General features: G+C 39.6%; 1 protein-coding gene across 1 annotated transcript; it reads right to left on the bottom strand.

Moving 5' to 3' along the window:
- Window positions 1-13,887: 13,887 nt before the first annotated feature.
- On the bottom strand, window positions 13,888-24,371 carry LOC125467069 (myb/SANT-like DNA-binding domain-containing protein 2). Its single transcript, XM_048562452.1, has 4 exons — window positions 24,233-24,371; window positions 21,670-21,718; window positions 19,898-20,342; window positions 13,888-14,658 (listed from the first exon to the last, which is right to left on the bottom strand). The coding sequence occupies exons 1-4, from the start codon at window positions 24,237-24,239 to the stop codon at window positions 14,257-14,259; spliced, it is 903 nt and encodes a 300-aa protein (XP_048418409.1). The 5' UTR covers window positions 24,240-24,371; the 3' UTR covers window positions 13,888-14,256.
- Between the last annotated feature and the right edge of the window lie 47,718 nt (window positions 24,372-72,089).

The raw sequence follows: 72,089 nt of genomic DNA, 5'->3' as shown, positions 1-72,089 counted from the left end.
GTACGGAAATTCCTGAAGATAAACCTAGGCAACTGAAGGCACAACAACCAAAGGTAGAGCAATTAACAACAGAAATGCTTAAGACTGCTGATAGTTGAGGAAGTAGTGGGACCAGAGCATATTACAGCGGGGCCTTTGAGTCATTTGCAAACAAAGACATGAATGTACAACTTCACATTGTTGCTTGACAGAGATCTAGTGTGGGCCAGAGGGCACAGGAGCAGAGGTAAGGATGACCTGGTGTGAGTTTGGATATGGGCAACAGAGATTTGAAGACCACGAGCGTTCAGAAGACAGACTGTTGAAGCCTTACCACGGCAAGTTGGAACAATCAAGCCTAGAGACAACAGCATTAAAGTTTTAGGAAAGATTTGTAACTTGGGTTGTGGGTGAAGTTGTTGACTTGCTCGCCAAGCTGGCATGTTTTTGTTCAGATATTTCATCACCATGTCAGATAACATCATCAGTGAGGCCTTACTGGTGATGTTACCTCGCATGATGACAAAACGTTTGGAAGAAAACAAGCCAACTCGGTGAACAAGGCAATAACCTCAGATAATAACATTAGAAATGAGGTGGAGGATGAGCTGAAATAGGGTCATACCATTGATGTGACAAAGGTAGAAATTGGTGATCTTAGTGATGATATGACTATGCTGTTGTAAGATCATCTCAGGATCAAATATGACAATAAGGTTGCTAACATTCTAATTTAGTCTTAGACAGTTGCCAGGGAGAGAGCCAAAGTCAGTGGCTGGGCGAGTTTGGAGTAGGAGCAGAAACAATGGCTTTTGCCCTCCCAATATTTAATTGGAGGAAATTTCTGCTCATGAAGTCAGAGTCATAGAATTATACAGCTTAGAAATAGGTCCTACAGCCCACCATGTCGATCCTGACCACAAAGCACCAAAATACATTAATCCCATTTACCTGCACTTGGTCTATAGCTAACTAAGACCCTGGCGTTTTAAATGCTCACTCAAATGTTTTTTTTAAATGTTGTGTAAGTACATGCAACCACCATCCTCTCAGTCAGCACATTCCATATTTTTACCACTCTCTGGATGAAACAAAATCAAGCTCAGCAGGTCTGGGAGCAGTTATGAAGGGAAATCAGAGTTAACATTTCGGGACCAGTAGCCCTTCCTCAGAACTGGATAGAAACAGATTTCTTCATTCTCCACTGACCCACTTTCTCCTCACCTTAAACTCATAACTTCTGGACTTAGATATGTCTACCATGGGGAAAAGAGTTTCTTAATCTTCCCTGTGTAAGCTTCTCATAATTTTGCATACCTCCATCAGATTCTCCACTCAACCTCCTCTGCTCCTAGGAAAGAAAAGCCAGCCTATCCCGACTCTCCTAATGACTCAGACTTTCCAACCCAAGCAACAACCTAGTGAATCTCCTTCACACCCTCTGCAGCACAATCACGTCCTTCTGGCAGTGATTTGCTCTGGCCAGATCTGTATACAGCATTCCATTTGTGGCTGAACTAATATTTTATAAAGCTGTATGAAGACTTCCTTGCTCCAATATTCTACGCCCAGGCTAATGTAGACAAGCATCCAATTTACTTTCCTCATCACCCGGTCTACTTGTGATGACACTTTTGGAGATCTATGGACTTGTACACCAATGTCCTCTTTGATCCTCCATACTGTCTATGGTCAGGCCATTCATTACGTATGTCCTTCCCTTATTAGATCTTCCAAAATTCATTGTCTCACACTTATCAGGATTATTTCCAATTGCCATTGCACTGCCCAATTTCACAGCTGATCTGTATTAGGCTGGAGCCTGAGACCATCCTCCACACTATCAACAATGCCATCAATTTTGTGTCATCTGTAAACCTACTAATTATATCTTCAACATTCACATTCAAGTCGTTAACGTGATAAGCATCCTATTTGCATTTACAAGCAAAATGCTGCTGCTGTTAGAAATCAGAAACACTATTTTTGTCGCTGCCACTTCTGTGTAAACTTGGTTTGTGTGAATTTCCTCTCTGTCTTCTTTTACGCAGACCATAATTAGGTTTTCAAATAATGTCCATGTTAAAATAACTTTGAGAGGAATTTTGTTTGAGCATTGTAGGTCTCCTTATAAATTGAACATATTATATTTCCTGTCTGACCTAAATCCAAAGGTCTGATAAAATTAGCCGTCACATGGTGCCCTCTGCTGGTAAAGTGAAGCAAAAGGTGATAACTAGCCTGATTTTAGTATTTTTTAAGTGAATGAGTTTTGATTGAGTTAAAAGTTTGCCTAACATATGGGATGGCTACTTATTGGTGTTGTAGAACACAAGGCAATTTACTGAATTTTCTCATTTGTGATAAATGTTGGGTGCTCCTCTACAGTCCATGTTTACTCTTCTCACATAACCATCTGTTCTTCAGCTCATCAATAACGCCAGTGACCTTTACCACACCTCGCTCATGCAGGAGTGATGAAAGATCCACTGCTGGGAATTTGCATCATTCAAGGGGATGCCACCATTTTTGAACCCCTCCACCACAGGACTTCAGACAGTGCAAGCCAAAAAATAGCTTTCACACTCCAAACTAGCAAAAGAGGCCATAACATCAGACTCAACAGCCTGGATGGGAAAATAAAATGGCTTGGATCCAGTGCTATATCCACGGTTAAATGAAACATCGAGCAGTGCCAAGAGATGGTTAATGACTAAATAATTAATGATAGCTAATTAAACTAACAGTTAATGATTACTCTCAAGGAGCGGATCGGTCTGTTGACTAGTGAATATTTATCAATAATGATGGCCTTCTGCCTTGTGACAACAATGTTATTGGTTTCCAGTGTGGTTAACAGTTTGGGATGTAGGTATTTTGACATTAACCATCAGACTGCTGGAGGAGAAGGTATTGTTTCTCACATCCCAAGATAGCCATCTTTTGCCCCAGTCCAGTTATTTTAGGCTGTGATTTTTTTAAATAGTGAGACAAGTACCTTTGTGAGTAGGAAATAATCAGCCTAGACCTTCTACAAGCAAATCAGAGTACAATATCTGAAGAAGAAGAATCAAGGAGCATGATAATTTGAGAGTCAAAAAGATTAACCCCTATGGGATTAGATTTCAATTAGTAAAGCTTTTGTTCAACAGTTCATGAGTGTTTAACTGTTGTTAGATACTATTTATTTGAAATAAAAATTCTTGTTAAGTACAGAAATCTGGACCTTGCTTTCTGTCAGCCTGGGTCAAAATGAGAGGTATACTGAGGAATTATGTATAGTTTAATAAAATCTTTAACTTTTATGATGACTCCAGGGATAGTAGGTTTCCCACATGTTACCCCAGTGAGGCATTACAAGTCTCTCTGTAGCAGTCAGACCTAGTGACATCACACCTCTTTGTGAAATGAGTGGCATCTTCATGCTATCCAAGGATGAAAGAAGTAGTAATGGTAATACGTTGCTCATCTCTCTCAAATTCCCAAAACCTTGGGCACAAACAGTCTCAGATGTCAGAGATTCTGGAACCTGTCATGAGGACAGAGTAAAATGCCAAAGTACTTAAAGGCATATTGAACTTTAAAATCCTACACATGTTTTAAAAGAGGACTGTTATAGCCCAAAAATGATGATGGCTGTAATGTAATGTCACAGCGATACCGAGTGAAGAAAACTCCAAACAGGAAGACTGAAGGGAAAAGATAATTAGTGTCTGACTACCCCTTCCCCTACCCCCCCACCACCCAAGCAGGAAGCTAAGTCCTGTAAACATCTCTATGTTTTACTCTTTCAGAGCTGTTCAAAAAGTAGGCTTAAAACGTAACTGTCATCCCAGTCGATGTATGTTAGTGGTCTGATGCACTAGTGTGTGCACCAGTGTGCTGGGAAAAATCATAATTTGGGAGCAACGATTAAATACCGCTGCACTGATGATAAAGAAACTGAAAGGCTCTTGCTCACTCTGAGGACAGCCGGCCAGCCACTGTCAAAAGGATTCAGACAAAAGAATTTCAATCAACCCACACTCTGGTGTACACTAGTGGCAGCATACACCCACTCTGAATGAGAGGACAGAATCAGTGATGATTCCACACATCTCTGAAGGCAAGTTGCATTCTATTTTTCAGCTTTTCAAGGGAGTGTATTTCTATTCAAGGCTAAGAGTTTTAACAGTATCAAGTTCGCATCTCCACTCTCCTTCATAGCTTCATAGGGTGCTGACAGAAGCTGCACAGGGTCTCTCTCAGGATTAATGTTTATCCACAGGATGCTCAAGCAGTTCAAAGAACAAAGGAACAAAGAAAATTACAGCACAGGAACAGGGCCTTCAACCCCCCAAGCCTGCGCGGATCCAGATCCTCTGTCTAAACTTGTCATCTACTTTCTAAGGGTCTGTATCCCTTTGCTCCCTGCCCATCAATGTACCTGTCCAGGTACATCTTTGAAGACACTAACGTGCCTGCGTCTACCACCTCCACTGGCAACGCGTTCGAGGCACCCACCACCCTCTATGTAAAGAACTTTCCACGCACATCTCCCATAAACTTTCCTCCTCTTACTTTGAGCTCATGACCCCTAGTAATTGAGTCCCCCACTCTGGGGGAAAAAGCTCCTTGCTATCCACCCTGTCTATACCCCTCATGATTTTGTACACCTCAATCAGGTCCCCCCTCAGTCTCCATCTTTCAAATGAAAATAATCCTAATCTACTCAAGCTTTCTTCATAGCTAGCACGCTCCATAACAGGTAACATCCTGGTGAACCTCCTCTGCACCCTCTCCAAAGCATCCACATCCTTTTGGTCATGTGGCAACCAGAACTGTACACAGTATTCCAAATATGGCCGAACCAAAGTCCGATACAACTGTAACATGGCCTGCCAACTCTTGTACTCAATATCCCATCCGATGAGGGAAAGCATGCCGCATGTCTTCTAGACCACTTTATTGATCTGCATTGCCACCTTCAGGAATCAATGGACCTGAACACCCAGATCTCTCTGTGTATCAATTTTCCCCAGGGCTTTTCCATTTACTGTAGAGTTCACTCTTGAAATAAATCTTCCAAAATGCATCACTTCGCATTTTCCCGGATTGAACTCCATCTGCCATTTATCTGCCCAATTCTCCAATCTATCCATATCCTGCGTAATCTCTGACAGTCCCCTTCACCATCTGCTACTCCACCAATCTTCGTGTCATCTGCAAACTTGCTAATCAGATCACCTATACCTTTCTCCAAATCATTTATGCATATCACAAACAACAGTGGTCCCTGCACAGATCCCTGTGGAATACCACTGGTCACAGGTCTCCAATTTGAGAAACCCCCTTCCTCTACTACTCTCTGTCTCCTGTTGCCTAGCCAGTTTTTTTATCCATCTAGCTAACAGACACTGGGCCCCATGCAAATTCACATTCTCCATCAGCCTTCCATGGGGAGCCTTATCAAACACCTTACTGAAGTCCATGTATATGACTTCTACCGCCTTTCCCTCATCAATCAACTTTGTCGCGTCCTCAAAGAATCCTATTATGTTGGTAAGACATGACCTTCCCTGCTCAAAACCATCTTGCCTATCACTGATAAGCCCATTTTCTTCCAAATTGGAATAGATCCTATCCCTCAGTATCTTCTCCAGCAGCTTCCCTACCACTGACGCCAGGCTCACCGGTCAATAATTACCTGGATTATCCCTGCTACCCTTCTTAATCAAGGGGACAACAGTAGCAATTCTGTAGTCCTCCAGGACCTCACCTGTGTTTATGGGTGCTTCAAAGAAAGTTCGGGGCAATTTAGTTGACTAAGCACACTCTGAAGCTTTGAACTCTGGCCACTGTTATCATTACCAGGGAATTGCACTCGATCACACATTTCCTCTGTATTAAGGACATTCTCCTGTTTGCTGACCCGAGTTTTGAAGGGTGCAGTGAGTCACAACGAAGCAGCATGCCCTTTCTGGCCTAAACTACGGGAGCCCACAGGAACAGACCAGCCAGTGAAGCCTCATCTGAAGCCGACCCTAGCCCTGCGTAGAAGCATGGACAGCTGTTGTACCACTGTTCTGCACCTCTCCAACGATTTCCTAAAAGTGTCCTAAGCTATTTTTAAAGGGAGTAGCCCCAGAAGTGGTCCCTATCTGGCCAAGGGTCTTGGAAGAGACAGATCTCTAGCATGGAAAAACCATAGAAGCTTCTGGGATATCTGGCACATACCTCCAAAATTTGGCAATAATAATCACATACAATGTGAACATTGATGGAGTGGAAAACTCTTCTATTGTTGAACTTTGCAGATTGCTTTGAGATCAACCCATCACCAACCTGTAGTGTAATTGGGGGAATTTATAGTGGTCCTTGGGGAAGAATCCCACTGCCTGTGCTGCTTGTCCCTCCCCATCACAGGCTCAGAAGTATATGGCATCAGTTACATTCCAGAAGCATTTTAGGACAAGGACAGAGATATGCCACATAGGTCCCCAGTTGCTTCTTGGAGTGTGGCCTCTGTCTCATATACATGGCTCGATAATCTTTGAGGAGTCTTGGAAAGAACAGCGTATTAATAGCATTGCACAATCAATGGATGCATGATTAATGCAATTGCCCTTAGCGGTGCATGAATTACCAGCTTACTCTATAAAGAATTATACTCTACACTCAAAGGGAAAACTAGTATTTCTGCCCCCTCATTTTCTCTATTTGTGTAGTTGAGTGCTTTGTGAAGATGGCAAGGTTTCAACTTTGTGTCTTCATCAGTGAACTCAGGTCCTGCCTCAAATGAGCAATGATCTCCCCCATTTTCATGAGTCTCCAATGACCTTTCAACTCTCCTTCATTTCCATTCAGCTCCTTTATGTAACCATTCAGGTCCCTGTTTATCCTCTTTCCCTATGGCTTTATAAATAGTCATGCTGTACATTCTTCCCCTGTTGAGGCTAGAGTGTCCTGAATGCCAGTTATGAGAACCCAGTTCCCACCAACTTCTTGCCTCTTCCTATACTCCATGAAATCCCACCCTTCCAGATTGAGCTGCCCTCTTTAATCATCATCAATCCTTCAGTGATGCAATCCAAAGTAACCAACCTCAATTTAAGTCCTCCACTTTCCCAGCGCTACATGAACTGCTACTGACAATATCGGAGCTATTAATGCTTTATCCCTCAGATTTGCTCATGGCAAATGATTGACTTCAGAGGACAGCCCCAACTACACATTGCCCAGGACCAGGAGGAGGGCCTCTCAAGCATGTGATCACCAGACTTGTTCCATTTGAGCTATGGGATGATCTGTAGACCAAGCTGCAAAGACACCAAATTCTGCATTGTGGTTAGGCCAAATTCCTGCCTGACCATTGCCAACTCCTTGAGCTGAGTTCAGCCCAACCCCTTGGCTGATTATGGCAGCAGTCTATGAGAGACTAGTCTGCCTTCACTCAACTAAGAATCATAGAATCTCTTCTGTATGGAAGCAGGCCATTTGGTCCATCAAGTCCACACACACCCTCCAATGAACATCCTACCCAGACTGACCCTCACCTTATACCTATACCCTTACATTTCCCATGGCTAATCCACCTAGCCTGTGTATCCCTGGACACTGAGCCATTTCCCATGGTCAATCCACATAAACTGCATAACGTTGGATGGAGGGAGGAGCCGTGCAGACACGGAGGACGTGCAAACTTCACACTGACAGTCACCCAAAGATGGAATTGAACCCAGGTGCCTGGCACAGTGAGGCAGCAGGGCTAACTGCTGAGCCACCATGCCACTCAGGGCTGGTCCGTTTGACTTTAAGACAAATGTTTGAAGCATGTGTTTGCCACATAAGATGCTGACATATGCTGTAGGCATGGCATTGATGTAGGCATGATGCAGTGAAATGTGCCCCCTGCCTTGACTGTTCAGTGTTCTGGCTAGTGCCAAGCTGCCTATGTTTATGCTGCTTTAAAAAGCAATGGAAACCACAGAGGGCAGCAGCCACTAAGTAAGCACAAAGTCAGTGAGTGCTAAGGAAGTAACTTAATATCCTGCATGCAGGAAATCCGCATGTGGCCCTTTGCATAAAGTGACCTGACAGGAGTGCACAAATCGTAATGTGTTCCTGAGCTCTAAAGTAATATTCCGAAGGACTGAAATGGTATCTGAGTTGGTGTGTAAGCAGCCACAATGACATGGTGAGGCTGGAATTTTGGCAATGCTCCAGCTGTGCACAGGTTATGTGCAAGAGGACAGTGCCCATGGAGCAGATGGTGGTAGTATTGGAATTGTCTGAAAGCCCAGAGAAAAAGACAATGAGCTGTGAAGCCAGGTTACACTTCCTTGTCATAACTGGCATAATCTAGTTTCTTGGGGAGGGATAGGCAAGCCAATATGATGTGTGAGGAACCTTTTTCACACAATAGCTGGTTTAATATACCACCTGGAATTGTGGTGGAGATTTGTTCAACAGAGATATTTAGATGGCCATTGGATGGTTATTTAAAAATATCAAATTGCAAAGGTATGAGGGAGAAGCAAGAGAATGGATACTTGATGCAGACACAATGAGCAGAATATTATCCTTCTGCAGCACAGACCTTCTGACAATTGGGAGCTGCGCACAAATAAAGTTAGATTTGCTAATAATGAGACACAAAGCATAAAAGTAAAGAAGATTCCCATTGTTAGCAAGATTCGGAACTTGCCATTTAATCTTGTGGGGGAAAGGCCGAAATTTCTTTTTCCAGTGTAGGTAATCTGATTTTTTTTCCATTTTTGCCATACTTTCCCAACTTGCTTGTCATTGTCCACATCAGTCAAAGTGCGGAAACATTTGCCCTTTGTTTTGGTTGTCCTTTTTATGTTCCTTGTCATTCTACTGTCTGAACTTTGATGGATAACCAAAACAAACCAGTTTTAAATGAGACTTCTAATCCATATGTTAATTTCCAACCAGGCAAATTATGTTCAAATTATCCCATGTTGGTTTACAAAGGTTAACCCTTCATAACCTTTTGTAGATCTATGCCAAACTGCAAAAAACTAAAATGAATAATGTAGCAGTGATTACTTTTCCCTTCATGAGCAGCACAGAGTGACATGTAGGAGACAGATTGTTTAAAAAAAAGAAGCATTCATTACTACATTTCTTTTATGGATCAAAGTTGTCTTTCAAAGGCTCAGAAAATAAAAGCATCTTCAAGTGGTTCTGTCAACATAGATGGGAACAGTAAAATGCGAAGGATAGAGCAAACCAATTTCAGCAAGTTGATCTGAATACACCATTTCATTGCAGGCATTTCAAGAGATTGCTGTGTTTTTTGCTTGAGAGCTTCAGAATTTTTTTTATCTTTTGTGTGAAAGGAGAATAAAAAGTGCAAAAAAACAATAATTAGCTCATCACCATAATAACCAGATTACAGATTGCCTTTTCCTCTATGGTTATTTTCCTTATCTTCAGATGAAGTCTAGATTTCTCCAGCAATTACTTGAGTGTTTTTGCTGCCTTTCTTTACAAGTTCCACAATCAGGGACGAGAATCACATGGACTATTGCACTTTTTGAAGTTGCCACACACCTGAGATCATATTATGTGAAGAATATTTTTGATATTTGACATAGATCTACCATTTTGGTTTTGATAAATTTAAGTCAATTACTCAAAGTACAATGACTTTGATATATTAACTAGTTAAACGTTTTTTCCACACAATTTGACTTAAGAATATTACTCCTAGCTAGAATAACCAAAAGTATAACAATGGATTCCTTTATATCAGGGTCTTTGGAGGCATTGGGGTAAAAGAAAAATGTACATTGTTGGACAGAATTCCTCTGTAATATTGATAAGGTAATTAATCCAATAGATAGCCTGCGTTAAAATCACACAGAGAAGAATATACAAGTCAATGAATGTAGAAATAGCATCAACAAAAGCAACCACAATATCTTAAAAAAGATTTAATCTGCATGTACTCCCTCTCTGTAAAAGTATACTTCTAATTTACACTTCCTTGTCATATTTATATGGCAGTGGTTTTTGTTTTGTTCACCTAAATTAGAAAATTTGACGTTAAAAAGTGCTGTAAAAGCTCAGAAACTGCAGATAAAGGAAGAAAGTTGGCATTTTGGGTCTAATATTAATTTTTATTTCAACATTGTCAAGTTTTCTTTTAGAAAATATGAAGCTAGTTTCAGGAGGAGATTAGGACATTTTAGTACTTGAGAGAGGGCACAACTTAAAAGGAGTCTTAAGATTGAAAAAGATATTGTTTTAATTCTATGTAGAAATAGAGTGCAAGATGTAAAGTGAGTGAAGAACATACATTCAATAGTCTATATTCTCAAACAGTATGTAAGTATATTGTAATAATGAGAATAAAGTTAAAGCATGAAAATGAATGGAATGAGAACATAGCCAAGAAAGCTGTTGATAATTCCTCGACTCAAACCAAACCACAAAGTAAAGCAAGCTGTACTTGTTGCAGTTAAGTTATCCCCAAAGATAGTCTAAATGCCGGTTACAGCAAGAGTAATCTTAATCCTGGAAGCTGTCAAGGGGCATTTTGACTGTGAGCTGAACCATGCTCATTGCATTCTGCAATCTTAAGCATCCAATGTTACTGTGTTATGCAGATAATAAGGTGTAGAGCTGGATGAACACAGCAGGCCAAGCAGCATCAGAGGAGCAGGAAGGCTGATGTTTCGCAACTAGAACCTTCTTCAGAAATGGGTGAGGAAGGTGTTTCTGAAATAAATAGGGAGTGGGGCGTGGCGGATAGAAGATGGATAGAGGAGATGATACGTGGAAAGGAGACAGACAGGTCAAAGAGGCGGCGGTGGAGACAGTAAAGGTAAGTGTAGGTGGGGAATTAGGGAGGGGATAAGTCAGTCCTGGGAAGACGGACAGGTCAAGGGGGCGGGATGAGGCTGGTAGGTAGGAAATGGGGATGGGCTTGAGGTGGGAGGACGGGATAGGTGGGTGGAAGGACAGGTTAGGGAGGTGAGGACAAGCTGGGCTGGTTTTGGGATGCAGTTGGGAGAGGGGAGATTTTGAAGCTTGTGAAGGCCACATTAATACCATTGGTCTGTAGGGTTCCCAAGAGAAATATAGGGTGCTGTTCCTGCAATCTTCGGGTGGCATCGTTGTTGCACTGCAGGAGGCCCAGGATGGACATATTGTCTAAGGAATGTGAGGGGGAGTTGAAATGGTTTGCGACTGGGAGGCGCAGTTTCTTGTTGTGAACCAAGTGTAGGTGTTCCGCAAAGTGGTCCCAAGCCTCCGCTTGGTTTCACAAGCTTCAAAATCTCCCCTCCCCTACCGCATCCTAAAACCAGCCCAGCTCGTCCCCACCTCCCTAACCTGTCGCCTCCTCCTAACTCAAGCCCCACCCCCATCTCCTACCTACCAGAGTCATCCTGTCCCTTTGACCTGTCCATCCTCCCAGGACTGACCTATCCCCTCTCTAACTCCCCACCTACACTCACCTTTACTGGCTCCTCCCCCAGCTCTTTGACCTGTATGTCTCCTCTCCACCTATCTTCTCCTTTATCCATTTTCTTTCTGCCTCCCCTCTCTCCCTATTTATTTCAGAACCCCCTTCCCCTCCACCATTTCTGAAGAAGGGTCCAGGTCTGAAACTTCAGCTTTCCTGGTCCGCTGATGCTTCTTGGCCTGCTGTGTTCATCCAGCTCTACACCTTGTTATCGCAGATTCTCCAGCATCAGCAGTTCCTACTATCTCTTACTCTGTTATGCAATTAGCTTACTGCCCTATTTAGACATTGCTAATTGTATTAATAAGCAACCTACTTCTACTGAGATTAGAAATACGTCTGTGACTCTGGATCAGAGTCTTTGTAGCCTTTGCTAAATAAGTGTTGAATTGCATGTCACATGTTGTGCTATGGTTCTGCTGTTGACAGACCTGGATTATTCTTATGCTGTTGTAAATGGGTAAAGATGTTACAGGGAACAGCTTGCTAAAATCAGGCTTGCAGTTAGAAAAAGCATACAACAGTGAGGTTCAAAACTGGAGTACATTGACAAAAAAATACAAAATTCGAATAGTAATGCATCCACATCTGATATAATGTATTTATAGAATATCCTTCCTTCTAAAAAAAAAGGAGCCTAAGTCAGCTGTATGTGCCAAAGCTGATTATTGGATTAATACCAGGACTGTGGGAAAGAATTCTGGGCAGAGTTAACTCCTTTGTGATTTTCCTTTATTTTTGTTCCAAAAAGAAGGTTAACTCACAATTTCGTAGAAGTACTTTACTGCATGAGAACTCAAAGGAAAGGTGCTCTGTTGTGCGTGTGTGAGACTATTAAAAACTGAGGATCATGAAAACCAAAATGTGACAATGTGGAGGTGATGGAAAGGGAAACAGGGAAAGAAATGATATATTAGAAAGCTTTCAGTTTCAATTTGCAGAAATCCTTGTTGAAATTAGAATCAGTTCTCCTGGAGAAAGCATTTAGTTCAGAACAGTTCCAAGATGGATTACCTCCATGTAAGGGTTTTGCTTTAGAAGTTCCAGGCAGGAGGTATTTGATTCTAACCCTCAATGGATTATTAGAAACTAAGTTCAATGGAATGAATAATAAAGGAAGAGACTATCAAACTTCCAAAATCAAAGTTGAAAGAAACAGGTAAGACAAACGTATAACTGTGATGGAGAAAGAAACGCTTTCTGGTATTTGAGTACTGTAAACTGATGGCTTAGGGGTAGATACAGAAGTAATTCCACCAAGACCAGTAATCTGTCAACACCTCACCCTTTATTTATACATTCATAATACATGGCCTCTGGCCAGCCAGCTCAGAGCCAGTCCCTAGAGTGAGGAGAACTCCAAGACTCCTGTCACCCAGGACTCCCTGATTGGTACAGGTTAACAGCTCCAATTAGGGAACTCATATTTTTTGAGATCCTCAATCCAATCACAAGCAGTAAGATTGTATGAGGTTGTTGACTTGCTCGCTGAGCTGGCTTGTTTCCTTTCAGCTGTTTCGTCACCATGCTAGCTAACATGAGCAGTGAGGCCTCTGATGAAGCGATGCTGTTCTGCGCTGCTTGGAATTTATAATGTCTGATCTGTTATGGTGAGTATTGTCATTTCCAGTTTTGAGCCTGTAATACACTCAACAAAACATACAGGATTGGATCCCATATACAAACTCATACAGATCAAAACCGGAGTTTGTATATGGGGTCCAAACCTATATATTTTGTTGATTGCATTACAGGCTCAAAACCAGAAATGACACTGCTCATCGTATCAGACCAGACAGTATAAATTCCAAGCGGCGTAGTACAACATCTCTTCATCGGACACCTTGCTGATGATGTTACCCGGCATTGTGATGTAACGTCTGAACAAAAACAAGCCAGGCTGGCGAGCAAGTCAACAATCTTAGCCACAACCCGAGCCACAAATCTTTGCTAAAACTTTAAGTAGGATTGTATTTTTACTGTGTGTTTCATAATTGTTCAAATTGTGTGAAATGTAAATAATTTGATTTATTCTAATTTTTTTTCATGATAGGTTTCTGTTTCATTGTTAAAACCACATTTGCAGCATGCATGCTTACAATCCAGTGAAAAATGACCTTGGGAAATAAAAACAAAACCAGACATAAACTATCAAACCAGATTTCATTCTGGAATGTGACTTGCCCAAGTAATAACATTAATGTTATCATTATGATCCCAGTTAATGATACAGAAAATCTGGGATATGCTTGGAGTAAAAAGATAAATCCACAAATCTATCAGTTGTAATCATCAGGACTGAGATGACAAATCATCCTTTCTATTCATTGTCATTAGATCTTACATCAGTAGTCAGTAACGTATATAAAAAAAAGTCGTAGAATTTTCAAATCCATTATTGGTTGCACATATTGAAAACTGTATATTTTCCATTACAATTAATATTACTTTAGCTACTGGTATAATGCAAACAAACTTTTCAAAATATCATAGATCACTTTATGAAAAACGAACTGCTGCTCATTTTAATTCATTTGACTTTTGTACTTGTTCTTGTTCAAATGATATTTTGTTATTTAAAAGGTATGGGTATTAATAATACAGTAAAAATCATCAATTATCAAGTCATAGCTACCTGTATTTGCGATAGTGCCTGTTCATTATATTCAAAACATTTGCAGTCACGGGATAATCTAAAAGTAACTCAATTTCTTAAGGGGCAACATAGAAAATGATAGCACAATCCTTGGCTTTGAATTAAACTGTTGGTCAGGCAATTGGCCATTTTTTTTTCAGTTGGCCTATCTTATCTTGCAAGTCCCAGGTTTCTTATACTTGAGTTTGTAGCCCAGGGCTGACTCCACACATTCCTGAATGCAACCATGTTTGAGGACATCAGACTTTACTGGGTACCACTTACAGTAAAGTTTACTCTGGTCCATTGAAGATGGATGCCAGATGAAATGATGGATATCTGCACAGGAATGTTGATCATCAATTATATTCACTGGACGTTGGAGTAGTTTCATGAGCTGCTCCCGAATACCAGTTGCCACAGCTTCTATGTAGCAATATTTGACTTGACTTACTCCACTGAGCTCACTGTCTCGCTCAGTGTCTGACTCTGGGGAGACAGCCTGGTCCTCAGATGATTCATCGGCCCAGTCATCAATGCCATCTAAGTCTGACACATCCATATTTACCTGAATTGAGAAGAAATCTTGATCAATAAAGCAGTAGGGAAGTGCAAGATCTCCTGATTTCTACAAAACAACTTTTGATTCTGGCAAATGCATCATTGTGTCTCTGATAATGTTACTTATTGTGTTTCCAAAAACATACCATCAGCTGGCTGTTAACAGCATTCAATACTCTTAATGGCTGGTTAATGTTAAATGATTTTTCTGTTATAGTCTGATGTTCATGAAAATGATGCCTGAAGTCTAGTTAACTCCCTGACCTTTATCTTATTATTGAACTTTGACCTTCTACTGAGCGACCTCAGATTGTGGACATATTACATAAACCCATATACATTGTGACCGTGCTTTGGCAGCCTTAATCACTCAGTAACGTCTTCCTAATATTGTAGAATTTGTGCTGTGTGAAGTGACCAAGCAAATTGTTGACTCCCTTGTTCCTGTGAAATCTACTCTATTTACATTGCAGGGTTTATTAGCACGGCCATTTAAAATTTCCAAACAACATTTTCAACTTTGTGCCACATATTTTACACTTGTACTGAGGTGTTTTTTTCCTTCTGGGGGCAATCAGGTTGTGCAAAACAATTAATGTCTGCCCCTATCAGTCCCAATGTTTACTGTTGCCCACCCAACCAATTGATATCTGAGCAATTAGGCAGACCTGCCATCAAAGGTGAGCAGACACCAACTGCAATGTTGTGATATAAGCAGACATTACATTCCCAAATTTAAAGGATGTAGAAATAAGTCAAAGTGTAATTCATCTCAAATAAAAGGATAAATGTCAAGGATATCGAACTCAGTATGCCTAACTCAGAGAGAGGCAGTGCTGCTGTCAAAGGTTAAGAGTGATTGGTGATGGGATACCAGTCTCTGAAGACTTACTTCGGTTCTTGTGTTTAAATTAGTTTATTGATAAATTTTAGACACTTATTTACTTCACAAAAAGGCCTTTGTAAAGTCAGTTCATACCATTTTCTGCTTGTCCCCCATCTGACTAAAAATAGTAGTGCAAGCGTAGACAGAATTTTAATCAATTTCGTGGAAAGACCACAAAAGAGACTGGACGTAGTAAAGATGGTTCTGTTTCTGCACCTTATGTTACACTAGGATTCCACCTGTTTACATTGCTGTGGGATTTCTGAGGCTATCCTGAAGGAGGGACACTGAATGCTTGGTATCCCATCACCAATTACCTTAACCTTTGACAACAGCATTACCTCTCACTGAGCATTCCTAACCCTCCCATTTTGCTTCCCTCAACTGGGGTGCGGGTGGCGGGAGCGGGGGGCAGGGGGTGGTGCGGTATATAAAGAAGTTGCAAAAGTGTATTGTGTATGTCACGTCAAAGCATCTGTTTGGGGCAAGGGAGATTTGGAAAGGCAGGCCCTCATTTTCTCTTTGTGGACTTTTTTAAAAACTGACAAAATGCCAATGCCTTGAGACCAGGAGCCTGTAGGGTAACTGATGGTGATTAATTGGATTCTGGAGTCTTCATCACAAGACTTCCTTACAAGCTTCAGCTGTTAGTCATCCAACTCATGCACCCTTTTGAAGCATGGCCATCCTACACCAAGTGGAAATCGAAAACGCTCACTATCTAATTCAATGATTTTAATGAACAGCCAAAGCACTATTTTATATTCTAACTTTCACCATTAGTACATCCGGAGCTTGAGCATGATGGACTTCGGCAAAACCTGCGACAGAGTCAGATGGGAAGATTGATAAGGTCAAGTGTGATGTTGGGAACATCTCATTGCACCTTTCATGCTTTAACCAAGCCGCAAGGTAAGTTTCTCACAAGGCAGTGGTGAGTTGTCAAATAAAATGGATTAGTTCTTGTTAAACATGCCGTTAACAGCCTGACTTGTATCATTAATATTCAGCTTCCCACCTTAACAAATTTGCAAAACAAGTTAGATGTGGACAAATCTCCACATTAAAGTCAGGGAGGTTATCTGGTGCCCATCAGTTGGTGTGTCTCAGCACAATATGTACTAGTCCAGGGGATTGGCCACAGTCAGATGTCCAGTCACTCTGTTCTTTGTCAGGACATCCTTGCCTCTGCAGTCTAAGGAGTGGATCCAGTAATTCCTATGACTCCTGAGTTGAAAGTCCAAGAGGGCAGGGGATAACATGATTAGGATGTGCCAGAGATCTGGGATCTCACTAGTATATTTAGTTAGGTAATTCAAAGAGGTGGATCACTGCTAATCTGTCAGACATGTCCACAGAACCTAAGGGGAAAGATGTTTGGTAGAGAAGTGGCAGAGGGAAGGATATTTCTCTGGGAGGAAAACTCAGTTTACATTTTGAGATTGGGGGCCTTCAGGCTGAGGGGGAAGCAGAAATGATAAATGTGAAGGGGAGGAAAGGGCGACAATAACCACAAGAAATTATATGGTAAAGCTGATAATGATAGCACAGACATGTTGGGAAAGCATTCATGTGGGGGAGGGGTTTCTTATATGATCAGGAGCTCCCTGGCTTCAAGGGAGGCGAGGTGAACTGTGCATCACCAGCATGGTCACCTCATAGGCCAGGGGCTAGGGAGAGAAAAGGTGGCCAGGTGAAGAATAATGTAGACAGCTCGGGTGGACCTGGGGAGCTGTGAACCAAAAGAGATACCAGGAAGGGGTCTGTGTTCAGGGCCTCACTGACAGGTAGTGGCAGAGGCAGGAAACCAGCTGAAGAATGTTTACTATCACCCTCCATTGTTTTGAGCACAATTAGGGAGAAAATGACCATGATGACACTTAGAATGGACAAGATAAGTGACTCCTCCCCTGAGGGAGGGGTTTGTGAGATCCACCAATGTGAGGGTTTTAAAGGGAAACAATATTACACACAGACCCATGCATTGTACAGGTCCTTAATCCATGGTGATCCCATTGTGTCAGCTTCAAGCGTGCTGTTGACATTTATGCACCAATGCATTCATACCAATACTTTTAAATGCACAGGCCAGAGAATTGATGGAGATATTGTAAAACAAAGGGCAATGTTGTTAGCAAGACCCATTGCCCTGTAAATGCCTTGTTCCTTTTGCTCCTAGATCCTGCAGCAGGTTTGCAACACAGACATTAATTGATGGTACACCATCTGCGGTCACTAAGTTTTGAGCATTGTGAAACACTTACATTCAGGGCTGCACAGAAAGTCAAACTAACAGATGTAAGATCAGAATAGTACAACTTATAGAAACGTAACAAATAATATACAGTAATTTGTGCAACCAAAGTGCCCTTAATAAGTTTTCTTCCTCTTCTCCCTTCCACTACATTTTAATATAATGTTAGCACTGCCAACTCACAGGGTCAGAGACTCAGGTTCAATTACAGCCTTGGGCAACAGTTTACACATTCTCTCCGTGTCCGCATGGGTTTCTGTCAGATGCTCACAGTTGAAAGATATGCAGATTAGGTGGATTGGCCATGCTAAATTGCCCGTAGTATCTAGGGATGTGCTGGTGAGGTAGGTTAGCCATGGGAAATGGGAGGTTATGGGGGTAGTGTGTGGTTGGGGTCATGGCTTTGGATGGAATGTCATTCAGACTTGTGCAACAGTCAATAGTCTGAATGGCCTCTTTCTGCACTGTAGGAATTCTATGTTTGTATACTTACTGGCTCCACAGCTGGGGTAGAAACAGTTTGCCCTAGAGATGTGTTCGGGAAACTCTGGGAGCATTTGCCTCTAGACAGCCCAGGCTTGCTGAGGGCCTTCTGCCAGAGGCATTTAGATCCATTTCAGGTTCAAAGCCCAGGTATTTGCAAGGTGACACACCTCTTAGTGCTAGTGCAGTTAGGGAAAGATAATGAGGTGTCCCAGGTGAGTGTTTAGGCCCATCAGAGGCCACACAGAGTTAGTGGTGTGGATGATTGAGGAAGGATGAAAGTGAATGAAGAATGAAATTGCAGGCAACAGTGAGCATTGTTAAATGTGAGCCTTGGTGGGAGGTGGGTGCAGTAGAAGAAAAAAAGAGTGTTTATGAAATAGTTAAGAAAAAAATAAATGTGATTCTTACTCCGGTGGAGCAAAGGCCATTGTCTGTTAGCCACTCCTCCACACTAATGACCCCGGTGGCTACTTCAGATCAGGTTGCCAGTGTTCAATAACACAACTTCCTTTCCTGGTACTCTGGGAGGAGAAGGCACCTTGCTTTGCACCACTCCATCCAGGGAGAATCTCCAGTTCCTTGTTAGGGAAACGTGGTCCATCTTTCACTTTTCAGATATCTTCAAAGAATGTGATTGACTGAACAGGGTAGTTTTAGAATGCCAGAGTTTGTTCTAGTGCAGAATAACTTTCTAAATATGCCATGGGCACAGGGAATCCTTCTCTTTCAGAAGATAGCTGGGAGGTAGCGAGTTGTCCTGGGAATGGCATATGGTAAGATGGGGATAGAATGAAGACATTTGAAATGATGGGCATGAAGGGACAGGGTGGGTAGTTAGTGAGGCACATTTGGCAAGATATGGCAAGAAATCTTGTTAGGTCTAATTGTAAGAATCCCTCCAACCAAAAAAAACTTGCATTAGCCAAAAAAAACTGTTATTTAGAACCCTTGTCACTGATCTTCAATTCCTAGCCAATCCTGATGGTTGAGAAACTCTAATTTTCTCCCATCATTCAGCTCAGGATTCAAAAGAGTAGTAAATGTTTATTTGCATCGAAATAATGTGATGGGAATGGAGAAAAAACAGGAAATTGGCAATATGCAATGCTTTGAGCAAGCACGATGGGTTGAATGGTCTCCTTCTACACCCCAACACTTCTGAGATTCTGTGACAACTGCAAATATCTTAGCCCTCAGTTTATACCTCTAATTTCATCCCTGTTTCTACATACAGGATTAATGCCAGTCATGCAGTCAACTAGTCAAATTCAGACAGGGTTCAGATGTGCACGTCATTTATGGACAAAGGCAAGGAGGAAAGTCAGGTCCTTCACTTTCAAGTGGAGGAGAAACAAAAGCTAGAAAAAAGAAGTCAGTAGCAGAAAATGGTACAAACACTGAAATTGCTGGGGAAACGTAGAAGGTCTAGAGACATTTGTGGAAATAAAGCCCAGTGACTCTGCTTTCTGTCCAAAGATGCGACCGGCACTACTGACTTTTTCCAGCAATGCCTGGGTTTGCTTTTGTTTTGCAGCCTCCACAGGTCTTTGAATTTTGCAGAAAATGACACATATTTTAACAGTCTAGCCAGCTCATCTTTAAACTATGGCAAATACTGACCTCAATGTTCAGTTCACTGTAGCCTAATGCCAAAAGGCCACTTTCCTCTGTGATGCGAGAAAGGACATCTTCAGAAGTACATCTGCGCAATGGCATCCATTTCACTCGCTGGAGGAGCTGGAGGCTTTCCACCTCACTTACTGTCATGTCCACATACTTGTAGAACACCTTTCTCCATTTTCTAGACTCGACTTTCATCTCAATTACCTTGTGGCCCTTACCACCTGCAGTAACAAAGGATTCAACCAGCTTTGAGCCTCTGCTGCTCAACTTGGTCAAATAATAGCGGATCTTGGGGTTCCAGCGTGTGTTGTATCCAATGGCATAAAGTCCAACCCCAGAGAGTTCACGTGTTTGGTCTTTGGAATCGAAGTTGAAAGGTAGCCAATCGGGGCATGCTGTTTCCAACAGTCGAATGTAAGGACGAACTGTCAAATACTTTCTCCTGCAAGAAAGATCCCGTTACTAATTAAGTAATTTGCCTTTCCACCTTCAAGGTGTTTTGATTGGCGATATATGCCCTTTGAAGCCTCATCCAAATATATGTAAGGACACTATCATAAGCTAGCATGTCTTATTGCCTCTCAGGAGGTTATACTTCATCCCTTGCCAAGCTTAAAATAATTACCAATGAAAGAAATTGAATTTTATAAGACTTTTAGAAATGATAATGTTTATTTTTGACACACCTCAAACGCCAACATTATTTTTTCAAAACTAACTTAATATCAAGATTTGACTTTATTACTATTTGGTCAAATAAATTACTTCTATTTATAATTCAACATATGACAGAACCATAAAAATTATTTCAATTTATTTTGCTGACAAGAGCAAGCCAGCGGAAGATATCCAGGTATAATTTGCTGTAAGTCTTCAGACAGGAGGTCATAACATTTCAGTTTTGACAATGCTATGTTTCAAAACTTCAGAAAATGACTGCTTTATTTATCATCTGCATTTTCATTACATTTTCAATGACCCGTCCCATCACCCCACTTAGACTTGTCTTGCTTATATTGCTCTTTTATAGAGAGGACCTTTTCTCTCTCTTTCACATGTTAATTTACAGGCACATTACATCTCTTTCACTTTCTTTCACTGCCACGAACGAGCTCTCTGTCTTTTGCACTAGGCCCTGATCCTCCTCCTTCTGTGTTATTCTAAACACTTTGATTCTGAAGAAGAGTTATACTAGATTCAAAATGTTAATTCTGTTTCTCTCCTTAACATACTACCAGACCTGCTGTGTTTCTCCAAGATTCTTTCTGTTTGTTTTGGATTTCCAGTATGTTCCTTCTATTATTTATGTTTCTACAAACAGAAACTGGGCATCGATTGTTTGGAGAAATGTCTTTTTACATAAAAGTAAAGTCATTGTAGTCCCAAAGGACCACAGGACTGCTTTCTCAACAGAGTGAGATGATTGATGGTGGTTCAACCCTTCAGTCAAGGTAAGATCTCAGTGTTGACCTTATGCAGTACAGGAATTGAACCCACATTGTTGGCATCACTCCACATTGCAAACCAGCCATCAAACCAACTAAACCAACCAACCACCCTCCCCACAATACACTGGCCTGCTTGTCACAGTCATATGTGTTGTGATGCTTTCACCTTAATCTGTAGCAGTCATTAGTGACATTACTTGAACATTATCCTGTAGAAAGTTCTATGCAGATTTTTGGCAGCTTTTCGTCAATGTACATTTTCTCTAAAAATCTTGCAGGAAATAACAGATGTTAAGATGATATTTGATGTTCCTCACCTACCTCTCCTGTCCTGAAATATCCCCGCATATTGATCTTCGGTTAATAAATCCTGAAGTTCGAAGGAAAATAAATTGTAATGAAATTTTGTAAAATTTACCATCTCTATCTTTATCTTCATTCATAAATGATGATGAAAATAATGACATGAGCATCGAAGACTAACGTATGTTTCTACAGGCTTTGACTTCAGAGATTTCTTTGCACTAAATTCAGTATGCTTTTCATTTGTTCTTGTATCCAAACCTCATGATTAAGAATGACAGAGTAATGACACTTGCACATATAACTTTTGAGATCACTGTCAATGCACAATTAGTGGTACACCAATAAGTTGAAAGACATCAAAAATGATATGAAAACCAATGAATGACATGAAATCCACATGAAAACAGCCAGCACTGTGACCCAGTGGTTAGCGCTGCTGCCTCAGCGCTAGGCACCCAGAGCCAATTCTAACCCTGGGTGACTGTCTATGTGGACTTTACCTGCTCGCCCCATGTCTGCATGGGTTTCCACTGGGAGCTCAGGTTTACTCCCATAATCCAAAGATGTGCAGGTTAGGCGGATTGGTCATGCTGAAATTATACATCGTGTTCAGGGATGTGTAGTCAAGGTTGATTAGCCATGGTAATTGTGGGGGTAGAATAGGGGTCTGAGTGGGATCCTCTTCAGAGGGTTGGTGTGGACTTGATGAGCCAAATTACCTCCTTCAACACTGTAGGGATTCTATAATGGTTAGCATATATAGTCAGACTCAGTTAATACATTACCATTGTTATAATGGATGCTCAACTTGATCATTATAATGTGTTCTGTTAGCTGGGCACTGATATCAGATCAGCTTGTTTTTTTTAATTATTTGTTTATTGGATGTGACCATTACTGGCAAGGTAACGATCTTATTGCCTGGTCGTAACTGCCCCTGACAAGGTGATGGCTGCTTTCTTAAATCACTGCAGTTCAAGTAGATTAGACATACCCATAGTGCTGTAGCAGAGGAAGTTTCAGGATTTTAAGCCAGTGGTACTGAAAAATCAACATTGTTACTATTCAGAATGTTGTGAGACTGAGGGTAATTTTTGGGTGGTGATCTTCCTAAGCAGTTGCTGCATTTATTCTTCCACATGGTAGAATGAAGGATTTATAAGATGTTATTGAAGGAAAATTAACAAGTTGCTGCAATGTCACAGAAAGAATGATCAATGTAGAGAATGAACTTTTGTGCATTACAAAACGGCAATTAAAACCTGGAAAACATTTGGAAGTAGCAATCTGTTGTTACAGGAGATTATTAAGGCTTTTTTTGGATTTAGGAGTTACTACAGGCCAAATGAATTCCTTCATCTGTATGTATCAGATAATTTTACAATTTCAGTTTAATTCTCATCTGGTTTAGTGGAAAGAAATTCATTACTTCAAAATAAATAATGATGAAATTAGTCTCCATTTTGGATGTAGAATCTAATTAGACCATCCTTGTGGTTCTTTGCAGATCAGAACATAATGCTTATGATATAACAAAATAAGTTATAAATTAAATGAGTTAGGGTCTAAAATAATAAGGGGTGTATTAAGGACTATCCAACATGATGATGTCACAAGAACTCAGGCAGATGTATAGCTTTAGATCCCGAAGGAGAAAGACCTAATATCTCCCTCACAGTTTCAGTAATAAAGCCTACCATACTAATATGACTTGTACCTAGTTGGTGCCAAGTAATAAAACAGATCTTGTTTAAGAGCCTCATCCCATTGGATTACAGATGGTTTTCTTTTATCACACTAAAACAATATGGAGTCAAATGAAATGATATTCTTAAACTAGATCAAGTTTATTGCGTGATAGCAACTAAGTACAAGTCTTGTGGATGTGACAGGTATTGTTCTTCACCTATTAACTATGCAGGCTCTGATAAAACTCAATCAGGAAAGAGGATGATATCTGCAAATTTACTATGATATGCTGTGGTCAACATTGATTTTACAACCTTAAGCAGATTAACCCATTAATCAATGTAAAAAATTCTGCTGGTAAGAAATTTGTGTTTCCGTTCACCAATAAATTCATAAACTTTCACCACACTCTGTGCCTCTTCAGACAAAATATCTACTGATTCATTTTTAATTCTCCATTTTAGTGCATTATCCACATTGTTTGCTTCAAATGATTGGGTAATCCAATTTTTTTTTTAAACACAGATAAGTGGCACTGAGTGGTTAGGACAGACTGCCAGATCTACTTAGCCTACATTTTTCTAATTAGTGAGTGATGTTGTTACAAGCATTTAACATGATATATTAGGTAATATACTGATTTGCTCCGACCAAAAACATGTCTGACTATTCTTTTCAAAATGAAGTATCTGATGTTGTATTGAACATCCTATCAAAAATTAATAAAATGTCACCCTTCTCAGTAATGTAACCAATTTTACAATTATTATTCAGGTTAAATGCCTTCGCAAAACTCAAGTAAAAGCTCCAAATGTTAGCTGATAGGTTAAGTTAATTCTTACTGAATGAAAGTGTTATACAGAATCATTCTGGAAATCTGTCTTCTTACCAGTCATTATGTTGTATTCTGTGTTAACTTTAGAAAGTCATCCCACGGTGCTCCAAATCGCTCCTTATTTTTTAAGGAATTAAAGTACACTTTTTGAATAAGCAGCGGTCATGACCAGACTGATCGGTCCTTACAATAAGGCTGCCCAGCCTCTGTGCCCTATTCTCATCTTTAGCTTTAGTCTATAATTAACCCTTTGAATCTTTAAAATTAGGCACTAGGCAAAAATTATATCATGTAAATACATCTGGCATATTATGGAGAATAAATAAATAATAGTATGAGACATATGTTCATATAGTTCTGGGGCTAAGCAGGAAAATTCATAACTTTTGCGTAAAATTTTTAAAAAGTAATTAGGCAATACTCAAACCAGTCAGAAATGCTCCTTGGAAAATACATCAATAAATGACATGGTTTTCATTGTGAATCAATGCAGCCTGTGTTGGACTTGTTTTACTTTGAGAAACAAGACATGCACAAAAACTTCATTTAGAAAATAAAGAACTTGCTTGTTTTACACAGATGATCTACTGTTTCAATGGGGCCTTTAACCCCAGAGCTGACTGTGATGTGCATGAATTCTTAGAATAGACATGCAAATACAGTTCAAATAGAATTTCATGGTAAAAGATTATTTAAAATGGATAGATTTTTTTGCTTTTAATTCATTGCAAACTGAATTTCCTTTTATATGATACCCCTAATCTTCTTTGCCAATTTTTAAATATATTTCCATTACTGGTCACAAAAACACCAAAATTATATTGGTCATGCATTTTCACATGATGTCCTTGCTTTCATTCTTTCATTGTAAGTAATAGGCACTTTATTTTAAATGTGTTTACATCTCTGCTTGTGATTATAGGAATGTGATATGAGTAAGTGCAATATTTGTGTCAGAATTCAATGGTAGTGCCCTTATCTCTGAATCAGGCAGCTATGGGTTCAGCTAAAGCATCAGTGCAACTGTGAGAGAATGTTGAAAATCCACTGATGGATTTTGGTGTTTTCAATATTCTTTCTTCCTCAATCTTGCAAGCAAATTTCTGATTCATTTTGTTATTTTGGAGGCTTTGTTGTGTGCAGGTCAGCAGCCAAATGTTCTAACTAAAATAATTTATTAACTGCTGTGCTCTGCGATGTCATGAAGGTGCGAAAAAGCGCTCAACCCAATAATCTAAACTGCCTAATAAGTATCACAGAAAATAACTTCCAGGCAAGGCTTAGTTCCAATTAAGGAGCTTTCATTGAGTTCTGTTGACATTATATATAAAATAAATTATATGAGATTGTGCAACATGACACATACTGACATTTCTAGGTACAATATGGGCTATTGTATTGAGAGTATTTAACTTATGTGTATTAGAATGTCATCAGAACAATCTGACCTGTATTGGAACAAGACTAGTTTTTCAAAAGTGCACCCCATGCTTACAGGACCATGAAATAAATATTTAAAGGAGTAATGTGTTAGGATCTCTGACAAGATAACCAAATTTACGTTATGGTCTGGGTAACCAGCCCTAACTTTCTTTTGTTTAATGTAGCAGTTAAGATGACTATATCCTGTGTATCCAGTCTGCAGTTAAAGTCATACTCCTGCTCCTATTTCTAAATCCCATTTGTTTCTTATGTAAATCAGCAGTGGATTACTGAACAAAACAGGTTACAGTCAGATATCTCACTATGGACCATAACCCCACACTATTGAACATCAAGCCATTGTTTCCAATTATCACTGACCACTTTTCTGGAGATAATCCCCACTATCAACTCTAACTTCATAGCTCCCCAAACATACCACCAGACTACATCCTTTCAAAGATCCAAAAACGATTACTTCCCTGGTAGAGCCATCATTTCAGCCTGTTCCTGCTCCAGGATTTCTTTCTATCTTGACTTTATCTTGTTATTCCCCTTGTCCCTTCTTTTTGCCCTGAATTGAAAGCTTCACCAACTTTGTTATTAATTTTGACCTTTTCATCTTTACATGGTCCATCTCCAGCTCTTTCCTTCTCCAATTGTATTTTCTCACTCTATTTCAGAGGGGGTAACTTATCCACTAATAGTCACAGGCTGGAGAGAATCTGGAACTCAATGCCTCTATTCGTGGGTAGAGGCAACAATACTCATAATACTTATTTGACTTGGCATCACAAGTGTACAGCTGTATTGAGATTTTGGCTAACTGCTGGAAAATGGGATCAGAATACCTAGGTGGTTTGTTTTTGACTGACGTAGACACAATGGATCAAATAGCCTTTTACTGTGTTGTCGACATCTATGACTATGATTTTAACCTTTCGTAATTCATGTATAGACACCCAGATCGCTCTATCTCAGAGCTCTCAATTTTTTGTCATTTAGACCTTTTTAGTTTTATGTCAAAATGGACAATTCAACATTTTCCCTTATTTTACACCATTTGCAAGAATTTGCCCATTCACTTAATTGATTTTCATAACAATTCTAGAGGCCTGGTTCTCCATTTCCACTTCATATATTCAGTTCCAATATGTTGTAGCCTTTGTATGAATCCCTACTGCGTAAGCAGAAAAGATGCAATTCCTACCCTTTTACTTCATCCCTTCCCACTTTTGAACCTCTTTCTAGATGAATCTGAGATGAACTTGTAATTTTTTTTAAACTATATTAGCTGCTCACCATGTGGATTCCTCTACACTGGGCAGGGTGGGCGTTGGGTGGTTGGTGGGGGAGAAGAAAGGAAGTGATTGTGGGAAAATATCGACAAATGAGCCCTGAGCTTCCTGTTACTTGTCATTTTATTCTCAAACCCAATCACAGTCCTTGTGGTAACATTGTGTTACAATTCACTCAAGGAGTCCAAGTTACTGTGGGAAGATACATTTCAAAATGAATACTGTGGCTTGGAGCTATGGATAGTGATAGTACAGACTACTTTCTCCACTACTTTTAGCATGTGCCATTGGCTTATGTTGGATGCAGTTGCAGACTCATAATCAACTCATCTGGCCATGTTACGAATCCATCCTTCAGATCATCAAATCTAACGGTGAGGCCTGAAACAGCTATTCTGACTGAGACCTCATACTCCTACACCTACAATGTTCCAATAAATGTATGGTGACATGAGGAATAGCACTTCACCTTTTGGTTAGACATGTTGCAGCATTCCAGATGCAACACTGAGGTTGACAATTTCAAATGATGACCTCTGGTGTGATTTTACCTCCAGCAGCCTGATTTCCTGACTTGTTCCAGCAATTCTTATGATAGCTCCTGTAACATAAGAAAATTAGTGCAGCTATTGTGGTGTTGAAGAATTCAAGAGATGTTTATTACAACTGACTATTGCAAAGAAGCATTTAATTCCTCAAGCTCATGTGTGTCTGGGCTCATATCGAGCCATTATGTTACAACAGAACAGCATGCCTTCAAGTCAAGCTTCAAGTAACCTGAAGTAAAACTGAATATGAGAATTTTATACATTCAGGTCACACGCTATGTTGCTGTGACCATTTATCATGAGTGCTTCTCTTGAAGGTCAACTGACACACTGGCCACAGATAGAGCACAACAAAGTTTTTTGCCCATTTTTTATTTTGCATTCTCACAATTCTGTCCAAATAAAAGCCTCAACTTCATGTCTTTATTTTTAACAAAATATAAGGTATTTTCCTTTTGCTTTTAACAGCAGTTATTGGTGATAATTCTGATATTCCCATTTATATCACATTTAAAAGATCTTTTACTTCTTTGCCTTTCTTATCTATTTCTTCATGGTTTGCACGATAATCCTTTTGGTCATGCCATTTCTCCTTCCTTTCAACCTGCCCCTTTCTTGCTTCTAGTTCTCCCCCTCCTTTTTCTTCTTTAAAAATCTCTAACTATTGCCAGCTCTAAAAAGTTTGATTCTGTTTTTCTCTCCATTGATGCTGCCAGGCCTGCTGAATATTTCCATAATTTGAGCTTTTAACAAAACAGGAAGTTTGACTCATAATGATCGTATATGTTTAATCACCAAAATTTAATACACCCATTTAGTTATACTAATAGTTGAACCTAAGTTTTGAATTTGTTACCACTTTCATAAAACTCTTTAATTCCTCTTCTTGCTTGAAGTGTTTAGCTCTACATATTTTAGTTAGGTCCTCTCAATGAAACCAGCAGACTGTGTGTTGCTGATCATTACACAAAGAAAGGAAGCTTGGGACAAACAAATCTCTAGCAATTAACTCATAGTCCCTTTCAGTCCTGGAGCAATTTTCAAGCATCTGCCAGGAACCTACATAATGAGGTCTGTTCTGCATGGATTGTGCCCATTAATTCCAGATTTAAAGCAGAATCTATAATCAGGCAAGTGTATACTGAAGCCTCTTCCAAAATCGTCTGGAAAATTCAATTACAAAGCAGAATGAGTAGAGGGGTAGAAGTTCGTATAACCTGGGAAGTTACATGTTCATGTCCATTGATCAAAGAGCCCATGTGCTGTGATATTAAAATTAATGAATTGAAATTTTGTTGTCAAGTGAGGCTGTCTCACCTTGCTCCACCTTAGTCATTTTCTTATGGTATCGAACAACTTAGCTTCATGGCATATTATACTTGTCACACTTTAAAGGTTAGACATAGATCAGGGATCTCTTCTAACAAAGACAACAGCACAATATAATATTCCATAAGATGTAGCGACTGGCCTCATGCCCATTACAAGCAACCTAGAATATACTTCAATCTTTTCGAGAAAAATTAAACTATTTCAGAAAATCGCACTAATTTTGATTAGAACACTGAATACTGGAAGGGTACTGGTACATAGAACTGTCAACTCACCATTGGTGTAAATAAAATGCAGCAAATTGGCAAAGACTTCCTATTATTTTTTGACAAAGAAATTCTGGGCTTGCTTGAATGTTTATTGGCAATAATCTGATGGTTGAATTGGTCCTAAGGATTTCAAAACAATATAAAAGCACTTCTCCCTCCTCTCTCCCCACCCCGGCATTTTATGATAGCAATCTTTCTCCTCCTCCTTTACATTCCTTTTCCAACTCCTCATCTCTGTACAGACCTACTTTCACCTGCTGTCTCTGTGGACTGAATTATGATGCATAGGGTGGAGTGAAGTGTTTAAAACACCAGGAATTCCAGCCCATAATATTCAGCAGAGTTCAATCCTTTAGAGTGGTGACACAAGCACAGAATCAGCCTCTGACAGGAGGAGTCAAGCAGGATAGGATAGTGAGGGGAGGATGTCCCTCTCCACATTGAATCTCATCTTGAGTTATAACTAAGCCATGGAATGGTGGGCCACAGAGCATGTTACAAGAGTCAGTAACCAGAAATAACCTTTTCATACAAGAGAGCAACAGTTCAATTTTTCAGGAGGAGTGCTTTGGAAGTCAGGGCACTATGCATCTTGGAAGGCTGCACAGACATGCTGGCTAGTCTAATTCTAATTTTAATCATAATGGTAGATGTAATAAAATGTTTGTAGTAAAGCCTGAATGGGCCAAAGGGGATCTTCTGTGCTGTATGATTCTATGGGTGCTCAAGTAAGTATGTGTTATATGATGAAATATGCTGATTTTGCAATTCAAGCACAAGCAATCCCACAATTTGTAGCCCAGGGCTGATTGTGTTAAAATTTTCTGGGTCAGGTCTCTTGGAATATTTAGCACAAGTCTCCAACCTAATTTGGCCTTACACTAGCAGATGTTAAAACAAATTCAGAACTAAACAGAAATATTAAATGCATTTGAGTGTTCTCAATGCATTTCACCAGCTTTCACACATAGCCATGCAGTTACTAAAATGAACAGAGGAAAATAAGGCTGCTGTGGAGACTGAAATTGATACTTGCTCAACATCGTTCTATGATCAAACAGAATAGTTACTTTCAAACCTTCTTTATCCCTGCTGAAACAAATGAGCTAAAGGTTTTAGATGCATGCTGATGCCAGACTTGATGATTAGTGAAAGCTCAGCTTTCAGTGTTCTATTAAACCTATATGACCTGTACAACTGGAGTTAATTGAAGCTGGAGGCAGATAAAACGCTGAGGCCCTTCTCATCCCTTCCTTGAATTGGTGCAGAGATAAAGAGAACAGGGATTAGTTGTCGTTTGGAGAAGTGTAGCAGTGGGGGTCAGGTGTCTAGTTTATTCATTAGGCAGAAACAGCCACAGAAAAGCACCATGTGTTTGGAAAAGCACAGATCAGAGCTTTCAGATTATAAATTAGCAAATCCGTTCATTGGCAATTATATTTATATAAAGGTTGAAAAGCATAAAATTCTAACTTATTTTTCAGGACTAACAATTCTGTTGCCTTGCATCATAAAGGTCAAATGCAGATTCTATATATAAAATTTCTTGTGTAAAAAGGAATAGCCTATCTCAATGTCAGGAAAACTTAGCAGCCATTCTTTAGGGTGAAAAATTTCCTTGACTCAGTAGGTTGAAAGTCAAGGCTATGTCCAGCACATCATGGCTTACAACATGCTGAAAATTGTGGTCAAACAGCAGCGATATTAAGAAGTCCCTGAACCTCTTCAACTCTGCATATGAAACAGTTGGTCTCTCACTCAATTTCAGCAAGAACAAACTGCTCCATTCAGTCTACACCCAGACAAATAACTTCATCTCTAACACAAGAAGAAATTTTGAAGAAATGTCATTTTTCTATCTTCATAGTTGCTGTCACATTTGCTAAGTTTCACCAGCAATTTCTATTTTTATTTCAGATTTCCAGCATCTGTAGCATATTGCCTTTATACATTCATCTCCAGCTATTATTATTATTGATGGGGAGACTTCACAAGCTATTGAACTCTTCCCTTAGTTCAGCAACCACCTTTCTTAAGAAGTCAGTTTTCCTTGCATTTCAAAAATATACTTTATTCATAAAAAAGCGCCAGTCACAAATGCAGTTCAGTTCTATACGTTAGTATATCAAGTAAACAAACTTTTCAGTTTGGCTCCGTCCCAACAAACCAAGGGCATCTCTTACACATGCAAGACTCTGCTACAAGGGTCTGATAACTGACTGACCCCAAATCAACTTCAACAGGAAGACCTCAGGCAGTGGTCTTCCCCCACTGCACTGTGTTGACAGCTACCCCAAGCTTTAGTGTGTCACCCAATGGCACACATATCATGACAACTGACAGATTTCTTCCTCCTTTTGAGGTACTCATGATCAAGAACGCAATTGGCAGAGTGAGGAAAAATGATCAGAAGTGATTTACTTGATGAGGTCATTGGGTGATTATTTTTATTCACATAATATGGAAGAGTATGGAAAAGAAGCAGGAGAATGATACTCATTTGCCAAGTGATGCAGGCAAGGCAAGCTGAATCATAGAATCCCTACAGAGCGGAAACAGGCCCTTTGGCTCAACAAGTCCACAACAAACCTTGGACCATTCCACCCAGACCCATCCCCCTGTAACCCACTGAATCTACACCCCCCTGAACACAATGGGCAATTTAGCATGGCCAATCCACCTGGCCTACACATCTTTGGACAGTGGGAGGAAACTAGAGCACCCTTAGGAAACTCATGCAGACAAGGGGAGAATGTGCAAACGCCACACACACAGCCACCCAAGGCTGGAATTGAACACAGGTCCCTGTGAGGCTGCAGTGCTTGAGACCGCGGCACCGTGCTGTCCCAAATGACCTCCTTCTGCACTCTATCACTTCAGTGATTCTGTCAAGTACTCTTCTCAGAGTTGGTTGCAGATTAGAATTAGTGAGTGCTCGGAATCAGACTGAGATAGTCTATTATTTAAGCTCTGGTCTTTGGTGAACCAGCTAATCTCGGTGGAAGAAGCATTGCAGGGTTCAAAATTTTTTCTGCAGACCTCCTCCTCAGCACCAATCTGTTGAAATAAGCATTTGTGGAGGCTGCACATGGAACTGGCTTTAGCCAATTTGATAATCAGTCTGAGGACACACTGTCATACAACAGTAGTGGCCATTTGTGCATATATAACGCCTGTAACATAGTAAAGTGTTCATTAGACTCTGTAGATCAACATGCTGTAACCATTGATATGAATGAAATTCAGTGAAAGGCACTTGGTTTAATGTTGGGCAGAAACAAATAAAAAAAAATTGAAAGGAAATAATACTGAGAAATGAAAATTAAATTAGCTTTGAGTAAGGGGAAAGCTGGTTGTGATGGTAAAAATTGTATTATCTTATGCGTTGAGTAAGTCCTGATTATCAGGCAGACAGAGTTAGATAGTAAACAGAGGTACTGATGCTTATCGAGGCATTACATTTTCTTGCAATCTTTACGACCTTGTTCAATAGTGTAAGCAAATACAGTGGATGAGTGCAGATAGTACAGTGCAAACAAGCTAAGATGAGTTGCCACAGTGCTGACAGAAAGCTGAAAACTGAAAAGTTTACATGCGGCATCCTATATCCATTTTGAATTTGTTCACCCCAATTCTGCTATAAGCAGATAGAAGTATAGAAGTATAGAAACATAAAAAATAGGTGCAGGAGCAGGCCATTTATCTCAACAAGTTTACACCCCCATTCAATATGATCATGACTCGTCATCCAACTCAGTACTCTGCTTTCTCCCCATACTTTTAGATCCCTTTAGCCTTAGGAAATACACCTAACTCCTTGAATATTTTGGCCTGAACCACTTTCTGTATTAAAGAATTCTATAGGCTCATCCCTCCCAGGGTGAAGAACTATGTCATTGCAGTCACAAATGGCAAAAGCAAATAAAAAAAATTGGAAAGTAGTAATATATGTGAAGTGAAAGTTAAATTAGCTTATAATAAGGGGAATGTTGACTGTGACCCCTGGTTCTGGACTTCCTAGTCATCATGAACATCTTTCCTGCATTTATCTGTCTAGCCCCGTTAAAATTTTATAGGTTTCTATGAGATCACCCCTCATTCTTTTAAACTGCAGTGAGCAAAGCCCTAACTGACCCAGTCTTTCTTTATAATTCAGTCCTGCCATCCAAAATGTTGTATGTTTGATCTTCTTTATAACTGTCCATTCCAGCATAGTGAGATACTCTATCTGTAGAACAAAATACCTGTGAAACACTGCCAACCTTATATGCCGCTGACCATTCACACTTTAAGGTCTCAAGTGACTTCCAAATGTGTATTAGACATTCTTGCTTGTTATCAGCCTTTACTTTGCTTACCTATAGGCTGCCTGATAGAACCCAATAAATACCTTCAGTTCCCTGGCTCAGAGTTGATGAGGCTTGACACCCAGTATCATGATTCGATTGTCAATGCACAATTAAACCGACAATGTTCAATGATGTTTCTCAGCCTCTGAGGGAATCTGGGGCGATGGTAAGGCCTAAGGATACAGCATCATTCAAGTGTAGGCCATCCAGAGGCACAAAGGCTGAGATTATCTTTGACCTGAGGTCATAGCAAGATACCTGCACACTTTAAAAAGGTATATTTTGATGAAGAAGACCAAATAGCTCACATTGTCTATGCAACCCCCAGAGTTGGAATTAGATCAGAAGATGCCCTTTTCACTGCATTTGATCCATTTCACTTTGGGGCCAGTTCAAAGGGGAAATTCCATTTGTTCTGGCTAGGCTCAATGATCTGTTTGCCCATCATGTGTTGTATTTCCTACCAGGGGTATGCTAGTTCTTTGGGGTTGAATTTAATTTAATGGTTCAAGCTTCTCCCACATCCATGTCATCTTCTGCCAGTGAGGTATACTTGTCGAATCCCAGTGGATTTATTTAAAATTTTCAAGCTTCATTCCACTGCTCTTTGGTCAGGAGCATTGGCTGGATGCCTAAGTTCAAGTTTCCAATGCCTGCCAGACTCCCAGCTATGCTATGTCTACACTTTTTGTTACCATTAGAGAGATACCAGCTTTCAAATTAACAAGGCTGTTTAATTTATCTTACCCTCCCCTATGGTAGTCACAAATGCCATGGTAGTTCAGGAGTTTTAACTTACCCTGGTCAGTTACTTTAGGGGAGAATTGGTCTCCAACCTTTTCTATAAGCTTTAGGACTCTACTGTCTGTGGTGGAACTCCAGACATTACTGTATCTCCTGTAGCTCTTCAACCAGGTGTGACATCTTCCTCACCACCTGCTTGTCAAACTTCCCTGTTTTCTCTCTCTAAATTCAGAAATTGGTGTTGACCATCCAGATCTCCTACTCATCCAAAAGGGCTGCAGGCTTCTTTGCTTTTAGATTTGCTTGCATAGTTGGGAGACCTTTCTGAATCCCTGTTCTATCTCACATCTTCAGGGAGACCTTTCCTCATAGGGTTTTTTAAAATTGATTTACAGGATGAGGGCATCACTGGCTAAGCCAGCATTTATTGCCATCCCTAATCGCCCAGACTGCAGTTAAGAGTCAACCACATTGCTCTGGGTATGAAGTCACATGTAGGCCTGACCATGTAAGGAAAGCCGTTTCTGTTCGAGAAGGACATGAGTTGAGCTAACTGCTGTGTCACATGGTTAAGACAGTTTCCTCATCACCTGGGGGACTATTTGTGAACTTCTAGGTCCCCTCCTAAATTCAGAAAGTCAAGTTCTAATAGGATCACCTCTCGCTTAACCAGCAGGGCTGAGGGGGGCTGCTTTTCATTTAGAACTAGGAAGAAGCTCCCTCACTAACTGTATATTTGTTTGAAAACATTGAGGCTAGGTGTAGAAAAGGTGTTAGATAGCCAGATCACCTGCTGATCTAGCAGACGGTGTACGCCTCTGTTCTTTAAAATGAACCACAGCAGCTTCCTCAACCATTGTGGGTTCTGTTTGTAAACTCTTCCCAGTAAATGCAGAAAGGCTTCATTGAATGGGACACAAGCTCCTTTCCTTTTAAATCAGATTAAGGTAGCTTCCTCACCAACTATGGAACTATTTCTAAACCTCTAAATTTAGGAAAAAAGTTTCACATCCATCAGCGGTATGGACAATCTTCCCATCAATCTGTATTTTAGCAGTGAATGAAAGTCAAAGCTAGGCTTGACTCAGTACAGCTCAAATGTGCCTAGCTGTAACTCCAATTCACTGCAAGTATTCTTCCTTAAAACGACATCACAGTATTTGCCACTTAAAGAGATGTCAAGTTCAGTACTTCTTTATAACAAACTTCAAAACTGACAAGTTATTAGAATGATAAATACAAACAAAGGCATTTCAGCTTTAAGCTTATGCACTGTGCAATCTGATCATTTGAAACTTATTGATTACACAAGTTTGCCGGAGGTAAAATCTAACTTTGAAAAAAAAAGCCATTGAACTGGTTTGCCAGCACCTTCTCAAGGGCTTTAGAGATGGTCAATAAATGATGGATTTCTGACCCAGAGGCAATACTGAGCCAAAACTATAATCAAATGATTATACCAATGTTAAAATTGTAATAATTTTATGGTAAACTTGCATTTTGAACTTGCAGTCTTAAATTTGAACAAAAGAACACCTGGCAGTACTTTAACTTTATAAGGCTCTCTTCTGGTAAATGACAACAGACAGCGTGGTGCCTCAGTGGTTAACTCTGCTGGCGTACAGCTCCAGTGACTTGGGTTCAATTCCAGCCCCTGGTAACTGTCTGCACATTCTCCCTGTATCTGCATGGGTTTTTGTCAGGTACTCTGGTTTCCTCCCACAGTCCAAAGTTGTACGTGTTAGGTGGATTAGTCATCCTAAATTACTCATAGCGTCTGGGCGTGGATTAGCCATGGTAAATGTGGGGATAGGGAGAAGCTTGTTGGAGGGCCAGTATAGACTTGAGGGGTCATATGGCCTCTTCCCACACTGTAGGGATTCTGTGATCAATACATTGCATTGCACTGTTAAAGCACATGCAATAGCACTTTATGAACTGTGGAGGCCACTAGGCTACTACTGATACTGAATGTCCACTTTTAAAGACTGATGGGTGACTGCTTCTTATTAAATAAATAGAGATCAACAGTACAAAGCACGTCCTCTCTCCACTAGCTGTGTTCACTCTCACAGACAATTTCAATCACTTAAATCAGAAGTCACACAACACCAGGTTATGGCCCAATGGTTTATTTGAAATCATAAGCTTTCAGTGGCAACTTCACCTGACAAAGGAGCAGCAGCCTGAAAGCTTATGGTTTCAAATCAACCTGTTAGACTATAACCTGGTATCATATAACTTCTGATTTTGTCCATCTCGGTCCAACACTGGCACCTGCACATCATGGTTATCAATCATTTTAGATATTCACTTCCACCAATGTCAAGACTTTTTTTTATTATGAACCTATGATTTTATGAAATCGGATTTCTGAAATCAAGGGAGACAATAGCTTAGTAGTATTACCACTTGACTATTTTTCCAGAGACCCAGGTGATGCTCCAGGGACCTGGCCCTGAATCCTGCCATGGCGGATGGTAGAATTTGAATTCAGTCAAAACCTGGTATTAAGAGTCGATTGGTAACATTGAAACCATTGTCGATTGTTGAAAACATATGGTTCAGTAATGTCCTTTCGGGGAGGAAACTGTTGTCCTTACCCAGTTTTGCTTACATGTGACTCCAGACCCACAGCAATATGGCTGACTATTGAATGACCACTGGGCAATTAACAACGGGCAATAAATGGTCATCTAGCCTGCAATGCCCTCATGCTGTGAATAACAATAACCAAAAGCCAATGGATGAGTGAAATTAATAACAAACACCAAATTTTGTAAATCATACTATACTTAAGCACAAACTATTTTTCTATATGTAATATTCTAGATATATTTCCAAAAACTGTACTTTTTATTTTTCTAATTCAACATATGATTTCTTCATTCATTGTTTTACATAAATTGAAGATTTACTGACACAAAGTCATGCAATGTGATTGCTATCTGCTCAGATGAGCATAGTTAGTTAAACTAAGTCTGATTATAGCACAAAGAAAGAAGTGTAACAGTTAAGCAGATGCCAGTGAAAGTTGCCACTGAAGTTATAAAACAATTCAAAAGACTTAAAGGTTTAATAATAAACCTATAATGGTTTTATAGTCAGCATGGATTTGTAAGGGGTAGATCATGCCTCACTAACCTTACTGAATTCTTTGAAGAGGTGACCAAACACGTGGATGAAAGTAGAGCAGTGGATATGGTATACATGGATTTAAGTAAGGCATTTGATAAGGCTCCCCATGCAGAAGGTAAGGAGGCATGGGACAAGGGGAAATGTGCCAGATTGGATTCAAAATTTGCTGACCAGTAGAAGACAAAGGGTGGTAGTGGATGGAAAATATTCAACATGGTGCTCAGTTATGAGTGGTGTCCAAAAGGATCTGTTCTGGGTCCTCCTCTATTTGTGATTTTTGTAAATAATTTGGGTGAAGGAGTGGAAGGGTGAAGTAGTAAGTTCGCAGATGATACGAAGGTGGGTCGCTTTGTGGACAGTGTGGAGGGCTGCACTAGGTCACAAAGCAACTTTGATAGGATGCAGAGCTGGGCTGAGAAGTGGCAGATGGAATTTGACCCTGAAAGTGTGAGGTGATTCATTTTGGAAGGAAAAACTTGAAAGCAGAATGCAAGGTTAACGGAAAGGTTCTTGGTAGTGTGGAGGAGCAGAGGGATCTTTGGGTTCAAGTCCACAGTTCCCTGAAAACTGCCACCCAGGTGGACAAAGTTGTTAAGAAGGTGTATGGTGTGTTAGCTTTCATTAATTGAGGGATTGAGTTCAAGAGCCATGAAGTTATGCTCCAGCTATATAAAAGCCTGGTTCAGCCACATCTGGAGTATTGTGTCCAGTTCTGGTCGCCACATTACAGGAAAGATGTGGAAGCGTTGGAAAAAGTGCAAAGGAGATTTACCAGGATGTTGCCTGGAATGGAGGGAAGGTCTTTAGAGGAAAGGTTGAGAGAGCTAGGACTTTTGTCTTTAGAACAACAAAGGATGGGAGGTGACTTGATAGAGGTGTACAAAATGATCAGATGTATAGATAAAGTTGACAGCCAGCAAATTTTTCCTCGGGTAGAGTTAGCTATTACAAGGAGGCAAAGTTTTGAAGTGAGCAAGGTAGATATAGTGGAGATATCAGAGGTAGGTTCTTTACTCAGAGAGTGGTTGGGGCGTGGAATGCATTGCTGGAGAGGGTAGTGGAGTCAGCCTCATTAGGGTCATTTAAGCAGCTATTAGATAGGCACATGGATGATAGTACATTGTTAAGGGTGGAAGTTAGATAGACCTTAGGATTAGGGTAAAAGTTAGTCACAACATTGTGGGCCGTAGGACTTGTACTGTGCTGTACTGTTCTCTGTTCTAATAATTCAAAGATAGATGGAGACTGTAAAATACAGTTACATCCAATAAAACCTTAGAATTTTTCACAAGATGAAAGAGGCCATTCAGTTCATCTTGTCCAAACAAAACATCAAACATCCATCTATTCTGAACCTATTTAACAGCATTTGATCTGTATCTTTGTATACTGTCGTATTTCACATGTTCATCTAAATAGTTCTGAAATGCCTTCAGGGTTCCTGTCTCTACTCATTTTAGGCAGTGAGTTCCAAATACAGTTGTCATTATCCTTCTCAGGCTGAAAAGATGCAGGCATCTCTGAAGATACCACCACTTCTGAGCCAATTGACATCCCTGAATATGGAGTAAGGCAACATTTGTTCTACATTGGGAGTCTAGTTGGACACCATCCTCAAAAGTACAGCCTCTCAATGGTCCATTTGTCTTGGCTGGAGTCAAGCCCTGTCTCAGTGGAGATAGAGAGCAAACTGTGAAATCAAATGTCAAAAGAGGCAATTGTACATCATTATGTAAAACAATTGATGTTTGGAAGAGTACATAAAAGCTTCAAAATTATTTAAGTTTATTTTAGAAGACCTCAAGCCATAAAGGACTCAAGCACATAAATTAGGCTGACCCTACAGCCCATTACAGTAGCATGGTTGGACAGGCTGGAGAAATACTGACAGTAAACAAGACCAATGTGATATACAGAATACCATGCAGAGAGTGCAATAAGCGCTACATTGGGCAAACAGGGAGGAATCTGAAAACCAGGATATATAAACACCAGTTGGCAGTAAAAGGACACGGCCAATATTCACTTGTTTCAATACACACAGACAATGAGAACCATCAGTTCGTCTGGGACAACGTGATCATACCAGGGCAAGTGAACACCAGACATACAAGGGAATTTCTGGAAGCCTGGTTCTCAACACGGGTCTCCATTAACAAACACATAGAAACAGACCCCATATACAGACCACTGCTGAAAAACAGAACCGGAAGTGACAAGACCATCATACCAGGGGATCACATAAATCCAGAAGGAAGCAGAATACCAATATCTCTATTAGAGGTCACACAGATGATGTTGCCTGGATGGGTAATGAAATGCCTGCACAACATGGAACATTCGGCTTGTTGAGCTAATAAATAACTGCACCCATAACCCAAGCTACAAATTTTCACTAAGACGTTAAAAAACATCATTTTAGTTTTTTCCTCATGCCCTGAGTGAGAGAAAAATTGAAATATGGCCTCCCATGTGAAAAAAAAATTGGACAAGCTTTTTCTACCATTAAGAAGGACAGGCAACAAGTGCAAAGGAACACCACCATTGGAAATTTCTCTCCAAGTCAAACACCATCCTGAATTGGAACTATTTTGCCCTTCCTTCAATATTGCTAAGTCAAGATCCCAGAATTCCCTTCCTAAAACACTGTAGGTGTATATACACCAGATGAACTGCAAAGGTTTATAAAGGTAGCTTATCATCATCTTCTCAAGAGCAATCAGGAATTAGTAATAAATGCACACAGTACCCTCATTCTATGAATGAATTAAAAATCAAGTCAGCGAAGGTAATAATGATTTCTGGTGCTCTAATCAGTTCTTACCTTGAATGCTTCACGCATGTTGTTCATCATGGATTAAGAGCCATCTTCAAGTACTGACTATAGTGATAAGAGCTTGTAGATAGCACTGAGCAGTGTTGTCAAGAGCCTAAACTTTAAAGAGAGACTAAGAAAGCTTAAGAAACAAAAACAGAAATGGCTGGAATGTTCAGCAAGTCTGAGGGCATCTGTGGAGAGATTCAGAATTAATGTTTGGGTCCAAAGACCCTTCCTCATAATCAGAACCTCACTGGATCTGAAATGGTAACTCTGATTTCTCTCTACGGATGCTACCAGACCTGCTGAGCTTTTCCAGCAATTTCTGTTTTTGTTTCTAACTTACCGCATCCACAGTTCTTTCGGTGAGTTTTGAGAAGATTTGTAGCTCAGGTTGAGGTTCTAGATGTGAGTTTGCTTGCTGAGCTGGAAAGTTAGTTTTCAGACGTTTCGTCACCATTCTAGGTAACATCGTCAGTGAGCCTCCACGAAGCGCTGGTGTTATGTCCCGCTTTCTATTTATCTGGTTAGGTTTCCTTGGGTTGGTGATGTCTGAAAACTAACCTTCCAGCTCAGCGAGAAAACTCACATCCAGTTCTTTCGGTTTGTATTCAGGAAATCTTAAACTCTTTGGTCTTGGATATGGATGTGTAAAAGCTGATCTTGTAGACAGGACTAATGATGGTGCAATAGTTAATATATGACCATGTAGATTAGATAACTTGACTCCTCCAGCCTGCTCTGCTATTCAATAAGGCCATAAGGTTGGGAAGGGGGTGACCTAGTGCTATTATCACTGGATTGCTCTGGGGAACCGGGTTTGAATCCCACCATGGCAGATGGTGGAAATTGAATCCAATAAATATCTGGAATGAAGGGCCTAATGATGACCATGAATCCACTGTCGATTGTTGGAAAAACCCATCTGGTTCATTAATGTCCTTTCGGGAAGTAAACTGCCATCCTTACCTAGTCTGGCCTACATGTGACTCCAGACCCACAGTAAAGTGGTTGGCTCTCAACTGCCCTCTGGGCAATTAGGGATGGGCAATAAGTGCTGGTCACCAGCAACACCCTCATCCGATAAATTTTTTAAAAAATGATTTGATTACTCCGGTTATCCCCAACAGACTTTCAATCCCTTGCTTATCAAAAATCTATCTAGCTCTTCTTTAAAAATTTCAAAACTGCTTTCAATGCCTTTTCAGGAAGACAGTTTGAAAGATCTCATAAGAAAACATTCTCCTACTCGCTGCTTAAATGGGACATTTCTTACATTTAAACAGTGACGGCTAGTTCTAGAAAAACCCACAAAAGTAAAATCATTTCAACATGAACCTAAATCTTACAGGTCTCAATCTAATTGCCTCCAATGCTTCTAAGCTCCTGTGAATTGAGCATGTTCAAACTTTCTTCAGAAGACAACCTACCCATTCCAGCTCAAATTAACCTTTACTGAACTCTGTTCCAAATATTTACATCCTTCCGTAGATGAGAAGACCAGTACTGTACACAATATTTCAGATGTAGTCTCAACAGTGCAGTGTATAACTGAAACACAACCTGCTTTTTTTTTTGTAAAACCTAAAAGAATTGCAGATGCTGTAAACCAGGAACAAAAATAAAGTTGCTGGAGAAGCTCAGCAGGTCTGGCAGCACCTGTGAAGGAAAAAAAACAGAGTTAACATTTCGGGTCCAGTTCTGAGAAAGGTTCACCAGACCCGAAACGTTAACTCTGTTTTTTCACTTCACAAATGCTGCCAGGCCTGCTGAGCTTTTCCAGCAACTTTATTTTTGTTTCTGTTTATTTTTGTATTCAATTCTCCTTGGTCTGCTCTCATGCACTCACAATTGTCTGTATTTAAATTTAAAACACTGGTCTTAGAACCACTCCTCTCTCCCTCAGACTCATATAAAATTGATTCATTTTGAATATGGATATTAATTCACATTCAATTATGAGTAGAATTATAGTTTTAAATTCATATATGGTGAATTTAGGACCAGTATCAAGATATCTAACATTAAACTTTTATGTAGTCAAGATAACCCTGTGGTATTATCACTAGACTATTAATCCAGAAACTCAGTTAATGTTCTGGAGACCCAGTTTGAATTCCATCATAGCAGATGATGAAATTTGAATTCAATTTTTAATAAATCAAGAGTTAAGAATCTATTGACAACTATTGTTGATTTTTGGAATACCCCTCCGGCCCACTAATGCTCTTCAGGAAAGGAAATCTGCCATCCTCACCTAGGTTGGCCAGCATGTGACTCCTGGCCTGCAGAAATGTGGTTGACTTTCAAATGCCCTCTGAAATGGCCTAGCAAACCACTCAGTTGTATGAATGGCTACTACATCTCAAAGAAATGAAACCAGATGGACCACCAAGCATCGATCTAGGCACCAGAAAAGACAATGGCAGAAACAGCCCTTTTGAGACTGTAGATAGCTACTTACTAACATCTGGGGGCTAGTGCCAGAATTGGGAGAGCTGTCTCACGGACTAGTCAAGCAGCAGCCTAATATAGTCATTCTCATGGAATCACATCTTATAGACAATGTCCCAGACACAACCATCACCAACAGAGTAACAAAGTGTGAAGCTGGATAAACACAGCAGGCCTAGCAGCATCTCAGGACCACAAAAGCTGACGTTTTGGGCCTAGACCCTTCATCTGATGAAGGGTCTAGGCCCGAAACATCAGTTTTTGTGCTCCTGAGATGCTGCTTGGCCTGCTGTGTTCATCCAGCTTCACACTTTGTTATCTTGGATTCTCCAGCATCTTCAGTTCCCATTATCTCTCATCACCAACAGACTTATTGTTTTGGGTCTGGGAAGTTAATGATTTGGGTTTGGCTGAACTTTTCCAGCAACTTCCGTTCCTGATATTTTCTTCACAGATGCAACCAGACCTGCTGAGCTTTTCCAGCAACTTTTGTTTTTGTTCCTAACTTACAACACTTGCAGTTCTTTCAGTTTTTATAACTATCATCATCCCTATGGATCTCCTGTCCCACCAACAGAACAGAACCAGCAAAGCTGGTGGCACAATGGTGTATACAGTTGGAAGGGAATTGCCTTGTGAGTCTTCCACATTGAAATTAGGCTGTATGAAGTTATATGGCTTCAGGTTAAACCTGGACAAGGAAACCTCCTGCTGATTATCACAGACTGTAATTCTTCGGTTGATGAATCAGTATTCCTCAATGTTGAACAACACTTGGAGTAAGCATTGAGGGTGGCAAGGGTGCAAAATATACCCTGGGTGTGGGATTTCAATGTCCACCACCAAGAGTGACTCAGCAGCAGCACTACTGATTGGGCTGGTAGGTTCCATAAGGACATAGCTACCAGTCTGGGTCTGCAGCAGGTGGTAAGGGGATCAGCAAAAGAGAAAAACATGCCTAACCGCCTCCTTACCAAACTGCTAGCTGTTGCTGCATCTATCCTTAACAGTATTGGTAAGACTGACCACTGCACAACCCTGATGAAGTCAATGTCCCAAAACTTCACATTGAGGATACCCTCCATCATGCTATGTGGCAATATTATCATGCTAAATGGGACAGACTTCAAACAAATCTAGCAACTCAAGACTGGGCACCAATGAGGTGCTGTGGGCCAGCAACAGCAGAATTGTATACCAGCACAATCTGTAAACTCATGGTGTGGCATATCCCTCACTCAACCATTACCATCAAGCCAGGATTAACCCTGGTTCAATGGAGAGTGTAGGAAGGCATGCTAGAAGCAGCACTGGGCTGCCGAAAAATCTAGAAGGACAAAGGCAGTAGATATATGGGAATACTAACACCTCCAGGTTCCCCTTCAAGCCACTCACCATCTTGACTTGGAAATATATCATCATTCCTTCAGCGTCACTGGGTCAAAATTCTGGAATTCCTTCGCTAAGGGCATTGTGGACCAACCTACGGCATGTAAATTGCAGCAGTTCAAGAAAGCAGCTCACCACCCGCTTCTCCAGGGCAAGTAAGGATGGGTAATAAATGTTGGATGGGCAATAAATGTTGGACAGCCAGTGATGCCCAAGTTACAATGCAATTTAAAAAAAAGAATAAATTTTAAGTCAGAAATGTAAACAAAAATTCTGATATAATATTAAACACAATTAGATGTTATAATGTGAGAATAAGGTTGTTAGATTCTTACTGATTGGTTAAGTTAATATAGCAGCGTGGCTATCTTTATCCACGGTTATCTTGTGATCTTATACCATCTTTCAAATTATGATAACTTTGATTAGGTTAGAAGGTATATACTTGGGATGTTTTGTTCTATAAATAAATACAAGTATGCATAACGAGTAGATCTTGTACAAGTCTTCATCAATTGACTTGCTGGAATAAAATGCTAACCCATTATTGTCCTTGATGAGGAAATTGAATGCAATTTCAGTGTCAATTGCATTTTAATCTTCTTCCTGTTACTTTACACAGCACTGAGCCTAATGAATGCTGAGGCATATTTTATGACAATTGTGTGCACAAATCCTGAACAAAATCATTTGTAAGGCTTTCTAATCTATAAGCTTGCTTTCTCTGCATTCAACAGTTCCTAAATTTCGAAAGATGTTCTTCATTGTGAAGCACTTCAAGATGCCCTCAGAAAGGGATCGAGCATTATGTAAACATAACACCCCCATCTTTTACATGCTGCTTCATGTCATATTTTCAGCATCATTTCATAATTCTGTTTCAGCCTTAAATAATGCCCTGATGTTCATTCAACATTTTGAAACAGTGCACATCTGTCTTTTTTCAGTAAGCCAGCTGGAAAATGAAGGCTACAGACATTGAAACAAAATGATTTAGATGTACAACTTGTCAGTCCTTGTTAGATAAACACAGACAGCAACTAAAAAAAATTTCACATCTTTAAAAATGCAATTCAAAGCAATATCTTAGCACTAATGGTAAATTACCATTATTCTGAATCACTATTATACTGCTGAGCAAATGCTGCTGGATGTACATGTAATTTCACTCTCAGAGGCCTTATCCTAGCTTTTACAGACAAGGAATGAGGGTTCCATTAACAGAACACACACAGGATTCCAGGTTACTAAGAGAGGCTGCCAGCTCTCGAACGTTGACAAAAGTCTCCTTGAAGTGCCGAATCTCTAAGGGGGTCACATGGCCACCTCTTTCTTATTGATTCCACACAATGTCTAATTCTATTAATCAGTCCAATTTCCCTGTGGGCAGTGGTTTATTTCTGTCATCAAACGTCTGATGAAATCTTTGGACACAATGCATTAAGCCCAATCACAACAAATAGCTGATAGTGTTAACATGTCACAAGCTGTGAGGAGCCAGCATTATGCTCTAATTTGAAAGGGAGTGAAGTGATAATGCAGAGCGTCGTCTTTTTGTGAGCCTGCATTAATGCATCTGCCTGAGATGGCAATTGACAGCAAATCGACTCCTCCTAATGGTGTGTGAAGAAGATGAAATAGAGGTTATGCGGGAAATAAAGAATATTGACTGGAAAACTATAGCACCCTAGCGGCCTTTAATCCATTATTGCCCTTGATGGGGAGGTTTAATGCAACTCCAGTGTCAATTGTATTTGCATCTCTCTTCTTCCTGTTGTTTTACACACTGTGCTGGGCGTAATCATAGTTGAAAACTGAGGCATTTTCTAACACTCGTTTGTGAGTATAAAACATGTACTAAATCATTCTAGTATTTGATTTACATCCTCCTACATTACAAAGTGCTTATTTTTAAGAAGATTAGGCACAAGGTGATTTTGAATTTGAGACTTGTGTTTATGCCTTGGGAGAATTTATTCCATGTGCAATAATAAAGTACTCAGCTGTCTTGAGCAACTTGGTCAATTTTTGATCAATCCTTTCTTCAATCCTGTGATACATTGTTTTCCTACACAAGTTGATCTTACTCAGTGTAATGATGTATAAATTACAAAAGGCACACAGAAAATTCAATCCTATTGAAGTTAACAAATTGTGAGCTAGAACTGTTCCTTTGGAGAAAAATAATTCTTTTGTTTTATTATTTCTTGTAATTCCCCATTTTTGTTTTATTATTATACTTTTTGGAAAAATCTTTCCCAGATTGCAAAATGACCCTGCAGAGATTTTTTGATTGATCGGAACACTGCCCATTTCTCTCAAAGGTGATCATTTAAGTGAGAGTAGTGGTGTTGATCTCAAGCTGCACAAAAAGATATTCCTTTTATTCTTTGCACAGTTTTCAAGGCAGATGTCCAGTGAGGTGACCATGCTCCATTAACGCAAATGTCAGTTTAACAGTGAAGATTATGAGGAGCTGCTGTGCAGTGTCACTGCTTATTTTTGTTAATTGTGATTGTAACTGACTTACAGCAACAGTAAGAGACATTTAACATTGATGATATTTGTCTTTGAAACTTTGGCTTTTTTTAGTTTCAATACTGAAATGTACATTTGTATCATGCACTAATTGTTCGTAAGAAGTTTTTGAATGGGATGGGGATTTTATTTGAATAATAGGAGACAGAATAAGTAAAACAAAAGACAGAACAAGTACCTGATGATCCATTTCTCTTCAATTTTGTTTATCAGAAGCCTCTATTCTATTATTTTAGTTTGTCATTTCCACTTTATTTGATTACATCTGTAGTTTAATTTTCTCACTTGATTCAATTGCTCATAGATCTGTGTTTCACCCTTTTGCACACTCATTTATTTAGTTCCTTTTTTGTCTCAAAATCTATTGGTCCCTTGATGAAAGGCACTTCTCTTTTTCACAGTTTATAAATGGAAGAGCATCACTATACCTGTAATTATACCTATAATTATAAACATTGCTGGATATATTTTACAATCCATACTCTTACTAAAAAATGTCTGACATTTTTAACGTAGTTAATACATGCATTACAAAAACAATAGAATTCAAGGCAAGTGGTTTACTTTGGAGTGGATCAAGTAACAGCACTATCAGAAATATAATACTGTATTTATTAAAAATAAATTCCAAACTCTGTTGAAATCTGCATGATTAACTCAGCTGCTCAAAAGTTTTTTTCTCCTGCATGGCTTCAAAGTGACTCTACAGAAATTAAAACTGTCTAAATATGCTCCTAAAATGATGCTGGAGCATTCTTTCCAGCTGCTCTGCTGAAGGACAGACAGAAGCAAACATGCTTCAAGTAAGTGGCATCTTTTTGTTTACCTACCCTTTCATATCTCTCTCTCTCTCTGGGCTCCATCTCCATTTATCTACTCACCCCGCTCTTTCCCTCACACCAATCCAACCCCTCCCTCCACCCTTCTCTAACCTCGGCTTCAGCACAAAGACCAGTTTTTTTTTCCTCGCTTCAATAAGTTCTAATGAAAAGTCACCAGATTCAAAACAAGAACTCTGCTTTCTTCCCACAGATGCTGCTAGACTAGCTGAGTTTTGCCAGCAATTTCTTGTTTTTGTTTGATATCACATTATTGCTTGTGCTGTATTAAGAAAACTATTAAGTCACGTCAGTGAATTCTGGGACTGAAATAGTACACTTAGAATTTGGTGTTGATTATTGAAGCCAAAAAACAGCTGAGTGTAAAATATAACCCAATATTTCTCTTTGTTACTGCATGATAATGTTAAGCAGTAATACAAGATCAGGTGTTCACATACCTTATGCATTCCAATGTATTTATCACATCGTGTCAAAAAATTCATCACAGGCAGACTTAATCATATTGAAAAATCCTGAATGGGAAATGTCTATACAGTTAATTAATACATAATCAAATCGACCTTTTAGGTATTATTATTGAGTCCCTGCTTTCCCCCAAGATCTTGAAAGCTCAACAGCTCACAGACATTTGAATCCAAATGTCATAATGTATCTGTGGTATGTGAGTTAATGATGTGATGATGAGCAACAGGATTTCATTGAATTTTAGCCTCGAATGAAGAGGAATTAAAAGGAATATCATTACATAAGTACAATGGGAGAGTATAAAGAGGAGTCAGCAATGCCCTGTTTCTTATCCCATATGAAAAGAATTAACTCTCTATATATAGTCCATGTCTCTGCCTTTAATATTATCAATAACTCAGAAGTAACACTGTCTGCTCCCTGTTTTGGTAAAAACAACATAAATATGCATTAATAAAATTTTAAACATTTTGACTTAATATATGGTTTCCTGGCCCTGCTGCTTAATTCATCAGCAACTGAATAAAGGAAGAGTAAAAAGCATCACTGCATTATCCCTAACAAATTATACAACCATTAGTAAATTTTCTTGGTAGTTACACAGAGAAGGTACACCGAAGGATACAGGCCAGCTGAAATCTACTGATTGGCCGCAGCTTACACTTAGAGCATCATCAGGATCTGTCTTATGGATTTTTCATTACAAGTGATAGTACAGACAACTTTAATGTTAGTTCTGAGAAAAGTTCTGGCAATAAATAGTGAGGTTTGTGGAGACCAAGCGCAGAAAAACACAAGATGTTAAATATTATATGTAATATTATAAATAAATATTACAAGGAAGGTCAAGCTCATGTGCAGTTGTTCTGAAGAGGTAAAGTTGGGGGCTGCTGAATGATTAAACCAAAAGTTGTGGATGTAATGTAGTTCTGACATAAGGTAATGTTCTTGATTGTTTTTTTGTAATTTTTTTCCATTATAAGTATCCAAATGCGTAAACTTGTACATATACCTTCCCAACTGTGGTTTAGCCATATAGATTGTGAGTATTGCTGAGAATGAAATACTTTTTTTGAAGTTAATGTTTTGTATTTTCCAGGAAAAATCACAAAAATATCATGTGAAAGGTGACAACATGATATATGCGAGATGAAAACTTGACAAAATATGCCTTCTTTTTCAGCAACACTCAGCATAGGAATTTATAATGGAAGAAAATAACTGTGTGAATTTAAATTTGTGGATGTAAGTGATGCAGTGCTCATTACAACACCCACCCAGCTTTCTATCCAGTATCTTAAAACGGCTGCACGTTCTGATGAGTGTTTATCTTGATGCGAAACATTATCCTATTTCTCTCGTGCATGCTTTATGACCTGCGGTATATTTCCAGCATTTTCATTTTTATTATTGTTGCTCAATCTGACAAGACCCACCACACAACATTATGGGTGTCCATCTCCAGGAAACTTTCAGGATTACTTCTGTAATGTTGAGAACAAGACAGGTCAAGTGGCTCCTTGTCTGTTCAACTTCCTGAGAATTGCAGAGAAAACATCTCCTCAAAGAATATTGTAGCAGAGGTAATGGGAACTGCAGATGCTGGAGAATCCACGATAATAAAGTGTGAAGCTGGATGAACACAGCAGGCCAAGCAGCATCTCAGGAGCAGATGCTGCTTGGCCTGCTGTGTTCATCCAGCTTCACACTTTATTATCCTCAAAGAATATCACTGGTTGACAGGTACCAAGACACTTCCATTGACATAGGATCATTAAAAAAAATTGTCTCAAATGCCATAGAATCTGTTGGAACATGTTCCGCTCTTGATTACATACTTCCTGGTTGACTGCCACCATCATTAATTGCAATCTGGTAACTGGCTTGAGTGATGAAATCCCAGGTTTCTGGACACTGCTCAATCATTGGAAAACAGGCCAGGGAAGATGTGGCTACTTGTTCCACAGTTTGAATATAAGGAACAAGGCACCTTTATGATTGTGGTCATTCAAGTCAGCCCATCATCCACATATTAAACTTGGAATTGTATTCCCAATTGCATCAAAATCACACTGCATTAGTTGAAGCCGTTGAATGGATTATAAACTTTGACATGAAACTATGAATGTTTACATGCAAACAAAAAAAGCCTTAATTTTTGATTAGGTATTTTACAGCCTTCCAATCTTAACAATGTATTTAACAATCTTAGATCATAACTTGAATCTTTTTTTTCCCCAGATAGCCAGCGCTGGTGGTTTTGACAATGCTTTTCCTATTCACATCTTCTCTGGCCCCATATTTCATTTGTCCCATTAACTGCTTCTTTTATCTTTCACCATCGTTACTATTGACATTTAATTTTTCCTAATGATTTCATCTTTGGCTTTTGTTCACCCAGCCCCCATACCTTTCTTGCCTCCATATTTGCCTAAATCCTGTTATATTTCTATCTTGTTCTATTTCTAACAATTAGATAGAACCATCAACTCTGTTTCTCCCCATTGATGCTGCCTGACCTGTTAAGAACTTAGTATTTCTTATTGTTTTCATTCTTCTATTGAGAGAAAAATCAATAGAAAGTTGCTTGTTTCAAATAACCTGATAAAAATGTGTAATTTATACTTTATATTACATGTTGTTAGCTCATGAAGTGTTATTGAATAATCAAGAATGGATTTCCAGTCATCATATCGTATTCAAACAAACTTTTTACCACCATCTTTACCTTTTGTGCACCACATACCTTTTCATATCAGTTCAGATTTCCTACTGCCCATCTTCTGAAGATTTCACCTTTTGCCGCATGAGTCTCACATTGTGATTTCCTCTTAGTACCAATGCTTTATCACACAACTCATTTTGTGATTTCTCTTCAGTCCACCTAAATGCATTATTTACTTAATATACAATCTCAACATATTCAAATGTTTCTCTTTCCCATTCTACTATGGCACGTATCTCACCTCGAATCCACTCAATGTCTGCTTCCTTTCCATTTTAGTAATATTTCATTTGACGCATGTTCTCTTTCTTGCTTTGTCCTTGCTTTCGAACATTCCCTTCTGATTCCTCAATCCTGAGACATTCAGGCATTTTCATTATTTGAAGAGTGAAGCTAGAGTGAAGAGTAAAGGGGACGTATCATATTGGAATAAGTAAATAAGCTTGTCTATTTGGGCAAAATGATAACAGATGATGGCAGATGTGATGCAGAAGTTAGAAGAAGGGCTGGAAAAACAAGAAGTAATTTTGTAAAGATGAAGGACATGTTAACAATAAGAAAACTCAAGCTTGCAACAAGCAAAAATGCTTATAAGATGCTATATTCTGCCTACTTTCCTGTATGCCTCAGAAAGCTGAACAATAGCTAAAGATTTATAGGAGCAAATTCAGACCTTTGGAATTTGGCTGCTAAGATGCATGTTACAAGTTAAACACACTGGCCATAAAACAGAAGAAGAGGCATTTTAAATTCCAAGAGCAGAAATAATGACAATAAATGGCATCCAGAAAATAAATTGTCCACATTTCAGCAATTTGATCAGATTGGAAAATCGGTAGAAGTCTCTTCTAGAGGGCAAAGTGAAAGACAGTTGTAAGAACGGTCAGCCTAGGTATGGCTGGATGATGCAGTTATAGATAGTTTGCAGACAAACTACTGGGGATGAGGATGGATAGTGTAAGACATGTGAGCATGACATACACAACAGCAAATCTCTTTGCAGAAGCTGTTACAAAACAGCAGCAGCCCTTCAGTCCTCCAATTAAAAATCTGTTTCCTTTCTATTCTTTAACCATACTTTCATTACCTTGTATTAATTGTAATACACAGTAAATTAGGTTTAGCTGAATAAATAACATTGTCAGAATGATACACTGTTATATAATAATTTAAGCTGTCATTAAACAGGAGGAGGCCATTCAACCCCTCATGCCTATTCCACCATTCATGGAGATCATGGCTGATCTGTGGTTTAACCACATATACCTGACTTGGCCCATACCCTGGATACCTTTAGTTCAGCCAGCAATGTGTCACCAGGAAGTACTGAAATATGAATTACAAGGAAGAGCACATTGATGATCAATTTATAGCAGGCTGCCTTTTAAAAACAACATTGCACAGTTAAACATGTGACAACTTTCATCAAGTTGCTAAATTTGTCCTTTAATTACACATTGAGGTTTCAACAGAAAGTTAAGTCTGGCTAATAAGAACTCTTTTAATGGCAGGATAATTATTATTGTTTACCAATCAATCTTTCATGCCCAAACAGTGGATGAAGCATCATTCCTTCAACATATTTCAGGAATTTTAAAATTTACATCAATTTTCTTTCTTTTCAATTATGTTATTTTTTAGTTCATTTTGTCTTGCTCCAATCTTGTTTTCCTTTCTGTTCCGCCAGATTTGAAATTAAACTCACCTGCCCTCTCTTCAGGCCTTTCCCCACTTTGTTCTAAGTCTTTGAATTTGACTTGTTAACCAAGTATGTTGTCTCGTAGTTAACCAATATACCAGATGATCTGTTGCTGCCATTGCACTGCTATCAATTCCAGTAATTGCACAGGTAATTCTTCAAGCTTTAAATCAAAATTTGCATAAACAAGTCTAACTATCGATGCATATCACGAGGTGCTCTTCTCAGCAAAACCTGGCCCCACATCTATCTAAGTACATGGAGTTATGAGGCTCACCGTCTAACCTGTGATCCTGATGCCAAGTGGAACCGTGATAGTATTAGAAGGGCCTGGAAGAGGTCCCAGTGCCATCTATTGCTAATCAACTTTCCCTTGTTGCTTTCCATAATCCTGCTAACTCCACCCATGAACAAAATCCCTAGGGCTAAAAGAAATCATCACACAGAATCAAATTCAGGCTTTCTGTTCAATTCTTTGTCTGTGAATATATTTGTGATGTTTTGCCTGCTCTATAAATTCAAGTTGTTGTACGAACATAGGACAGAGTTTTCATACTTGAAATAATGTGTAACGATTAGTCTGGTAAAAAGAAACCAATATTGTATGACTCAGAGGGATTCAACTAACTTTTATGTAGTTTAATAAAACTCTGATGAGCTCAACAATTGATACTTTCATCAAACACAAAAGTCATACACCATGGGCATCTGCAGTGGTTCACCACCACTCAGAACTCCACTCTTAAATATTTGTGCAAATAACAATCAATATCCCCACTTTGTGTCAATTCTTATTTAAATTGTAGCCAGTATATTGAAATTGAACATAAGTAAGCTCAAAAGTAAATTACTTTATGCCCAATTCAATATGACGGAAAAATATTGGCAGTGTATTTGTGAAATGGAAAAATTAAATAAACACGACATGGTATATTTATACATACATATATACTTCCAATTTAAAAACAAACATTAGCATTTTTCCTACTGGGGAAATCACTTCGCTTTCCCAAAGCCCTGCTTCTGTATTCCCAGTTGCAAAGAGACAGCTGCTCATTTTATGTTGCCTCAACCTATGCTGACCCCCATCTTCCTCCAGAAAATGGCAAAGATGTGGTCGAAATTAGTTTTATTACTCTCTCCTGCTGCAGTCTGTCTACTTGTGATTTGACAAATATTTCAGGCATTACAGTGCCCCTGTCCCTTATTAACGCTAACACACTCACTAAAATGCTAAATCATTGCTTCATTTATAAGCCTGGCACTCCAAATCGCAGTTGGTTGAGATACAGTGGCATTTCCATTATGTTCAATACATCAGTACTAACTATTTGAGTGGCTTTGTACTGAGACAATAATATTAAAAGGATATGTGCCTTGATTTTGCAATGCCCTATACTTCCTTTTCTTTATCATTAACCTATAACAAGGTTACAAATGAATCTTGTATCACTTGTAAATAGTTTGAGATTGCGCACTGCATGACCTCCAACCTCTTTGTCAACTTCAACCTCAAAATGCTGTCTATCCAAATAACATTGTCTGTCTGTATTCGAGAGTACACTGAGCTGAATTTTCGACTGAGCTGCAACTAGTGGTCAGATATTTCATTTGTCTAGTATTTCACTGATACGTTATAACCAAATGTATATATGTGAAAGTGAGAAGAGGTGAATTTCCTTCTGTCCATTCATCATAAGTAGTGGTGTTCATCCTGGAAACCAGTTACTAGTGGTGTACCGCAAGGGTCGGTATTGGGTCCACTGCTGTTTGCCATTTTTATAAATGACCTGGATGAGGGCGTAGAAGGATGGGTTAGTAAATATGCAGACGACACTAAGGTCGGTGGAGTTGTGGATAGAGATGAAGGATGCTGTAGGTTGCAGAGAGACATAGATAAGCTGCAGAGCTGGGCTGAGAGGTGGCAAATGGAGTTTAATGCAGATAAGTGTGAGGTGATGCACTTTGGTAGGAGTGACCAGAAGGCAAAGTACAGGGCTAATGGTAAGATTCTTGGTAGTGTAGATGAGCAGAGAGATCTCGGTGTCCATGTACACAGATCCTTGAAAGTTGCCACCCAGGTTGACAGCGCTGTTAAGAAGGCATACAGTGTTTTAGCTTTTATTAATAGAGGGATCGAGTTCCGGAACCAAGAGGCTATGGTGAAGCTGTACAAAACTATGGTGCGGCCGCACTTGGAGTATTACGTACAGTTCTGGTCACTGCATTATAAGAAGGATGTGGAAGCTTTGAAAAGGGTGCAGAGGAGATTTACTAGGATGTTGCCTGGTATGGAAGGAAGGTCTTATGAGGAAAGGCTGAGGGACTTGAGGCTGTTTTCATGAGAGAGAAGAAGATTGACAGGTGACTTAATAGAAACATATAAAATAATCAGAGGGTTAGATAGGGTGGATAGGGAGAGCCTTTTTCCTAGGATGGTGACGGCGGGCACGAGGGGGCATAGCTTTAAATTGAGGGGTGAAAGATATAGGACAGATGTCAGAGGTAGTTTCTTTACTCAGAGAGTAGTAAGGGAATGGAACGCTTTGCCTGCAACAGTAGTAGATTCGCCAACTTTAGGTACATTTAAGTTGTCATTGGATAAGCATATGGACGTACATGGAATAGTGTAGATCAGATGGGCTTGAGATCGGTATGGCAGGTCGGCACAACATCGAGGGCCGAAGGGCCTGTACTGTGCTGTAATGTTCTATGTTCTGTAATTTCGGTAGACGATGTGTTGAAATGATAAAACCTAGAGTATGGTAAACCTGTGTAATTACCTACTACAGAAAATAGTTGAGACTAAAACAATAAATGTTTTCAAGAAGAAGTTAGATGTAGCTCTTAGGGTGAAAGGGATCAAAAGATATGGGGAAAAATAGGGACCAGGGTGCTGAGTTGGATGTTCATCATGATTATATCAAATGGTAGGGCATGCTCAAAGACCCAATGACCTACTCTAGCTCCTATTTTCTATGTTTATACATTGGATAAATGGAAAATCCATGACAAATACTCATGAAAGTACAATCTGATAAGCTTTACAATGTGAAACAAGCATTTTCTGGAAAATATTTGTTAATCTTGCTTAGAACATAACAAATATAGATTTTTTAATAATCAATTTTCAAGTTTTGGTTATCGTATCAGAGATCATTCATGATTTAAAATGTTTTGGAAAAGAGAATTATTCACCTAAAATGGCCACCACAGGCTGAGACAATTCCAAGGAACACATCTGGAATAAATGACATTGGCTGCATTGTTATTTAAAGGCTGAAATCAACAACTTTCAAGCACAACTTGTTTAATTCACACTTGCATGATAAAGTCACATATTGAAAGATGAAAGATAACCTGTGGATTATTCAATATAGCAAAGTGTGGAGCTGGATGAACACAACAGGCCAAGCTGCATCTTAGAAGCACAAAAGCAGATGTTTCGGGCCTAGACCCTTCACCAGAAAGGGTCTAGGCCTGAAACGTCAGCTTTTGTGCTCCTAAGATGCTGCTTGGCCTGTTGTGTTCATCCAGCTCCACACTTTGTTATATCAGATTATCCAGCATCTGCAGTTCCCATTATCTCTGTGGATTATTCAGTTTAGAAGGACAATGGAGCAGTCACAGGAGCATATAAATGGACCTATATCATCAGCTGATAGCGAGAAATAGAAATATGAATTGACAATAACAAGAAGCTGGAAGTCTCCTTTTCCAAATTTCTCTCAACCTAATAAAAATCCAACTTGGAAAAACTATCTTCACAAGGAACTCAAGAGTTGTAAATTCTGTCAGTACTTCACAGTAAACAATTAGCTTCACGTTTAAAATCTAACACCTCAAAGATGCCAAGGGTGTTTTGTCAAAAGAAATAAAATTGCCTCTACCTTCCTGTTTGTACTAGAAAGCCTTTCCCAATCTTCATACTTATAAACTTATCAGTGATGACTGAGTGTGTTTGATGTAATGCTTTTATTATTTATCTTCAGGTTATGGGGGAAAATGTTTACTGAAGAAATCCTTGTAAATTGGTTCATTCATTTTGACTGAGTAATTAATGTTTTATTTGAAATGTGATTGTTGCATGTTAACAACAAATAAAATTATTTGTTGCAACTGACTGAAAAGGAATTAAAAAGCAGAGGGCTGAAATCGTTCTTATCTGGTTGTAACAACTTACAGTGCAATAGTTAAATAACTGATGGCGCAGATCTATCAAAAATCACAAAGAAAAGGATGGAAGAAAGGAATTTCGACTCGGAAATTTGGCCTTCATGATTGAACTTTCTCTTCTGCATACATAACTGCATTTTAAACTCGTCCAGCATCTGATTTCCACATATTTGTGTGAAATGTTCAAGTTTTATAGCCTCTGTATTGCATTCCTCAGCATATCCTAAAACACTGAACATACAATATTTAGTAAAGCAACATGGGCAAAAAAATGTTGCCATTTTTCACACAACAAAGGCTCACGAATCAATTTCTAACCGGAAGCACTTTGTTAGTTCAGGTAGGTATTAAAGATCTCCTGTTATGATCTGAACAACAGCAATGATTCTCCCAGTAGCCTGAGCAACATTCCAGCATCAACATAACACCAAAACAGATCAACTAGTTACTCATGTTACAACTGTCTGCGGGCCTATGTTGCTTTATTAATTATTCCATGCTCTGTATTTTAGGATATGCTGAGGAATACTGTAGAGACTATAAAACTTAAATCCTACTTCTTCTCCTACTCTTTGTATTATTTAGCATATTTATCATGACTTAATTATGCCGGCCTCATTACAGACTTGATCCAAACATGGACAAAAGCTGAATTCCAAAAAGTGAGATGAGAGTCAACAACAACAAAAACAGAAGTTGCTGGAAAAACTTTGCAGGTCTGACAGTATCTGTGGAGAAAAAAAAATCAGGGTTAAGGTTTCAGGTCTAGTGGCCCTTCCTCAGAACTGAGGAGCTCTGAGGGTCACCGGATCTCAAATGTTAACCCTGATATTTTTTCTTCACAAGGGCGGCTAGACTCGCTGAGCTTTTCCAGCAACTTCTGTTTTTGTTCCTGATTTACAGCATCTGCAGTTCTTTTGGTTTTTATTAATGTGATGAGAGTGCCTGTTTTTGATATCAGTGCCCCAAACTGGAGATAATGGGGATCGGAGTAAAATACTCAGTTGCTTGGAGTCACATCTGGCACAAAGGACGATAATTGTGGTTGTTGGTGGTCAGTCATCTCAGCTCCAGAACATCTCTGCAGCACTTCCTCACAGAATTGCCCTCAGCCCGACCATCTACAGCTGTTTCATCAATGACTTCCCCTCCAGCATCAGGTCAAAAGTGGAAATGTTCACTAATAACTGCACAATGTTCAGCACCATTTTTGACTGCCAGGCACTGGAGCAGTCAATGCCTAAATGCAGCAAAACAACTGGGAAATATTCAAGCTTTGGCTGACAAGTAGTTAATCTGTGCCACACAAATGCCAGGCAAAAGAGCATCTAACCATCACCCTGTGACATTCAATGACATCATTATCATTGAATCCCCTCCTATCAAAATCCTGGGGGTTACCATTGAACAGAATTGAATGAGCCCTATAAATACAGTGGCTACAAGAGCAGATCAGAGCCTAGGAATCTTCCAACAAGTAACTCACCTCCTGACTCCCCAACATGTCAACCATCTACGAGACACAAGTCAGGAGTGTGTTGGAGTACTCCCCACATGTCTCAATGAGTACAGTTCCAACAACACTCAAGAAACTTGGCACCACCCCCACAAACATTCATTTCCTCCAACACTGGCACTTATTAGCAGCAGTATGTACCACATACAAGATGCCCTGCAGAAACTCACCAAAGATTCTTAGACAGCACCTTCCAAATGAATTGCCACTACCATCTAGAAGGATGACGGAATCAGATACATGGGAATTCCATCAGATGCAAATTTCTCCCCAAAGCAGTTACAATTCAGGCTTGGGAATATATTGCTGCTCCTTCAATGTCACTGGTCAAGATCCTGGAACTCCCAAATGGTATTGTGGATTTACCTGAACAAACGGACTGCAGCAGCTCACCAGCACCTTCTCAAGACCAATTAGGGATGGGCAAAAAATAATGTATAAATAGCGAAAAAGAGGATAGTTTTCAGAGATCAGTTTTCAATTTTGTTTACTCCTGATAAGCCACCCACCGTAAGTCACTCAGGTTGAAGCCCCCATCTACTGTCACAATTTATAACAGAGTTGAAATCTCTACATATACTGTAAACATGAGGTATATCTTATGTATTTACAGAATGAGCCATCAGAAAATCTTATTTTAAGGCTCTTTCTCAAACAACTAGTCTCCTGGTTTCTTCCAAATCTTTTGCATTGAAGTAACCTTAACTTCCTCCTGGGGCAAATAACATGCACTATTAACGTTTGACCTCATTGATAATTATTTATTATGAAGCAGGAGCATCTACCCAGACCTCAATGTTACCCACTTGGTGTGAATGGTGCTGGCATTGGTCAGTTTTACTCCATTTCTGATCGTACATTCCAATGAAATCAATGTCTGATTCATTTAAAAATTGGTGTTGTAAAGTGTGGATCTGTTCACCATATCTAGAAAATAGGCTGTCAAAGCAGTCAATCTTAGCTAACTACCTGCAGTTTTACTGAATTAGATTTAGTTCCACTCCATGACCAGTATTAGTTTTATTGATTTTTCTGTCAGCCTGCACACTTTTACCAGTTTAATATAGATCCGTATTTGGAAATCACCTGTTCATTTCAATTGTCCCATTCTTTAGCAGCCAGATAAAAATCGACTCTTTTAACGGTGCAAGTCAATTAGCCACTCAAGCTGACCTACAAACTGGTTCAGACCTGCTGAGTCAGGCTCGATTTGGACTCCAGTTTCTTGTCTTCTATCATTTCTAAATTGATATCCTGCTGTGGTATTCTCTACTTTGTTCCAAATTTATTTTATCACTGGGTTTGGTTTTTCTTCTAATCTTTATTTTGGAACAGTTCAAATATGTTAATTGACACTGGATTTTCTGACCTAACAGCAAGGAGTCTTGAGTTAAGAGATGGCTTGCACTTTACTCACAATGGCCCACACTGTTCTATTATGTTTGCAATGACTGCTGACAGTTCAAGACAAATCTTGAGATGGAAATTGCATCTCACCAAATATCGGAAGCTTTGTATTGAATACCTGCTGACCTAACATGTTGATCATTAAGAACAAGCTTGGGATCTTAAAAATAGCTTAAACAATTTAATAACAACTTCGTGGGCTGCACATGTCATAAAGGAATTTTACAAGTTGGCGCTGAGAGTGAAACATTGAGGAGAGGAAAGAGCTCTGTTGCACAGATTTCGGGAAGTTTACTTCACTCGAGACACTTGAGTTATGAGGAAAAATTGAAGAAGTTTGAAGAGGAGAAGGCTAAGTGAAGATTTGATAGGCATTTTTAGGGTCATGAGGGGGCTGGACAGAATAGGTAGGGAGGAACTCTGCTTTTCATTGAAGAATCGAGAATCAGAAGGCACAGTTTCAAAGAGCTCTGCGAAAGAAATTAATAAAGGTGAGAAAAATACTGGAATGTACTACCTGGAAGTGGGGTAGAGTCATCTAACTGAGGCATTCAAAATAGCATGGAGATAATTATTTAAAGCAAAACAATGCACAAGGATATCAGGGAAAATTAAGAGATTGGCACTAAGTAAAAATTTTAGAAAACTGGTCTCACATAGATGATGGTCTCACTTTAATGCTGGGTCAGGCAAGCTAATTCTGTTACAGCAGCTATATTTATGCCAATGGGCGACCATATTGTACCATTTCTGATTGGGGCTGCCCCAACAGATGCCAAGCAAGTAAAATAATAGGTGGAGAGGGAATAACACACTAGGTGTAGGATAGTATGATTATGTGCATGATTTGGTGTCAGACAGCCATTTGATGTACGAAAAGCCCATATAGTACTGAGAAAGAGTTAGACCGAGGTGCTATTAACATACTGTAAAGAGAACCGTGAGATTTGTAAACATCAGCCTGGATTTTTCACTGGATTACTCAGGTATCTATGGGAATTGCATATGGCAGAAAATATCAAAGGAATTGACCAGGGAAGTTAATTTTTCACTTGGGCAATTTCTCTCCCCGTGGAACACTCTGAAAGCCTAATTTTACATTGGAGATTTTGCATGGGTTACGATGGAATTGAGGAAAATCGCTATTCAGGAAAATTTTGATGATTAAGTACATAGCATAATTTCTGAGCAAGTATTCATCAGTGTCAATACTGACCTCATTCAGCCCCAACTACACCTCCTTAAGACCTCTTACAACCCCCCAGAGCCTATACCCGCACCCCCATCCCAGGACCTGATATTTACAGCCCCACTCCCTTTCACCCGGCTGCACCAGAACCAACTCAACCCCCTGCTGCCAGACCAGATCCGGTCCCCTCTCCCACCACCAGATCCAACCCGATCACACCCAGACCCAAACCCACCTGAAAACCTGACCTGTCCTCCTTGGGCCCAACCCAAATCCCTTTACTCACTAAACCTGACTCAACAAGCTGCCATTCATGACCTGACTGCTCTCCACCTGACATGACTCAACCCAACCTGGAGAGTTGACTAAAGTAGCGAACATGGGAATGTCAACGGATATTGTTTATATGGGCCGTTAAATTTCACCACATTGCGGGCAAATTACTGACATGTCTGTGAAATTTCTTGAGTGGGCAGGTGACAGAGAGTAAGGATAATGGTTAGGTACTCAAACTGGCAGAATGTGATCTGTGGTGTCTCACATGGATCTGTGTTATGCCCTCAAATTATTCAAATTATTAATTAATGATTTGAATAGTGACATAGAAAGTCATACGCTCAAATTTGCTGATGATACAAAGTTAGGTAGCATTGCAGACAGTGTAGATGATAGTATAAAATTACAAAGGGATATTGGGAGACAAAGTGAATGACAGATTCATGAAGTGATAGAGATGGATTTTTGTGCAAGCAAATGTGAAGTTATCCATTTTGGACTGAAAAAAGGATAGATCAGGATACCTTCTAGATTATCTGAAGTTTAATGCAGTGGATGTTCAAAGAAGCTTGAGGTTTCAGGTTTGCAGATCTTAGATATGTTGCAAACAAGTGCAGAAAAAAATCAAGAAACTAATGGAATGCTGGCCTTTATTTCTGCAGTTATAAAAAATCAGTGTTGGGCTCTACTTGGAGTACTGTGAGCGGATCTGGGCACCACACCTTAGGAAGGATGTATTAACCTTGGAGACAGTACACACAAATTTATACGGGAGATACCTAGACTTTAGGGATTATATTATGAGGGATTGTACAAATTAGGCCTGTTTTCTCTAAATATTAGAATGTCAAGGTTTGATCTGATCAAAGCCTTCAAAATATTGACCGGAAAAGACAGCGTAGATAATTTATTTCCACAGTTGGGGATTCTAGAAAAGGTTTGAGAATTGGGGCCAGAACCTTTGGGGGAGATGTTTGGAAGCACTTCTGCACACAAGGGGTGGTCAATGTTTGGAATTCTCTTCCACAAAAAGTAATGGATGCTGAATCAGATGTTAATTTTAAATTTGAGATAAGTAAATTTTTGTTTAACAAAGGTATTAAGAGATATGGGCACAGGTCGGTTATATGGAGTTAGGCAATAGATCAGCCATGCTCTCATTGAATAGTGAGATAAGCTTGAAGGGGTGCAAGGTTCAGACCTGCTCTTATATTCCATGTTCCTTTGAACCCAACTCAAAACCCCCAATCCCTGGCAGACCTGATCCAGTGCCCCCAAGATTCAACACCCAACAGTACCCAGCGCCTACCTGCAATTCAACTAGCATCCTGCCTGTGGCGCCCTACCCCTACCCATCTGGTATCCTACACCTGGTGTGTTATATCCTCCCCGTCTAATATTCTACATGCTTGGCATCTGTGGCGCAGCCCCTGGTCAGGGATGGCACAATATGGTCTCCCATTGGTATAAGTATAGCTGCAGTAACAGAATTAGCTTGTCTGACCCAGTGTTAAAGTGAGACCATAAGTAAGCACAATGGCTGCTTTTGAGAAGGAGTTATCTCAAGGCAATAGGGCCTACTTTGAACAAAGATTCATACAAATTAACATATAGAGAGTTTTGTAAAACAACAGCTGCAGATGAGTACAGCAGACAGTTCAATTAAAGATGTGCAAGAACAGGTATTCTTAACTGTGTAGCATGCATTAAAGAGAAAAGTAGGGTCCCACAATGAAAGACACAGATGACAAGGGTGGGGTTATGACTTGTAAAATTCTAGGAGATCAGACAAGTTCATTGAACTGTGAAAGTGATTGCGTTTTCATCTCATTAATGAGAAAGATGTTATTTTGTTAAGAAGAAAGTGTAAATTTCAACCCAGAAGATAGTATCAAATGAAAATGAGTTATAATGTAGCTGTGTAGTGTCTAACTGAGCCTCAAAGGTCAGGTGGAACCAAAACTGCTCACAACTTAATAGCTAAAGAATGCTAACAATAGGTATAAACGTAAAACTTTACATATAACTAATTTTATAGTGGAACTAATACTATCAAACGTTTAGTAATCCTTTTGTACCTCCAGTGATTAGGATAGTGGGAAATAGAAGATGAGTAACAGGATAGGAATACATACAATGAGTAACAGAATTCAAGCAGCCCTTAAAGATAAGCAAGTCTGGGAAATGTCTGAAAAGGAGAATAACCATTTACCTTGGAAAGTGAATTAGTGGGATGCATTGTAAGATCCCAAGACCTGATTATTACAATGTGTAGTAAACATCATGAGATCATGGGGAAACTAGGGCTGTCCATACAAGTGTCTATCATTGATTAGGTGTTTTACAGGATTGGATGTATAGATTAAGGGGGAAAGACAAATGACAATGTTGCATGTAATTATTGTAATGTGAAATGTATGAAAATGCTGTATCCTACTGGGGAAATCGAAGTATCATTGACATCTTTTCCAATCTGAGCGAATACTAAGAGGGCGTCTGGGCCCCACATATACGGAATATTCAGAGTGGTCTCTGGCCTCTCTCATACATGTGGTAAAAAGCTCAAATAAACATCCATTGTACTTCTGAACACAGGACACAAAGCTACTCTTTGACATCTCTCCCCAACAGCATCTTACTTGCCATCCCGAGTGGGTGGCTTGCTGGCTCAGCCGTTAGCACTGCTGCCTCATGACTCTAGAAGATTGGGTTCACTCCCAGTTTTGGGTAATTATCTTTATGGAATTTGCACATTCTCTGCATGGGTTTCCTCTTGGTGCTCTGTTTTCCTCCCACTATCCAAAAGTGTGCAGCTTTGGTGGATTAGCGATGGGAAATGCAGGATGATGGGAATAGGATAGGGAAGTGTGTTTGGGTGTGATGCTCTTTGAAGGGTCAATGCAGACATGATGGACTGAATGGCCTCTTTCTGCACTGTAAGAATTCTATGATACCCATCTGGCATCCTGGAGCCCTATCCCCCTACCCAGCTGACAGCCTACACTCCCATCATACTTAACTTACAGTTTGGCAGTCAAAATGGCTGTCAGGACTTTAAGTTTCAGAATACATAAGCTGACTGCTGGGAAAAGGGGTCATGGTTTAGCTTCATCTGCCAGTTCTACACTACAAGGGAACAGTCCAAGTGGAACTGTGGCTCTACGTTTTTGAGAAACTCTTGAAAGGAGTTTCCTCTCAGCAATGTAGAGTTCCCTTATTTTGTAAAAGAAGGCAGTGGGAATGGCAATCTCCATTTTTTTTAGGACTTTGGCAATTAAACTAGTCGTATATGGATTCAGTTGATTTCAGTAAAGGAATTTAAGTTTTAACTTGGTCAATCTTTTCACAACCATGATTTTAAACTATGTCTCAGAAGGCAAATGACTGAAGCTTTCCTAGATAGTTGGTTAAAGTTTGTCAATAGTCCAGAGTTTTATGACAGGAGAATAGCACAAAAGATAAGCCTTTAACTTAGCAGGATCTTGGATGAGCGAATATTTTTAAAAATTTAATTAAAGCTTTTGAATTCATTTTGAAGAAGACCTGACTGAAGTCAGAAGTAAGAATCATTTCTCCTACAAAAACGGAGTTTGGTCAAACGCAATTAAGGAAATCGATAATCTCGGTGAAAGAGTTCACTTTGAGAAAACTTCCAACCCAGGAACGTTTGGGTGGAACTCAGAAGCTCTTAAAGCTGAAAAAGTCTAAGGCTTCAATGCTGTGTGGATTCAAGAAGAAACCTTCAGAGCTCACCAGGACCAAGATGGCATGGTGGCTCAGTGGTCAGCACTGCTTCTCACAGTGCCAGGGACCTGAGTTTGATTCCAGCTTTGGGTGACTGTCTGTGTAGAGGTTGCACATTCACTCCATATCTGCATGGGTTTCCTCTGGGTGCTCTGGTTTCCTCCCACAGTCTAATATTTATGCAGGTTCGATGGATTGGCCATGGTAATTTGTACATAATTTCCAGGGATATGCAGACTAGATGGGTTAGCCATGGGAAATGCAGAGTTGCAGAGATGGGGTAGGTCTGGGTGGGATTCTCTTTGGATGTACGGTGCAGACTCGATGGACCAAATGGCCTGCTTCCACACTGTAGGGATTCTGTGATATCTGTGTGAAGCGAAATAAGGCCGTTATGTCAATTTAGAGATTTCACAGAGAAGGAAACATTCTCTAGATTTTGATTGACTGTAAAATAATGGTGTTGGACAGAGGATGGAATTTTGTTTTGCCCAGTTTTGAAATTTTTAAAATTGCTTTAAATTTAGACTGCTTGATTTGTGTTATTTTATTTCCCTTATGTCATAATTTGTGTGTTTTATTGCTAAAACTAAACCTAAAACCTTGCGTGTTTATGTTTCTGTGAAAGACCACCGTAATAAAGAGAAACAAAATATCAAGCCATATTTCTTTCTGGAATCTGACTTATCCGATTGTAACATTAGCTGGGATCTTAACAATGAATACAATTAAAGAGACTCAGGATAGCATAAAAATTATATAATGGGCAAAAAAGAGGAGTCCAGTTACTGCTGAAGTAAGAGAAGGAAAACTATTTGAGAAGATTAGTAACTGCCCTGTAATGGTGGTCCACAATGCAGTGTGAAATTTAATTACCATCAACTATTTGTTACACAGAGTGATACAATTGGGATCCCAAATGGGCTCTTGTGGCACACAGTAGTATCCTATCTCTCAGCTATGAGGCCCAGGTTCAGGTCTCACTTGCTCCAGAGTTGTATAATAACATCTCTGAAAGGGTTGAATAGAAAGCATCTCCCAAATGGGGTCACAAGGTGATATGCTGAGGCACAAAAACATAATTTGCTGGAAAAGCTCAGCAGATCTGGCAGCATCTGTGAAGAGAAAATCAAAGTTAACGTTTCAGATCCGGTGACTCTTCCTGAGAACCTCAGACATTTGAGGTCATGAGCTCTGACTCAGCAAGGCTGGCCAAGTTAGAACAGGTTTGCTCTATTTTTAACAGGACCCCACTTTCTCGGTTTTCAATGAGGGATTGCAGCAATTTTGAAACCTCTAAAACTGGTTGCAGTGGAAGCAAGTTTGAGAAGCACTGGCCCAGGATCAAAATCACTCCTAGCAGTTACTGGGCAGTAAGGTGCAAAAGGACCAAAATTCATTTTGACCTTTTGATCTTATTTGCATTCTATTATTTTCAGCGATTTTAATACATTCTGAGCAAGCTACAATTTTGACATTGAGTCAGTTAATGGGCTGTCTGATATGGGTGTGTTCATAGAACTCCGTTTACAGTTATGATATTTCTTTAAAAATATTTAGCCCATGTGTTTTTTACTTGGTCAACTTGATAAGGCCGATGAGATTTTCAACATTGACAGCAACTGCGTCAGCCTCAATAATCATTGTGCTCGCAGTACCTCTAATGAACCGTGAATGACGCTGTCTATCCTATAACATCATCAACTGTTCCTTGATGTGTGTTTTAGTTGTAAGTTGTAGAATCATAAAATGGTGGCACCACAGAAGGATGCCAATCAGCCATAGCCATGTTTGTGTCAGCTCTCTGCTAGTCCTTCACTCTTTCCCCATAACCTCATAATTTTCTTCCATCTGGGTGATTACCCAATCTTCTTTTGAAAGTCACAGTACAATCAGTCTTCAGCAGACTCTCAAACATGTATCCCAGGTCCTTTTGCCACATGTAATGTTTTTCTCATGGTTTCCGAATCAACATAAATGAGTGTCTTTTGCTTCCCAGTCTTTCTGCTATTGGGTACAATTTCTTTGTCTATGTCTGGATCCCTTATGGTTTTGAACATTTCTATTAAATTTCTTCTTCTCCTGCTTTCCTCAAAGTAGAGTAACTCTAACTCCTGTATCTCATTAATGTACCTAAAGCCTTCACCTCTGGAACTATTCTTGTAGATGTTTTCAACACACTCTCTAAAGCGTTGCTCTAAAGTCAAACGTCCAGAGGTGAACACATCAGGATATGAGTTACCAACTATTTAGAAACAGGCTGAGAGGCAATGGGGACAGTAAAATAGCATTGGAAGATGTTTTGCCAGCGTTACGAACATCAGTGGCATAGTTGACCACCACATAATCAATTGTGGGAATTAAGTATCCAAATACCGATCATTCTGGCATTTTCACAGGCCACAAAACAATTACTTAAAAACTGCCAATGACAAAAGATTTATCATAGAGTTACTATATTCTCTGTGTCTATAAAGCTTAAGTTGCCACATGCTTCTTTCAACATTTTCCCATCATGTCCTGCCAACTTTAATGATTTGTGCAATTGCACCTCCAGGTCCTTCTGTGCCTGCATCTCTTTAGAATTATAGCCTATTTTATATATTGACTCTCTTTGTGCTACTTACAAAATGGACTTTTCTGCATGAACTTTCAAATGCCAAACATCCAGCTGTCCCAACAGCCTAGTTATGTCCTCTTAAAATCTACCATTTTCTTTTTTACAGCTCACAATGTTCCAAATCTCGTTACGTCTGCAAATTTTGAAATCATGCTCCGTACTGAAATCTGGATCAATGACACGGATCAAGAAGTTATGGGGATATAGATGGGTACAGGTGGGGAACTCTTCAGAAGATCCATGCAGACTTGATGGGCCTAATGGCCTCTATCTGTGCTGTTGGGATTCTATGATTCTATGAAAAACACTGGTCTTAGGGCGACTCCTGTGGAACTCCAGTCCAAAAACTGCTTATCACTACTTCCTTTTTCTGTCACTCTGCCAATATTTCACCCATGCTGCCATTATCTCTTTTGTTTCATGGGTTTTAACATTGCTGACAAGCCCATTTAACTGAATGTCTTTAGGAAGACCAAGTAGACCACAGATTTTTCCCTTTATCCTTTCATGGAATATGGGTGCCACTGGCATGGCCAGGATATATTCCCAGCCCTTATTCTCCTTGAATTAAGTGGTTTGCTCTGCCACTTCCAAGCGCGCTTAAACAACCAATCACGTTGCTGTACATCTTGAATTACATGGCATCCAGACTGAAGTAAGATAGTATATTTCTTTAAAGAGCATCAGACCAGATGGAGTTTTGCAAATATTGTTGATTTCTCAAGCTCATGACCGAGGTTAGTTTTCAATTTCAGATTTTAATAAATGAACTCCAGTTGCATGCTGTGGTATAGCCTTGGCCTCTGGAATATTAGCCAATTGACATTAACACATGGCCACCATCTAATCTGAAAAACTGAATCAGGAACGTAAGACACAACTCTCTGCTCTTCAAAATTTCAGGTGGGCCTTTTTTTATTATTCGCTCATTCAATTGATGGTTCACGTTGTAATCCATTCTTAAAGGCAGACTGTCCCTGTTCAAATGAACCTGCATTGAAACATTCACTTCCTTTGTATCTAGTGTGAAATCAATTGCATCACCTCCCTCTCCCACTCTTTCACAATTCTGAGACGATGTTAATATAGACTTATCGTGGTCTTCCGTCAACTTGTCCGATCTTCATACAAAAGTTTTTCCAGTTTGTTACTCATTTTCTAAGCTGCACTGAAAAACCTTTATCCACTGATCCACCTAAATCCCACATCCAATAACCTTCTGTAATGTCATTTTTTAAAATGGATTTGATATTTCACCTCTCGGTTTTTGTTCAGAGACCACAATATTAATGTATATTCTTAGGACAGTGGTTTGCTTGTATTTTCTATGTAAGTCTCAAGGCCCTTTATCTACATAACACAAGCTCGATTGCACATAAACAAGGAGTAGGCCATTTGCCCTCTCAAGGCTGCTTCACCATTTTACAGGATCATGGCTGATCTGAGACCTCAAACACATATTCCTGTGTACCCATTGACAACCCTTCACCCACTTTCCTTCAAAGTGCCCATATTTGCCCTCACAATACCGCCATTTCAAGAAGAGTGTTTCAAAGACTCATGACCATATATGAGAAAAACATTCACCCCTAACTTAAATAGACAACTCCTTATTTTTAAACCATGACCCTAAGTTTTATATTCTTCCAAAAGATCAATCATCCTGTCCAGTATATCCGTTTTGAGATCTTCTATGTTTCAGTTGAGTTGCCTCTCACTTTTCTAAACTCCAGTGGAGATATCCCCAGCCTACCACTCTTTTTTCTTGTTCTGTCTGCTCAGTATCAGGAAAAGGACGCCACGGTGAGCACCATATCAAGGCCCCCGTCCTCTGCAGTGCCAGTCCAGGACAAATTTAACTCCTGATCATCACCTACATGACCAATTGCCCAACTGAATCACACCTGAAGTGATGGCAAGGCCGGGGGCAAGAAGGTAACTTTAAGTGCTTGGAGGCAGGAAAACCAGAACTGAAGCAAAAAATGCTTCAACTGGGTCATGGGCAGGGGTTTCCAAAAAGGCCTCATATTGAGGAAGGAGCACAGAATATCAGGGGCAGGGGAGGTTTGAGCTTTCCTTTTATAACCTCTTTACACATTAATATTCCTTATTGAGCCAATAAAACAAGTCACTATCATTCCACTTGACCGCTCTCTCACTTGACAGAGCTGACTCTTGGTGGTTTAACCTGAGCTTCACCATACCCCAGGTGAGAGTTTGGAAGGAGACTCCTTCATGGTAAGCCAGACAGTGCAGAAATTGAACACAGACTTTTGGCATCGCTCTCCATTTCAAACTGCCTGAGTAGCCCACGGAACTAATCACCAACCAGAATATTAGAACGGTAAAACAAAAACTTGTTATTTCCATTCTTTTGAACCTTAATACATTGTGGACCTATTACAAACTTATAATTACATGCACCCATTACCAAAATTCCCATTCCATCACTCTTTCTCATTTTTGTAGTTATTATTCTAAGAAGGAGGTCAACGGAAGATGATATGATTTTTGTTTAAAACATGCATTTCTGTTTCTTCTGACATTACCTCAACTACAACTTTAATCCTTATGGTTTTTCCTATTTAAAAAAAAATCAGGAATTAATGTTCAGGCCAGTGAAGACAAGTAAGTTTTTTTTTCACTTTTCTAATATTTTGGTTGATGATTAGCTCCATGGCTGGTCAACTGGTTTGCAATGGAGAGTGTGTGTATGTGTTCAATTTCTGCCCTACCTGTAAGGGGTCTCTTTCCCAAATGCTCCTCTAACCTGGGGTATGGTGAACCTCAGGTTAAACCATCACCAGTCAGCTCCGCTTAGTGAGATCCTGGTGAAGTGGAACGATGGAAACTTTTATTTTGTTGGCCCAATAAGGACCAGTAATGTGTAAAGAGGCTATAAAAGGAAAGTTCAAGCCTTCCCTGCCCCAGACTCAAACCAAAACTTCAGCTTTCCTGTTCCTCTGATGCTGCTTGTTCTGCTGTGTTCCTCCAGTCCCACACTGTGTTATCTCTAACTCCAGCATCTGCAGTTCTTGCTCAGTCAAAGGAAATTTATTGTTTTTTTTGGGAAGTCAGTCAAAAATATTTCCACTTCTGTTCCAACCACTCAGCATTGTTACTTCATTTCAGTGGGATATCTTGTAGAAAGAAATTAAGATACTGAGGAATTAACAATTTTATGCTAAAGAAAAGCAGGGAAAAAAAGAAGCAGAATGGAAAGTGTTGTATTGGCAATGCAGCAAAGAACGTAAAACATTGAGTGCAAGGATATCAGAGGATATTGCACTCGACATTTACAAGACTGGATTCCTTTCTAGAGCTTTTCCATCATCCTTGCTATATTGAGTCAACATTAAGAGAATTATGATTAATGTGCACCTAATTGTGAAGTATTATATACACACTATTCAGAGGAAATTAAATGAGCTACCAAAGGGCACTAAAACTCGAAGCCAAATTACAGTCAAGGGAGGGAATAGACATCAATTTTCCACTCGAAACTCAGAGCTGTAATCCAGCAGAACATATTGAAAAATCACTGCGGTAGAAACAAAGCAGGATAGAATTTATTTCCATTCAATAAAAGAATGAATCAAGCTTGAAAGCAAATGAATCAGGGCAATGGACTTTAGCCAGCACGTAATAGAGAAAAGCTACCAGATATATCTTTGACGATAACAAGTTGCAATTACCTGCTTTTAATTCATTTGGATTCATATTTAATTTGCACAAGCATTTATAGACCACAGAAAACTACACTTAGCGGCCCACTGAACTAGCAGCAATCTTCTTGTTATATAAATGAGTATCAGCTTTTAGGTATTCCGTGAGTTTTCATAGAATCATAGGATCCCTGTACTATGGAAGCAGGCCATTTCGCTTACTGGATCCACACTGATTCTCCAAAGAGCATCCCAACTAGACAAAACCCACTACCCTATCTCTGTAACCCTGCATATCCGATATTTAATCGACCTAGCTTACACATTTTTAGATTGTAGGAGGAAACCAAAACATCCTGAGGAAACCCGCACTGACACAGGACAGAACCAACAGTTGCCCGAGGGTGGAATCAAACCTGGGTGCCTGGTACTGTGAGGCAGGAGTGCTAACCACTGAGCCACCGTGCTACAGCATTCAACTGAAATTAACTAGGATCAATGAGATCAGAGAAAATTAGGCATTATTTACCAGAGGAAAATAAGGTGATCATTTCAAGGATTGAAATATAAATATGCATTAACTATACATGCAGCCTCAATTAGTAACACAACAGTTCAGAGTCAGCAAGCATGGACGTCCAGGTAAAGTGCGTGGGATTCTATAGGGCACAGTTGAAAAGCCTGACTCATTGATGCAATAATTACTGGCTGTTGGCCCCTGATTATCATTGAAGTGGGAGTTTTATGCTTTTTCCAGACAACTGCAGTTATGGTGGAGGGTTGAGTTTGGAATAAAGGCAAATATGAAGGCAATTATGAATTAACAGCAGGTCACAGTGACAAACAGGGAGGAAATTACAGTTAATGTGCACCTAATTGTGAAGTATTATATACACACTATTCAGAGGAAATTAAATGAGCTACCAAAGGGCACTAAAACTCGAAGCCAAATTACAGTCAAGGGAGGGAATAGACATCAATTTTCCACTTGAAACTCAGAGCTGTAATCCAGCAGAACATATTGAAAAATCACTGCTGCGGAAACAAAGCAGGATAGAATTCATTTCCATTCAGTTAACAGGGCAGATGTAGAAGCACACATTGGGCACAACAGCATTGGCTAAAAAGAGATAATTAGCTGGTACCAGGATAAATACAGAATGGCTCGTAGCATTTGCTTGTTTATAGAAACATGCTAAAGTTTGCTTGCATGACGTGACCTTATTTAAACTGCCGTACAAAATCAGATATTTGTCTAACACTGATACAAAGTAGAATTGTGATTGAA

Source organism: Stegostoma tigrinum, chromosome 32 (genome assembly GCF_030684315.1).
Source record: "Stegostoma tigrinum isolate sSteTig4 chromosome 32, sSteTig4.hap1, whole genome shotgun sequence".
Classification (NCBI taxonomy): Eukaryota; Metazoa; Chordata; class Chondrichthyes; order Orectolobiformes; family Stegostomatidae; genus Stegostoma; species Stegostoma tigrinum.
This window is presented reverse-complemented; position numbering and strand designations above follow the sequence as displayed.

Coding starts and splice junctions, on each gene's coding strand:
- LOC125467069 (XM_048562452.1), bottom strand. Junction 20,343..21,669: donor GATATTTCAGGACAGGAGAG/GTAGGTGAGGAA, acceptor TCTTTCTTGCAG/GAGAAAGTATTTGACAGTTC. Junction 14,659..19,897: donor ACAGTGAACTGAACATTGAG/GTCAGTATTTGC, acceptor TTCTCAATTCAG/GTAAATATGGATGTGTCAGA.